Source organism: Citrus sinensis, chromosome 2 (assembly GCF_022201045.2).
Source record: "Citrus sinensis cultivar Valencia sweet orange chromosome 2, DVS_A1.0, whole genome shotgun sequence".
Taxonomy (NCBI): Eukaryota; Viridiplantae; Streptophyta; class Magnoliopsida; order Sapindales; family Rutaceae; genus Citrus; species Citrus sinensis.
This window is the reverse complement of record NC_068557.1, coordinates 6456343-6517498: the sequence shown is the minus strand read 5'-3', so window position 1 is coordinate 6517498 and position 61156 is coordinate 6456343. Positions and strand designations below refer to the sequence as shown.

General features: G+C 34.4%; 6 protein-coding genes and 1 non-coding gene across 9 annotated transcripts in view; 2 read left to right on the top strand and 5 right to left on the bottom strand.

Moving 5' to 3' along the window:
* Positions 1-7045: 7045 nt before the first annotated feature.
* Positions 7046-7609, bottom strand: LOC107175891 (arabinogalactan protein 1-like). The gene has a single exon (XM_015527694.2). The coding sequence runs from the start codon at positions 7607-7609 to the stop codon at positions 7046-7048; it is 564 nt and encodes a 187-aa protein (XP_015383180.2).
* A 5131-nt stretch (positions 7610-12740) lies between these two features.
* Positions 12741-13232, bottom strand: LOC107175892 (classical arabinogalactan protein 6-like). The gene has a single exon (XM_015527695.2). It carries the CDS (start codon positions 13230-13232, stop codon positions 12741-12743), a length of 492 nt encoding a protein of 163 aa, XP_015383181.2.
* A 1963-nt stretch (positions 13233-15195) lies between these two features.
* On the top strand, positions 15196-17707 carry LOC102628965 (mitochondrial inner membrane protease ATP23). The gene is made up of 5 exons (XM_006470129.3): positions 15196-15418; positions 15788-15909; positions 16385-16522; positions 16634-16717; positions 17283-17707. Exons 1-5 carry the CDS (start codon positions 15310-15312, stop codon positions 17415-17417), a joined length of 588 nt encoding a protein of 195 aa, XP_006470192.2. The 5' UTR covers positions 15196-15309; the 3' UTR covers positions 17418-17707.
* A 6507-nt stretch (positions 17708-24214) lies between these two features.
* On the top strand, positions 24215-27763 carry LOC102629248 (glycerol-3-phosphate dehydrogenase [NAD(+)]). Of its 3 annotated transcripts, none has more exons than XM_025094464.2 (12): positions 24215-24632; positions 24919-24995; positions 25084-25156; positions 25287-25504; positions 25592-25699; positions 25968-26031; positions 26122-26159; positions 26243-26363; positions 26440-26494; positions 26575-26623; positions 27084-27307; positions 27418-27763. In XM_025094464.2, the coding sequence occupies exons 1-11, from the start codon at positions 24359-24361 to the stop codon at positions 27264-27266; spliced, it is 1260 nt and encodes a 419-aa protein (XP_024950232.2). In that variant the 5' UTR covers positions 24215-24358; the 3' UTR covers positions 27267-27307; positions 27418-27763. The 3 variants fall into 3 exon arrangements, with proteins under 3 accessions (XP_024950232.2, XP_006470194.2, XP_024950230.2); XM_006470131.4 differs by having other exon boundaries at positions 27406-27763; XM_025094462.2 differs by having other exon boundaries at positions 24216-24632; positions 27084-27763.
* Positions 27764-29320: 1557 nt separating this feature from the next.
* On the bottom strand, positions 29321-33308 carry LOC102629915 (uncharacterized). Its single transcript, XM_006470133.4, has 5 exons — positions 32691-33308; positions 31820-31856; positions 31490-31726; positions 31350-31397; positions 29321-29971 (listed from the first exon to the last, which is right to left on the bottom strand). Exons 1-5 carry the CDS (start codon positions 32990-32992, stop codon positions 29489-29491), a joined length of 1107 nt encoding a protein of 368 aa, XP_006470196.1. The 5' UTR covers positions 32993-33308; the 3' UTR covers positions 29321-29488.
* A 6248-nt stretch (positions 33309-39556) lies between these two features.
* Positions 39557-39628, bottom strand: TRNAT-UGU (transfer RNA threonine (anticodon UGU)). Its single transcript has one exon. It is a non-coding gene; the product is annotated as a tRNA-Thr (tRNA).
* Positions 39629-57591: 17963 nt separating this feature from the next.
* LOC102630205 (protein SIEVE ELEMENT OCCLUSION B-like) overlaps positions 57592-61156 on the bottom strand; it is a 3572-nt gene continuing 7 nt past the window's right edge. Inside the window, exons 1-7 of the mRNA XM_006470134.4 lie at positions 60454-61156; positions 60205-60309; positions 59639-60087; positions 59416-59525; positions 59158-59300; positions 58573-59064; positions 57592-58477 (exon numbers count right to left, since the gene is read on the bottom strand). The exon at positions 60454-61156 is cut by the window's right edge and continues 7 nt beyond it. Of these exons, the coding sequence (XP_006470197.2) occupies positions 57857-58477; positions 58573-59064; positions 59158-59300; positions 59416-59525; positions 59639-60087; positions 60205-60309; positions 60454-61041 (2508 nt within the window). The 5' untranslated portion in view covers positions 61042-61156 and the 3' untranslated portion in view covers positions 57592-57856. The remainder of the gene's footprint in view (positions 58478-58572; positions 59065-59157; positions 59301-59415; positions 59526-59638; positions 60088-60204; positions 60310-60453) is intronic.

The following is a 61156-nucleotide window of genomic DNA, read 5'->3' as shown; positions in this document are numbered from 1 at the left end:
AGAAACATATTGAACTATCTGTTCTTTATCATTATCCCTTTGTTTCAAAATTCCTCCATAACCTATGTCAGATGCATCGGTTTCAACAATTTTAGGTAATGCAGGATTTGCAAGAAATAAACAAGGAATGTTTTTTACAGATTGCTTTATTAATCTAACCACTTTGGTATGCTCTTCTGTCCATGCAACAGGATTCTTTTTTAACCTATCATGCAAAGGTTTAGACATCCTATTGATATTAGGGCAGAAATCAAGAACATAATTTAAACTACCAAGAAATCTTTGTAATTGGGTTTTGTCAAGAATTTTGTCTGGGAATTTATCCGCAAACAAAAGTGATCTCTCAATAGGGGTAATAGTGCCTTTGGAAATATGGTGACCAAGGAACCTGACTTTTGTTTGAAATAATGAAATCTTTGTACTTGAAAGAGCCAGGCCAGCCTTTTTTGTAACAAGATGAAAAGTCTTTAAATGTTTGAAGTGTTGATCAATACTTTGAGAAAAAATCAACACATCATCAATATAAACAATACAAAACTCGGAGTAGGGGTTATAAATGTCATTCATGATTCTTTGAAATTCCGAGGGTGCATTCTTCAAACCAAAGGGCATAACAGTCCATTCGTACTGTCCAAATGGAACAGTAAAAGCAGTTTTATAACGGTCTTTTGGATGAATTTGAATTTGCCAAAAACCAGACTTCATGTCAAATTTTGAAAAAATAAGAGCAGAACACAATTTTTGGAGCAAATCCTTTTTATTAGGTATGGGGTACCTAATCCATTTTAAGGCTTTATTTAAGGGCTTATAATTTATCACAAGTCTAGGAACGCCTCTTTCAATTTCAGAATTTTTGTTGACATAAAAAGCGGCACAAGACCAAGGTGATCTTGATTTTACAATAAGTCCTTTATTTTCAAGATCATTAATCTCATCTTTACAATGTTGTTCCAATTCCATGTTCATTTGGATTGGACGTGCTTTGGTGGGTATTTGTTTTTCATCAAAAGAATTTTCATAAGGCAGATCTACCAAATGTTGTTTCCTTTTCCAAAAAGCAGATGGTAAATCAGCACATATTTCTTTTTCAATGAGGCTTTTGAAATCAAGAATTTTTCTTTGTATAGAATCATTTTGAAGTTGATTCTCAATTCTTTGGAAATTTAAATCTTTTTGTAAGCAAAATAAATCATCCTGTTTGGACTTAAGAATGGCATTAATCTTGTTTTGGTAAACAGAACAAGCTTTGACAATATTCAAATTCCTTGTTTTGGGTTTTTCAATAAACGAGAAAACAAGGTCTTTGGATTTTGCTTTGAAATATATACCATCATAATTGACAGCATACGGGGTTATAAGATTTATAAAAGGGGTTCCTAAAATGATAGCATGGTGTATATCATTTGTAAGAACAAAAGAAGTTTTAAATTCAATTTTATTATTATAAATCGAGGCTTCAACTTTGGAACTAACATTCAATTTTGAATTATTAGCGGCAGAAAGTCTTTCTTTTGTTTTTTCATGAAATCTTTTGGGGACGATATCTTCCCTGATGCAATTTAAATCAGCGCCAGTGTCAAAAAGGGCAATGGCGTCCATAGCAAAATCATCAGAAAAGATGAGAGTGACTTTAATCAAATACTTTCTTGTGGTGATTTGCTTTAAAACAAATAGAAAATCATTGGGCACAGACTCTATGTTTTCTACTTTAATATCCTCACCATCATCAGGATTGGATTCATTGTCTGAATTATCTTGCAATTGTTTTTGTAAAAGAAGTTGGATAGTCTCAGAATCACTTTTTTGTTTTTCTTTTAAATCTCTGATTTCACATTTGATTTCTTTTATCTCTTTCTGAAGATCTTGGATATTAGGAACTGCCTTTTTTGTTTTCTTTTTATCCAAAATTTGAGTAAGATCATAAGAATTCTTCTTAATAATTGGAACCTTAGAAATCTCAGTTGAGGTTCCGGCTTTGTCAGAATCCATGGTTTTCAAAAGTTTATCAAGATATTCTTTTTGAAGATTTGGATCTGAAATATGCTTTACAAGTTCAAGAAAAATTTCTTGGTCTTTAGTCAAAACATTGATTTTCTTTAAATAGGAATCCGAATCAGAATTGCTGCTGCTAGATGCAGAGGTGTCTGAATCAAATAACTCATCAACTTGGAGGGGGTCATTATCTCCCGACATGGAAGACTCAGAGTCTGAGGACTCTATAAGGAGGGGGGCTATTTTGGAAAGGATGTCCTCATTGAGGTCAAGCTCTTGGAGTCTCTTGTTCATTCTGCAAAACTTTGCAGTATGACCTTTCATACCACATTTGAAACAAGTGGCATCTTTGAAGTTGAATGGGGTTTTAGGTTTGGCTTTAAACTCTTTCTTTTTAGAGAAACTATGTTTCTTATAAGGCCTCGAGGGTTTCTTATAAGGAAGTTTTCTAAACTCGTGAAAGGGTTTCCTATGGCTTTTAGATTTGTAATATTTCTTGTAAGGTTTTGTAGAACACTTACCATTACAATCTTTGGAAGTAGAAGCTTTAAAGGGGTCATAATTGAATTGTTTACAAAAACCGCCTAATTCTTGCTTAGATCTCCTAAGCTCCTGCTTCAGACGTTTCTGTAATTTCAAATCTTGACAGATCTTTAAACCTTCTTTATTGACAAAACTGACTAGTTCACCATAAGTGAGCTCGTCATAAGGAATACGATTGTCATAGAGAGCTTTGATGGAATTTCTAACCTTTTCTCCCAATAGGGTAGGTAAACCTGCAAGGAATTTTTCCTTCCAAGTTACATGATTTGCATCATCCCTAAGGAAGAGTCTAGTAAAGAAAGTGGTTTTGTATTCTTGGAAATCACTGAGTTTCCTACATCTTAAGTTGTGTAGTAACTCGGCGTTTTTGTCTCTAAGGTGAGAAGGGTCACCTATGAAGTGAAGGGAAATGGTTAAAATCAGGGTAGCAACTGCATCCTGAATAGGGTTATTAAACTCATCAAGAATGGGAGCACCATTCTCATCAGTTTGGATGGCATTAAAGATGTCTAATTGCTGCAATTTAGTGAGAAGATGATCCCACCATCCTTTGAGTTGACCAGTAAAACCGGCAATTAGGATTTCTGCAATGGCTTTGTCAGAAGTTCCTGATTGGGTTTTATAGGCATTGGCTGCCATGGTCATTTGCTGCAATACACCTAGAATGTTGTATTCAGACATTCCATCTATATTCCACTCATAGACAGAGGATGCATTATAACGAGCTTGATTTAATGCACTAGGCCTGTTGTCTATAGTTAAATCAGGTGGAGATTTAGAAGTAGGGATAGCAAGTTCCCAATGGATTTTATTGGCTTTAGAAATTGGTTCATCAATAAAGGCTTCTAAGTCAGAAGAGGCAATAGAAGTTTGGTCATCTTTTTCTAATACTCCAATCTTGCTAGATTGAGGAGTATCAAGGGCAATCTGAACTTTGCTAGATGAGGAAGAAGCAGCCTCTATCCTATCTAGTTGTTCTCTGATGGCTTTTGCAAAATCCGATTTTGATTCATGGACAAGCTTTTGGCTAGTTTTCGAAACCTGGAAGGGTTTGAAAATAGGTTCCTTAAGCTTTTTATCAGAATCTGATTTTGAAGGGATAGGCTTTTGACTAGGAGAAACAGATATGGTTGACTGTTGAAATTGGTTTTCTATTCTAGTCAACTGTTTTCCTATAGTATTTAAGTTAGTACTGCAGAAATTATTCTGCTGGATAATACTACTTAAATTACTATCAGTATCATTTGGTTTGGGGATTTTGTAAGGTGAAGCTCTAATTTCTATAGGAGGTTCGCCGTGGTCAACGGTTACACTCCGGAGGGGTGGATGCTCAGAATCGACAGTTCTATTACTATCGGAGAGTTTCCATTCAGTGGTCTTTTTCCTAATAGTAATAGGGTTTGACTCTTTGAAGGGGTAAGCGATGTTGTTATCAGAAGAATATATTTCGAACCAATCAAAAAACAATATATGAACTTTATGAAGATTCACAAATTCATAATAAAATTGTTGGATTTCTTTTCTTTGGTTTAAAAAGTGTTTGAAAAACCAAAGTCTTTTTTCTTTGTTTAAATCAGAATAAAAATCATTATGTAAAAGAGTTTTATCCAATTCAAATTCTTTTTCGATGACATTAATGACATTTTCTGTGACTGCAGAAAATGTAGGGGATGTTGGAGGAGAAGGTTCCTTCTCTTCCTGACTTTGAATATGTTGACTACTAGTGTAGATTGGATGTGGAACACTAGTGGTGTAATCGACTGATCGTATAGAAGTGCTAGGTATATCAGAAGTTGAAAACCTAGGTTGACTTTGAAAAGGAAGATTTATAACAGAGGGTACTTTTGTAAATTTCCTTTCTAATGAAGGAATGCTTGAGCACGAAGCTTTGTCAGAAAATCTGGATGAGGTAGATCTTCTGAAAGACAGTTTGACTTTGCCATCGGAATATTGAGTCACATTTTGCAACTCTGTATTAGGCTCAAGTTGTTTTGGAATCGCTGGTGGAGCGGCTCCTTCAAGAATCCATTCTTCTGGAAGATGGACATCTTTCCATTGAATAGGTTTTGGAATTACAGTGTTGGCTCTAGACAAATCAGTCTGCAAGAGAAGAGTCTCATCTCTCTTTGACTGGAATTTATGTTGTGTACTGAATGCAGTGATCATTGCCTTATACGAGATTTTAAAAATTAAGGCAACTGGGATGGAACCCTCAATCATATTATAATTGTGGGTTTTGATTTGTAAAATCATGCTTTTCAAAATATTTTTGTCTTTAAGTGAAATTGTTATGTTTGGATAACAATCAAATGAAATTGGACCTTTACACAGACTGGATTCGATGCTACTTAGCAAGGAATCATCAAAAGAGATGAATCGCCCATCTCTTAGGACAGCAAGGATAGAAGTGTCCAAGCCTTCTTTGGTTAAGGGTTTTATTCCGACCTGAATAAGACCGATGTGAACATAATTGAAATTCTTTTCTTTTAATTTCTTTAAAGAATGCTCAGAAAACAATTGAATTGTTTCAAAAGGATTTGAAAGGGTTATGTCACGTTCTTCAGTCTTTATAATATAATCACTCTTTAAAAAATCAAGCTTTTTTGTTTTGTAAATCTTTTCTTTAGAAATTTTTGGAAGTTCCCAACAATCAATTGCTTTATCAAAGTTCTCAATAAAGAATTCTTCTGAACTCACAACATGCTTTGACTCACTAGTCTTCCCGGAAGAAGAGCTAGAAAAGGATGATGTTCTACAGTGTATAGGATCCATGAATAGAAACCTATGGTCTATCTATGGTCTTGTCAGAATGGCTACAGGTATGGTTTTACAGCCCTAAACGGATGTCTTTATCCTATGGCGGGACTTACTACCAGTAAGGATTCACCACACAACAAAACTTCAAAATAAAACACAAGTCTTTAAACACAGAACTATAAACTGCTTTACACTATCCTCAACCTGGGTCTGATACCAGAAGGAAATAGGATCGAAGGATGGATGTGCTTTCGTTGGATCTCAGTATTAAGACTTTAAATTAAACAATTATAAAAATTACTATTATTATATATATATATATATAAAAGTCAATGCTTAAAGGATCATAAATTATTTATATTATAATTACTATTATTTTTACTTTAATCTTTTATAAAAATTAATTTCTCTTTGATGCATGTCGTACAAGTCAACTCTTTCCTTGGTTAGGTAACTAAATATATTATTGGAAAATCTGTTGGAAAAATAGTGGACAAGTAGTTAATTTGAAGTAGGACTTTGACTAGGACTTACTTGGTGTAATAAGTGAACAATTTAGGGTGATCCGGATACTCTTCCATGAGTACTTGAAATGGTATATTTGTATGATTAAAATGATGTTTGGATGAATGAGAAACTGATTGTTTATATATGAACATTTATGCATATACCAGTAAGAATATGAGCATAGAGACTCTCTCTTACGCCCGCCCCGTTTAGTTTAACTCAGGTGCACCCGCGTCATGCGTACACAAATTTCAACCCAAACTATGAATTTTTTTTTGGCTCTTAAATTGCTTAGAATTGAAAGCAAAGAATCGTAATAGATAAAAGCTAGTTCTGATTGTAAATTACAATTAAATTTTTGAATTAATTACAAACTTTTGATTATAATATCCTTTTAATTATAATATTTAAGGCAGTCATTATCAAGTCCTTAATGTATGGTTTATTAAGACCAAAATGTTCCCTCTCAATACTGATAAATTGATGACTTTTCTTCATTTTAAAAACACAACCAAAAAAAAAAAAAAAACACAACCACATATAAACGCTATATGTTTTAATGCCCTTGTCATTTTCTCTGTTTGATTTCAAGCACGCTGAAATTTCACTAAGAAACGATTCAAAGGTGTGTTGAAAACACTCGACAGTACGTGGTAAATCTGTTTGAAGAAAATTATTTAATAAAGGCCGAGGGTTATTTCTATAATTTTATATTGTTTATAGTTTTTGTTTAGTTGAATGTTTATTGTAATTTAGCTTTACTGTTTAGCTGTATTTCGACTTTGTTCTACTTAAACTGTTGCATGTTTCGAATAAAAGTCAACATGCATTATACAGGGGAAAGAAAAAAGAAGAGATTAAAAAGAAGAAATAAAATGAATATTCAAGGTTAAAAATAAATTAAGAGGCATTAACTGTCATATATTTCTTCTCCAAAAAAAAAAAAAAAAAACTGTCATTTATTTCATAATTTAAATTGTTAGCGTGCACAATTCATGGAAATATTTTACGTATTGCTCTCTCAGATATATATTTGAATTAACAAGAAGTATGAATAAGACAAAAATAATTAAGGAAATATAAATAAATCAATGGCTTCCTCTCATGTTATTAAATTTTCAACTAACAAGACATGATTACAAGTATGATCGTTTAAATGAACAAAAAACACACATGGAGACAAAAGAATATGAGACTTCGTTCATCTATTTTTTCTGACGCTTGCTAAATTTATAATTTTGCAAGCTTAGAAGAAGAAGAAGAAGAAGCCAGCAACTGCGGCCACAACGGCGACGACAGAGACCTTAAGAGCAGCAGCATCGCCTTGGGCCGGGGCTTGGGCGGGTGTAGCTCCGGTGGGGGCTGCGGCGGCGGCGTCATCAGTGGTTTCAGGGGTTGGTGGGGAGCTGGCTGGGCTGTCATCTGCCTGTGGTGCAGGAGCAGGTGCAGAAGCAGAGTCGTCACTGCTTGATGATGATGATGGAGCCTTAGAAGGAGCCTTTGATGGAGCCTTTGGTGGAGAAGAAGTAGGTGTAGGTGGGGCGGAGACTGGAGGCTGGGTCTGGTCCTGAGGTGGGGAATCGGCAGCTGGAGCCTGAGCAGGTGGTTCCTGGTTCTGTTGGGGTGGTGGGTTATTAGCGGCGGGGGCCTGGGCGGGAGCAGCTTTTGGGGCTTCCTCCTCGGGCTTATTAGGTTGAGCTTGAGCTTCCTCGGGTGCGGCTGCCGGAGGATCCTGTTCTTGATCTTGAGCTGAGACTGATCCTGCCACGGCCAAGAAAATGAGGGCTAGAGCCACAAGTTGACGCGCCATTTTGTTTTAATTTATTTTTTTGGAGTGATTTTTGTTTTGATTTTGTAATAAAATGAAAGTGAAATAAAGATGATTCTAAAGAATGCAGTAGTTCTCTAATAGATAGAGAATTACTGCAAAGTCAAAGAATGATGTAACGGGAGGTGAGGGGAAGTAAATTTATAGTGTTTGAGTGGAAGGAAAATTGGGGAAAGCAAGAGAGAAAATGAAGGAACTAAAGACAGTTGTTTGTTAATCACGAGATATTTGCATTGGCTTGACCGATTCAAGAGGTGATTCAGATACCGAAATAGATGTTATTGTTAGAGAGAGTGTGGCATATTGTTAGAATAGAATGTTTACAAACAAGGGACTACTTCAATTGCATTTTTAGGCTTTTTTTTTTTTAATTCAAATCTTTTAGATTTTAGGGTTTGCCGAATCTTTTAGATTTTAGGGTTTGCCGAATAAGTAAATAGTTTATAACACAATTTCTTAAAAGGTGAGGTTATTTATTTATTTTTTGTTTTGGAAATTTACAAAAATAACTTAAGAATTTTAGGGTCTTCAGTCAATTAAACTTTTTCTACCCTATGGAGCCAATTTCAACATTTTTAGACATCAATACCCTTGTCATTCCATAACCTAAAAAACTCCTCTCTTCTCTCCCAAATCTAGCAGCACGGTCTTGGCTTTTCTGACAACAATTAATGGTAGTTGGATGGGTGTTTAACGGCAGCTTCATCTCTAGCATCATGCGGCTGTATTTTTGGCACTTAAACAACAGTTAGACGGGTGATTAACGACAGCTTCATCTCCCAAAGCAATTTTTTTTTTTGTTTCATTAAGATTGGACTGTCATTTGAATGTAATTAAGTGTATATTTTATTATAGGTGAGTGTTAGTTAATTTTCTATGAATTTTGAAAAGTATTTAATGAGATTATGATTTGAAAAAAAGGGCATGTGAGATGTTTGTTGAAATACCTATTGGATTTCATTATTTCATTTTTGATACATTGTGTTGTGGGTTGATTGTGGCTTAGTGCGAATCCATGTTTGGCAAAGCAGAGCAAGTGATTTTGGGCACAGTCTATCAAAAATGACATAACAAAGTTTAATAAGCATTTCAACAAACATCTCATACGCTATTTTTTTCAAATTATAATCTCATTAAATACTTTTCAAAATTCATAGGAAATTAACCCTAATACTCATCTATCATGAAATATACATTTAATTACATTCAAATGACCGTCCAATCTAAATGAAACAAAAAAAAAAAAAAACTACCTTTCGGAGATGAAGCCGTTGTCAATTGCTCGTCCAACTACCGTCTAAATGCCAGAAATACAGTGGCATGATTCTAGAGACGAAGCTTCTGTCTAACGCTCATCCAACTACCATCGATTGTTGCCAGAAAAGTCGAGACCATGTTGTTGGATTTGGGAGTGAAGAGAATGTTTAGTTTTTTGAGTTTTGGAGTGATAAGGGTATTGTTGTCCAAAAAATGTTGAAATTGGCTACATAGATAGAAAATGTTTAACTGGCTAATTTTGTAAATTTTCCATTTATTTTAATTGCCTAGTATTCACTAACATGATTACGTTTATAGACCCCCAAAGAAAAATGAAAATCTCTTGAGGAAAATGAACAAAAATCCTACATAAACTAATGACAGATTTCAGGGTCCTCTTAGATAATGAAAATTGCTTAAACAATTGAGAAGCAAAATCAAGTTAAAAAGGAATTTTATTCGTTAGATCATTTAGGACATATATATAGTATTATGTAAGAGTACTTTATTTCATTGCTCTTCTAGACAAAAATTAGTCTAAGTAGTACTATTAAATGGCCAATAAATTAATTTAATGTCCATGGGTGATCAATTTCTCATTTTGCCTTTCCAGTGATTCATTATATATCGACATGTTAATAAGGTACTAATAATGGCGCAACACCAATATCTAATGAATAACACGGTGGAGGATAGTGATGTAACCTAACCACAATATTTATTCATTGCAAAATTTAATAATTAAATTGCGTTATTTGCACCTAGGGATGGCAAAATCCGAGTCCGGGTGTGGGTTCAGCCTTTCCGGATCTGGACCCGGACGAATATTTTTCTATACCGGACCCGGATATAACCCGCATTTTTCCACTCCGGGTTTCCAGATTGCGGGTTTCCAACCCGAATTGATGAATCTAATTTACAAAAAAAAAACAAAATTCAATTGACAAATCAAATGGAAATTCAAATCTAGGATTTCAGTAAATTAAATACAAATCCATGGCCTAAACAAACCAAATACAAATCAGCTTGGTTTGAACCCTGCAGGAACTCACGATTCGACATTCACGAACTTGAAGGATTGGCACCTAGTGAGACAACGAACGGTGAAGGCAAGCTCTTTACTTCTAATTGTATCAGAGCTAGTTATTGTTCGTGACAGTGGCTGATACAAGTGACGACGGCGATGATTTGATGATGAACAGCCGCGACGCGAAGGTGGGCAAGACGCCAAGATGAACAGCTGCGATGCAAAGGTGGGCAAGACGCCAAGACAAGCTGATGATGATGATGAACAACCGCGAAGGTGGGCAAGTGAGTGTGACGACGACGACGATTTGATTTGATTTGATTTGATGAAGACGAGCTGAAGAGGGAAAGGAAATGTGTTTACTGCGGCTGTGATTGTAAATGAATGAAGCCCTAGGGCACCTTTGCCTTTGGGTTCTTTTTTTTTCTATTTATATTAAAAATATTTTTTAAAAAATTAGTATTAAAATTAATAAATATCTGGATCCAGGTTCCGGACATACGGGTTCGCCTAAAACCGGAACCGGACCAGGACATGTGCAGGTTTCTAAAATGAGTTCCGGATTCCGCATTTTTATACATCCGGGTTTATCCGGGTCCAGAAAAATTTGTCATCCTATTTGCACCCTTAAGTTTCCTCGTTCTACGTACAAACTTGATCTCATTGAACTCATAACTAAAAATTAAAAGTTATATTTTTTGCTTCATCTTAGGTTTTGAGAGGTGAAGTTATTTGCACCTTAAAGTATTAATTAAATGCTTGTTTACTCTAAAAATTCCCTTCGGCAAACATTAAAAAAAAATCAAATTATACTTTGAAAGGTTTTTTTTTTATATACTTTTCATGGGTTTTCTTGACCATTTTGATCAAATATATATAGATATATACGCTTAGTGTAAAAAGATGTAACGCAAAAAGTGACCTTATTATAACAAAATTTTCATTTACTCTTTTAACTCATCTTATAGAAAACTACATTTGCAAGGCATGCAAGTCTCCAATATGCAAATTCTAATTTATACAAGTTTTTGTCTTACCTTTTATCGTACCTACAAGCGTCTGTTGTACGCAGTGGCGGACCTTGACCAGGCTACTGTCCAGAAAAAAAAGTCATTTAAATCCCTTATATTTTGATTAATTTTATATATGGATAGAATTTTTATTTTATTTTCATTCAGTTACCCTTATGTTTTATCAATTCCATATAATAATAGAGCTTTTATTTTATTTTTAAATATGTCCCTAATTTAATTGTATTATTTTTCCTATTGAAATTGGTGACTATTTTATAAAATGATTAAATTATATATTTATTGAATAGATTGAAAACATTAGGGGTCTAAAATGCTATTACTGCTTTAATCTATTTCTAAAAAATTCTAATTAAAAAAAAGTATTTCAATGTAATATAATATCGTCACTCGTATTACTTGAAAAAACCATATAGTAACAATTATCAACATTTTCATAAACTTTTTATGTAAATTTTGGTATTTTATTTACTAGTTACTTTAACTAAGAGAACAAGTTAGAAAATAAAATTTGAGTCTTTTGAGTAGTTTTTTATAGAAGAATTATCAACATCTAGTTTTTCAAAGTGAGTCAGAGTGCCTGACAAATAAATAACAACACGCAAATACATTTTTGTTGGGTTGAATTTAGTTTATTATTTAAAACTTTGACCAATAATATTTTTATAATATAAAAAGATGAATAAATTTTAATTGTTTAATTTCTTTAAGCCTCGTAGTTAAGTATTTTTCAAACATAAAGGTTCTACTTGCAAATTTTAATTGATTATAATTACATGTGTTGATTTAATTTAACTAGAAATTCTTAAATGATTTATTAATTCTTATATAATTAGGTGTGAGTATATGTTGCAATGTCAGATTTGGTAATTGAAAAATAGTGTTTGTATATTTGAATTGTCTTTTATTTTCTACTCTTTTTCTATAATTATTTTTATCTAGAGTCTATTTATATGGTTTTTCTACTAATGAATGTTCATGCTTACTTTAAAATATAAAATTTTTAGTTTAACTTGGGTAATATAAAGTGTTGGGTTCACCCTTGATTGTACACCCTATTTGTATTGCAAAGGACTATTGGGTGGAAACATAATCACTAACTGTATAAATAGCATCAAAAAATTTAGAGGTCCAACCAAAAAAAAAAAAAATTAGATACGGGGACAAAACTTATGATAAGGCACCTCTAGATTGGGAATAATTGGTTTGTATTATTGCGCATTTGAATTGGAAGAATGCCCTTGTTTTGTTGATTATATTTTATCTTGTTCCGAGTGGTTCCTTCAGTGAAATTCTTGAAGACGCGTTTGGAGAAAATCAGCAGGTTATGGACATATCAATATCGATGTGTGCCTGTTAGCTCATAATAATATTTATGGACATATTATATTTGGGATTGAGGCCTTGATTGAATTGAGTTAAATTGGATTGGCTTTGATTCTCTTTGAAGATAAAAAGTTAAATATTGAGATAGGTAGTATATTATTACACTAAACGTCGTATATATTTGAGGATTTTTAATTTCCCCCCTCTTGTAGTTCAATTGAGGAGTGGAATAATATTCATAAATGAGTCCTTCAAATTAAAAATGGCAATCAAAAAGAAAACCAGGGGCTTGTGAATGGCTTAAGACCCTCTAATTAATTAATGCATGCAGCTTGGCAATAGCACAAAATTAAGTACTTCTGTTCTAAATCAGCTAAACCCGTGTTGTCAAGACACACAAAAGCATAAGAAGAACAAGAAGATCACTTTGTTCATATCTCTTTCTGATATGCTTAATTGCTTTTGGTCAAGCTCAGAAGAGGAAGAAGCCAGCAACTGCAGCCACACCAGCGACGGCAGAGACCTTGAGAGCAGCAGCGGATGATGCTGGAGCTGGGGCGGTAGCGGCAGCTCCTGGGCTGCTGGCAGCATCAGTGGTTTCAGGGGTTGGTGGGGAGCTGGAATCATCAGCCTTTGGTGCAGCAGCAGGAGTAGAAGAAGCGGTCTCAGCCGAAGGGCCTTGTGCTGGAGCCTTAGAAGAAGCGGCAGGTGCTTGGCCCTGAGGGGGAGGGTTGTTATTGGCCGGGGCCTGGGAGGGAGCAGCAGGTTGTTGTTGCTGTTGTGGTGGGTTGGCTCCTTCAGCTGGGGGTGCCTGGCCGGGAGCTGAAGCACCTTGCTGTGGAGCCGCCGCTGCGTTACCGTTAGGGCCACCGGGCGGTGTGCCTGGTGGAGGATTAGGTGCCTGAGCTGAGACTCCTGCCACAGCCATGAAAACTAGGGCGAGTGCAACAAGTTGACGTGCCATTATTTTTCTTAATTTCCTGTTTTTCTTTATCTCCTTATTTATAAAGAAACTGAGAGAGAGATAACCGGGGATTCCAAAGAAAGCAGTAATTCTCTACGATAGAGAAATACTGCAAAGCAAAAGAATGAGGGAAAATGGATAAAATGCTGAGGCAATATATAGTGTTTGAGTCGGGGGAAGTTAGGTTTTGGTTTGTTTTGGTTTTCCTAAGATGGCTTGCTAATGTCTTGGTTGTTAGCTTTGGCTTGACCTATTAATGCGGGTGATTCACAAACCGAACGAGTTGATTGGTTCTATACTTGTGTTGTTAGAAAGACTAAATCTCTATCTCCCTATATATGGCATTTGTAATTAGAAGGTGAGCACGTGGAGATTCACTCAAATTTTATCAGAATTTAGTCAGCATTTTATACATATACTAGTGCTCATTTTCTTATATATACTAAAGATTATAAACTATCTAACAGGTGGTACTCCCTTAATTAGCTTAATTAATTAATGTCGGAAAATATATTCTATACACTCTTATAGAATAGAACATAAAATGTCTAATGGGTAAGAAGTGACTAGTGAGAGTGTAAAGTTGCCGTAAAAATAAATGTCTCAAATTTGAATAGAACATAAGCCATTATGTTATCTTTCTAATTTTTATTTCGATGAATAACTGCATGCTGATAACATAGATTTATATTCGCCAATGGGCTCGTTGCCCATTAGCAACCCATGCGCCCAATACTGGGACTTGACTCCCCTCTTATATTATGCTGCGTTTACTTTTTGGATTGAAGTGAGAATCCTGAGAAGTGGGAATCCTTGGATTAGGAGTGTGGAGTGGGAGTGAGAGTATGGTGTTTACTTAGACTAAATGAAAGTATGGATTGTCAATCAGAATTCTAATTATTTGTTTACTTTGTCTTGGATTGGGAGTAAATTATTTTAAATTACAATTTTATCCTTATGTACAGAATTATAATTTGTAATTAAAAAATTAATAAAAAATATATTTGGAAAATAAAATAAATATTTTATTATATTTATAAATTAATAATAATTACTAATATTCTTAATTATGTAAATCATAATTTTTTATTAATTTTAATTTAAATTATGTGAATAAAAATTATTAATAATAGCAACACAAATGAAATATTATTATTGATAATATAGTACAAAATTAATATTTTTTTAGAATAAAATATTTATTATTATTAATTAAATAAATAATTAATAGTTATTAAAATTAATGTTTAATATTATTAATTTAAATATAATATTTATTTATTTTTATTTTATTAAATTTAATAAATAAATATGATATAATTATTATTTTTAATAAATATGATATTATTTATTTTATTAAATATTATTTATTTATTTATTTTTATAAGGATAAAATGGGAAGAGGGGGAGTGGATTCCCACTCCCACCTCCCCCCATGGGAGTGGGAATCCCACTCCCCACTCCAAAATTGGGTGGGACCCACGGATTCCCACTCACACTCCCCCCTTTTTAAAGATAAGTAAACAATGGAGTGGGAAGAATCCACACTCCATACTCCCACTCCAGAAAGTAAACACTACATAACAGTTTTCTTATCTCTCCGCATTTGAGGTAGAATAGTCTAAATAGATCTTTCTTCAATATTAAGTGAGGATCAACCTTCAGGCTATGCCATAATAAGAATATTAAATAGAGTTTCAAACGATTTCTGATTGTAAATATTAGTAGAGCTCTGACTATAATATATTAGTATATAAAAAAAAACGTAGATTTGTATTCAGATTAGAGTAATAATGAGTAAGAGTTGGTATTTAGTGGGTGATTTTTTATTTTTTCCTGCATCCAAACATTTTTAAAACTTGTATCTTTAATTTGAAAATCATGGAACATTAGGGACCCAGGTATTTTTTGCCAGTGCGAAATGAATTAAAATTCCTCGGCCCTCACAAACGAAGCCCGGCGAAAATATCCGATATAAAAACAAAAGCTAAAAAGCCACAACGAAAGCCAGCGTTTTAATAAAACCCAAACCGATTCCATTTACCCGCCTTTTCCGTGGGGCAGGCGAGTCAGAGAAATGTCAGAGGAACCCGCCCCGAAATCCATACCCGAGAGCTCCTCCTCCGCCGTCAACGGCGGGAGAACCATAGAGGAGTGCCAAGACATGATTCAAAGAAGCCTCAGAAGTAATTATTTACTCCCAAATATCTTTTTTCTCTCTATATTTCATTTAATTATCAATAAATCTTGTAAGGGTTTTAGAGTTTCTTAATCTCATTCTTTGCTTTTCCTCTTTTTATTGCAATGATTTGAATAGTAATCCAAGTTCCCGAAGATATATGAGGGTTTTTCGAACTTTTTTTTTTCTTTTAAACATTTGAGTACTTTTAAATTTTTACCAGGGTTTGTAGTTTTAAGATTTTGGATTTAGGGTTCGCAGCATTTCTCAGTGAGTTAATGGATATTTTTGGGTTCTGTATTCTTGCCTGGTTGAATTAGAAATGAAAATCATTTGTTGAATTTTTTTTTTTTTTGCCTTTTCTTCTTCCGACTAGATCCTACGGTGAAATTCTTGAGGCAGCATTTGGAGAAAGCTGGGTGCGGATTTGGTGACAAGTTCATTAAAGCTGTACATTGTAATAAGAAGATTGCTGGTGGCTATGTTCGCGGTGAAGGGGTATTTTATATATATATATATATATATATATATTTATGTTACCTTCTTAGTCTTCAGGATTGCTTTTGATTTATATTGCCGTGTAGCAACTTATTTTCGTGTATTGAAGTTTTAACGCATAAAAAAAGTTTATTCTTTTATGGAGTTGACTTTTAAATTTGTTTACCGGGTTGAGGCTTAGCTTGAGGTCAGGATTGGCTTTGATTCTCTTGGTTGGTTTGTAATTGTAGAGCATAAACATATTTAGTATTCCATGTAGATCAAAGCTTCTTTATAGTTGATAAATCAATTAGATTCTTTTGCTTTTTCTTTTTTCTTTTTTGTGGATTTCTTCGATCTATGCATGATATAAACTTTAATTTAACCTCTGTTGTGTAACAAACAAGTGACCTGCATTTATTATCCTTTCTTAACAGATGAGTTAATGATAGTCTAATGCTCTGTGTACATTTTAATTTGTGTGCTTGTGATTTAGATTTTGGTTTGTAGTAATCACATGAACATCCAAGATGATGTCAACCAAGTAATTATACATGAGCTAATTCACGCATATGATGAATGCCGGGCTGCAAACTTGGATTGGTCTAATTGCGCTCATCATGCCTGTAGTGAGGTGAGCACATGTTGCATCTTAGTGGAATTTTATTTTTGTTTTCAAATTTTTCTTTCATTTTTGATGTTTTGGTTTTTATTAATTTATTTATCTGTAAACCATGTTAAACAGATTCGTGCTGGTCATCTAAGTGGTGATTGTCACTACAAACGGGAATTACTGCGGGGTTACATGAAGATAAGAGGCCATGAACAGGTGAGTTTCCTTTCTGTAGAAAGACTTTAGTTAAAAGTGTTGAAATGCTGACAGAGATACACCTAGTGACTTATAACATGTGCTGGAGCCAACAAATATTCAAATCTTTTCTGATATAAGCCTGCACTTCACTAAAAAATTAATGAATATAAGCTATAGTCCCTTTATTAACAATAGTCTATTCATGTTTCTAATTTCCTTGCACATTTGGATGTAATTACAAGAGAAAGAAAGTTCAACATTTAGAGTTCTTAGTGCAACAGTGAAGGAATTTATCAATTTAATGATTAAAATTTCCAGTTTTACCATATGCCTACAATGCCATCATGGATTAGTCTTTAAAGAACTATAAGTGACCTATTTTTGTCACTGAATGCTTCAATTGGAAGTACTTATGTTTTGAATGTTAGTCTAATTCAAATTCCATTCCTCAAAAACCTTATATCTTGAGAGAAGGGGGGTGGGGGGGAGTGTTTGGCAGGAGTATGGGTTTTCTTCTACATTGTTTTAGAAGTTTATTCAAAATAAGTAAAATTATATATGGTTTCTGCTCTGATATTCACAGGATTGTGTGAGAAGAAGAGTCATGAAATCGGTGATTGCTAACCCTTACTGCTCTGCGGGAGCAGCAAAGGATGCCATGGAAGCTGTCTGGGATGTCTGTTACAATGATACACAACCCTTTGATAGAGCACCTTGAAGCATGTTTACAGCCAATGCCAAACTAGCTGGTGCTCAATCCAGTTGTATCCAAGAAAATGATTGCTTTTTGCAGCAAGGAGTATGCTCAGATTTTTGAGTTTCATTTGATAGAATTCAAGAAGAGGATTCATTTACTTCATAAATTCTCATTGTTTTTCCTTCATTGAGATAATTGATTAATCAGAGATTCAGGATATTGCCATTTTTGTATCTTATACCAATGTACAACAGTGATCAATGTTATTATTGAGGTAACATTAAAGAAATAATAGAAATCCATTGCTTTCACTTTCTTCAAAAGTTCCGTGTATGAGTAGTGCTAGGATATTGTAGATGGGTCTTTCAATCTTTTTCACTGTTTGTGGATTTAATGATGATTTTATCGTTCAAGTCATTTGATATTATTGGCTGCTTAGCAAATATATTGTATTCATTGCAGTTCCTTTTCTTTATTTTGGTAAATTTGTAAATTGATTTCTGCTTGAGATTCTTGAGTATGTCTTGAATTATTTAGTTTGCAAGAATATGTTTTGAATGTACAAGGAATAGGTATTATGGCAAGGGAATCATGTTTTTAAGAGTTAGCTGGCCAAAGAGTTGGATCTGATTTGTGGCATGTGAACAAATTCAAGTTTTCAGCTTCGAGCACCACCAACTTCACAGAATTTCTCTGGCATTTGACAGAGTGGTAGCCATCGGGCAAACCACCATCTGGAGGGCACAGAACAGTTTTAATCATCAGGCTTTGGATGGCTGCCTGCTTCTGCCTGGTCTGCACTTTCCTGATAGTCAAATAGGTGTAGGATGGATGGTTTTGAAGATTGTGGACCACGTGGCGGCGGCTAGACGACTACTTTGTTCCTTTTTTCATTTTTGAAAATTAGACACTAATAGTCCTAGAAAGAACAAAAGAAGCTCCAGGCATGTTCTGCACATGAATCGACAATATTCTTTATTTACAGCATCTGTGTTAGCTAGATTGACCTATAAATGTATATTGTATATTCACTATTTAGATAAACTTTCTTGCTAGAGTGGACCCATCTTTGATATTTATCCACTAGATAATTGGTTTCAAGTATTTTGCAGTGGTAAGTGTTTGTGTGTGTGTGTGTGTGTGTGTGTATGCACAGCAAACAGAAAGAGTTGGGGAAGAAAAGATTATGGAGAAGAATTAATAACATGAAGGCAGTGCCAGTGCTGGTGTGTAAAACGATCTTTTGCCTGTGTTTACTAAGTCAGCTTGAAATATGTGCTGCTAGACCACAATTGCCAGGTAGGAAGGAGCCTGATTTTGCATGGTAATTAACGATCATGCATGAATTTAGGCTGCCGACTGCTTACCTTTTTGTCTGCAGAGAAAATGGAAGGAAGAGATGGGCATGGGCAAGAGTCGGTGCTGCAGTGGTCGACTGAGGATTATTCTCTGCCACGCCGGAGACGACCTGTGCACAATAAGTTGGTTCCCTAACCCCAAGTGATGTCCTTAGCTCTTATGTTTTCAAGTAGTGTTTGTAATTGTAGTGAGATGTTGGCTTAGCTTTTGATAGGTTTGGACTATGGCTGATGGAGAAATCTTGCGTGTACAGTAAGGGAAATTCTGGATACTTAGGATCTCGGTTATGGCAATCAGCTTCCTAAATATTTACTTTCTGGACTAATGCTCGCTTCTTTATGCTAATCCAATCAAGGATTTACTACATACAATAAAAGATGAATGCAAGACAGGTGTGAACCTTAATGTTTCGGGTTCAGTTTTGTGAAGGACTAGAGGCAGTGGGTGGAAACTAAGTTCACTGATGTACGATTTAGAAATGATTGTGCATGTATAAAGTTAATTTGCATTAAATAGAACCCATCTTATGAACAATTTTTTGTTCTGATTAATTTTTGAGGCTACCCATCTGGTGGTTTGACTGGTTGACTAAGAGGTGCCTAAAGAGGAAAACACATGCTACTTGTGTATATGTTTAGAGAGCCACGCTAATTTGAAAAATAGGAGAAAATTATGGTGCAATGGTGGTATCGTGCCACCGTTGCACTCAGTCGTTGGATTTTAATGGATCATCCATTCAATTAGATCCAACGGCTAGATGCAACGGTAGCACGGTACCACTGTTGCACCGTAGTCAGACTCTGAAAAATAACATTAGCTGTTATTGCACGTAAATTGTAGTAGTATTATCCTGATAAATCAATTATCTCAATGAAGATAAATAATGAGAATTTATGAAGTAAAATGGTATATGAATATTGTCTTGATTTCTATCAAATGAAACTCAAAAGCCTGAGCATACTCCTTGCTTCGGAAGCCATCGTCTTCCTGTACATAACTTGATCAAGAAGCACCAGCTGGTTTGACACATGTTTCGAGGAGATCTGTCAAAGGGTTTTGATGATAATAACCTTATTTTATTTTTTACACAATAATTGATTTTCATTATTTTTATGTAAAATGTTAACAACATTATGGCAAGACTTTATCTTCCTAGTCACCGACTCAACATCAAATACGAGATACATTAAAACAAAATGCATATAATCATTCGTCAAAGACCATGGATATGGATTGAAAAATCCCACAATTTTTGGCACTCTTGATCTTGCTAATTGACAATGCAATTGTTAAAATCAAAGGCAAATAGTAACAAAAGGTCCAAAGGTTTACATTAACTTCACACACCTAATTAATGGAATTAAAGTTTACAGTCTAGAGAACATGTAAACATTGTTCTATTTTCTACCAGAGGTAAAAAAATACGATATATTAATTCTTCATTTGAATCTAATACAATTCTTATTCTTGAATGATTGAATCGACAGGAATATTCATCTAAAAAATAATCCTCTATTCGTGACAGGATTCAAACTCAAGTAATTATCTAAAGAAGGGTCCGCCTACGTTACAGGTAGTGTAACGTACACTCAACTTGTGAAATTTCATCTAGCCCCTTATATTTTTTGTTATTTATATTTTATTCGTGAATATTAAAATTTTTTTGAAATGTACAATTTCGTTTAACCCCTTATACACTCAATTTTATTTTATTAAAACCCTAGAGTATGAATTCGCCCCTATAATATTAAATTCTCAAAATAACCTCTATTTAATTAAAAATATAATTATTGTTAAATGAATTATAATTATAATTATTATTTTATTATAATCATAAATATTTTTTAATAGATTATTGTTATTATTAATAACAAGAATAAAAAGCATTATAATTAATCTATTAACAATAATTAATAATATTTTTTTATTAAATTGTTAATAATAATAATAATAATAATCAATGATAATTAATATATTTATGATTATAATAAAATATGAAAGGAGAGCGGAGACTTTTATTTTGAATAAACTAGTTCCGATTAACATATTTATGATTATAATAATATTTTTTGAGTTGTTTGGGCAAGGGGGTCTCATGCGTGTGTGGACTTTTAGGCTGCCAGGAGAGCGGAGGCTGGAAAAATACCTTGCGTTTAGATAGTGACTTGTGTGTGAGTAATAACAATTTTTATTATAAAAATAAGTTTTATACCAAATATTAAAAAAATCTAGATAATCATTAATTATTATTATTATTAACAATTTAATAAAAAATATTATTAATTATTTTTAATAGATTAAGTAATTATAATGCTTTTTATTCTTGTTATTAATAATAACAATAATCTATTAAAAAAATATTTATGATTATAATAAAATAATAATTATAATTATAATTCATTTAACAATAATTATATTTTTAATTAAATAGAGGTTATTTTGAGAATTTAATATTATAGGGGCGAATTCATACTCTAGGCCTAGGGTTTTAATAAAATAAAATTGAGTGTATAAGGGGTTAAACGAAATTGTACATTTCAAAAAAATTTTAATATTCATGAATAAAATATAAATAACAAAAAGTATAAGGGGCTAGATGAAATTTCACAGGTTGAGTGTACGTTACACTACATGTAACTTAGGCGGACCCTCTAAAGAAAGCTATTTGAACGCACTCAATCAAGCTTATAGAGAATTAGAAATAAATTGGTGTTGTTATATATTATTATTTGAATTGCTGATTATGCAGTCAACGGTTTATCTTGCATCGATCAAATGCAATTACAGCACGATTGAGATTATACACTCAGCGAATGGCTCCTGATTTATGTTAAAAGAATTTTTGCCCGTATAGAGGAACAATAAGGATAAGGGGCGCTATAATTGATCGATGGATCACAAGCCATTCGGTAAAGTGTATCATCAATGGCTCCTGATTTATGTTAAAATAAATTTTGCCCCAGCAGGGAGAACGGTATGGACAACGAGCGCTCCACCCGTCAAGCGGGTGGCAGAAGCATCCAACAAGTGCTTGGTAGGGCAACAGCCCAGTGAACCGGGCGGAGCAGTTGATGAAAGCGGAGACAATCAATTTCCCTAAATCACATCCACATTTATTTTTAGCTTATCGGGTTTAGTTGCGTTGGATCAGCTCTAAGGTAGAGTAACCCTTAAAGCTATTGGATGCACTCTGACATAGGGGTGGTCATGGGTTGGTTTGAGTTGGATTTTAAGTTAACCCAAACCAAACCATAAAAATTTGGATCCAACCCAAACTAACCCAAATATTTTTAACCTAAACCAAACCAAACCATTTGGGTTTGGTTTGGGTTTAGTTTGAATTTTATTATCAAAATAATTTTTATTTTAATAAAATTTAATTATATCAAAATTATAATAATTATTAATTATTATTAATTATTAAATTGATATTAAAATATAAAAAAAAATATAGTGGATAAAAATTATAAATTTTACAATAACTTAATCCTTAAATTAAAGAATACTAGAAAATCAAAATAAAGTTTAATCACAAAAATTATTATTTCTCAATAAATAAGAACGTACACTTTAATAATAAACTTTCACAAACATGACATTAACAATCTAATAATAAATTTTGCCACTTGTTATTTATTTAATTATGCAATATTTATTTTTATTTATCGTTTTGGTAATTTTGCGTTATGTTGTTTACTTATATGTTTAATTTTAGGGAGATTGTCAGTTTCCCCCCTACAGTAATCAACATATATTATTTTTCCCCCTTCTACTTTTATAATGGCCAAAAACTCCTCTAATAGTATAAGTTTACAATATTACCCTTATTTTCAACTAATCTTTTATTTATATTTATTCTAAATTAAATAAATCACATGAATAGAAACTAAATAAAAAATAAAGCATTAAAAATAAGAAATATATGTTTTGATATGAACAAAAAAATTAATAATAAATTTTTTTATACTTATTTATTTTGTGAAAATTTTCTTATAATAAATATATAAGAAAATTATTAGTCAAATGATAAAAAAATTATTATAAGAAAACTTGATTGACAAATAAAAATTTATTATAAGATAAATAATAACATATTTTACCTATACTTTTTACATTTAATTTTAAAATGTTACAAAATATTTATTATAAGAAAATGTTCACAAAATAAATAATTACAAGAAAAAATTTTATTATTAATTTTTCTACTCATATCAAAACATATATTCCTTGTTTTAATACTTAATATGGGCATTACATTCAATTATTGACCAAAAATTAGCCGCCATCTAGCATATCGGACCCAGTCCAAGCTGAGTTATTATTGATCATTAGTAGAGTCTCATGTTCTTTCTATGATGATCCTTCCATGTGGGAGGAATTATTTTTGTAAATAAGAAAAAAAATTTATGTTATTTATAACAATATTTATTTAATTTAAATTTATTTTTACTGTTATTTTCATTTTCTAACTGTTGACAATTGATTACACCGTAAAAAATTTAATGGCGGTCTTTCACTTATTTGTGTTCATTTATTTTGTTTTCATTTATTTCATTTGAAAATTTGAGTGTTGGGGTTTTGTCCATAACCATGGGTAAACCATACCCAAACCATAATAAAATGATTTTCTACATAAATCCCATATCTAACCCATTTTAATGATTTACCCAACCCAAACCATTTAATTTGGTTTGAGTTTGGATAAATCCATGGGTTGTGGGTTTATACCCACCCCTACTCTGTCACAATTGTTTCAGATTCAAGTACAGGCATCTAACGGTTTTGGTGGCTGCTCTTTATTTTATTTTATTAGATAAAAATTCCAAGATGATGATGTCTTCTCTCAACCATAAGAGATTTTAATGCTTTTTTTTTGGGAAACTAAAGACTTGACCCGCAACCATATTATTAAAGATTTAGAGTGAAGACCACTTGATCAAAATTATTATTTTTAATTCCAAGAAAAAGTTTTTACAAATGTCCAAAAAAAAAAATGGTTAAAAATCACTCACTTAAATCCAATAATGAGTGGGTTTTGGTATATATATTGAAAATAAGGTCAGTTGTTTCCTTGATAGAAAGTATAGCATGAGGAGATGAACTTGGCCCTTGGGGAGAATGGAGATATTATTAACGAGTAATGATACAGCCACAAACTCTTGTACAAACTTATTTTGTACAAACTGACGTGGCATTAATTCATTGGTTGAATGAAAATATAAATTAATAAAAATAAATCATGCGGGCCAAGTGATATTTAATTCAACTAATCTTATCATGCCACATCAGTTTGTACAAAATAAATTTGTACAAGAGTTTGTGGCTGTATCATTACTCATTATTAACATCATTACATCACTTTGCACAACCGTCTAATAAAAAAAACTTGGACGAAATTTCCCAAATTAGGGTGGTTGTTTGTGGAAAAAAAAAAGGCAAAGGGATCATACAAGCATTAATTCACGTGTTGTTTTTCACAGCATAGACAGGATCGCCAGATTTAAAAGGCGAAGTTAAAAGAAAACAAAACAAACACTCAGACAGTAGACACATAGTTTGTAACGCAACGTGTCTGGCAACTCCGCCCACCTCCTCACCTCTCCATGCGTCTTCTTTCTTCTTTATATTTGCCACTTAAACAACCCTTTATCAGGAAGCGTTTCCCCTGTTTCTTTCACTCCCTTTCTCTTAGTAGTCTCTTCATGGCTCCTGCATTCGAAGATAACAATTCTGAAACTTTGCCCTCAAGCTTTTCTTCTGGCAGTGATGATGGTGTCTTGCATAAATCTAAGGTCACTGTTGTGGGTAGTGGCAATTGGGGTAGTGTTGCTTCTAAGCTCATTGCTTCTAACACCCTCAGGCTCAGTTCTTTTCATGGTACATATTCTTTTCTTTCACTTTCTCTTTAATTCCACTTCGAATTGATAGATTCCCCCCCCCCCCCCCTTTTTTTTCCTCCCCTATGACACGCATTTTGTTTGAGGAAAAGAAGAAAGTATGAGTATTGCAATATTTTAGTTCATGTGTGCCATTGGAGACGTTTAGTTCTTGGGTATCTTGTATAATATAAACATTGGAACTCTAGTTCCTTGTAGCTATAAAATGAAACATTCACTGGAACTATTTGAGAATTTAGTTTTTTTTTTTTTGTAATGAAATTCAGATGAAGTGAGGATGTGGGTATTTGAGGAGACATTGCCAAGTGGTGAGAAGCTCACAGATGTCATCAATCGAACCAATGTAACAGAGTTCATTGATCGTTTTATCTGGATTATTGCATGTCATTTAACTGTTTCTTAATTTGCTGTGTGCTAAATTTCTTTGACAGGAAAATGTTAAGTATCTCCCTGGGATTAAGCTTGGCAAGAATGTTGTTGCAGATCCAGACCTTGAAAATGCTGGTATTTAATTTCTTGCTTTGCTGATCTTGTCTTTCACTTTAAGTATATCTAGCCACATTTGTTATATCTAAAGCTGGAAATATAATAATTTTGCTTAATTTTCTAATGGCAAAATTGCAACGGTATGCAGTTAAGGATGCCAACATGTTGGTGTTTGTGACTCCTCATCAGTTTATGGAGGGTATTTGCAAGAGGCTTGTTGGAAAGGTAAATGGAGATGTGGAAGTTATTTCACTTATTAAAGGAATGGAAGTTAAGAGGGAGGGTCCTTGCATGATCTCCACTCTAATCTCCGAGCAGCTTGGTGTTAGTTGCTGTGTTCTGATGGGAGCGAATATTGCAAACGAGGCAAGTGTCGATTTTAGTGTCAATTTTAATAGTTTTGACTTTTATGAAAACCATTAGTTCTCTAAAGAATATAGGCTGCTCGTGCAGATTGCTGTTGAGAAATTCAGTGAAGCAACAGTTGGGTACAGAGACAACAGAGAGATTGCAGAGAAATGGGTTCAGCTATTTAGTACTCCTTATTTTATGGTCACTGCTGTAAGTGCAGCAAACATACTTGTTTGTTGATTATTATGTTTCCTGTGAACTATTACTAACTGCAACTGATCGGAATAGAACTCTAACTTAATGTAGTCATGACAGTTTGGGCACGAATAAAGAAGTCTTAGAGTTGCGGTATATAATGATATTGCTGTAACTTTTCGATTTATGATCTACTGTAGAACATAGCAGGTTAAGAATAAAGTGTATTGAGTTGACAATATAAAAATTTGGTTTTAACTCTTTCTGTCGTATATTCAAATAGGTCCAAGACGTGGAAGGAGTTGAACTATGTGGGACCTTGAAAAATGTTGTAGCAATCGCTGCAGGTTAGTGGATTAATTTTCTTCTTTCTTGTTTTATCCTTTTTGGCGTTTATGAAGAATCAGATGACTGATGGTGGGATGTCAACGTGACAGGTTTCGTTGATGGCCTTGAAATGGGAAATAACACTAAGGTATAAGAAAATAATTCTTTTAAAGTTTATATCCCTCGGTTGTGTGTGTTTGTTTCTAACTTTGCTTTTATGTGAATTACTAGGCTGCAATAATGAGAATTGGTCTCAGAGAGATGAGAGCCTTTTCCAAGTTGTTGTTTTCATCTGTTAAGGACAGCACCTTCTTTGAGAGCTGTGGTGTAGCTGATCTCATCACAACATGCTGTAAGCAAGCACATTGCTGCCTTCTCCTTCTAGTGCAATTTTGCTTCGATAATGATTTCTTTTACTTTTGTGGCAGTGGGAGGAAGAAACAGAAAAGTTGCCGAGGCTTTTGCTAAGAACGAAGGGAAAAGGTTAAGCTTTGCCATTTGGTACCCTAGTTAAAATAGAAAATTTTAGAATTGATTGTGACCTTGCTGTTTGTCTTATGCAGGTCTTTCGATGATCTAGAAGCAGAGATGCTTCAGGGCCAGAAATTACAGGTATATACGAAATCTAATTATAACGAAGTACTGACTGAGGCAAAACTCAGAAATCGTTGGGGCTGAATATTATTGGAATTTGCAAAGATGTTTTATGAGTTGGATATATCAGCTTGATGAATTAATGAAAATATCAAATGCTTCTAAATTAGTACTCGTAAAATATGTTAATAAGCATAATGACAAAGTCTGCAATAAATCCCTTTCCGTTAAAGACTATTGTGTTCGCATCTTGTATCTTTGGAGGAAGGAACTTTCAAGCTGTTTTTAATATTGTGTATATGTAGATGAAGTCATGGGAATACTAACAGGTAGCTATTCTATCTGTAAAAAGATTCATATCCATCCCAAGAATCATACAAACCATGGACTTAAAGCTAGTTATAAAATAACTTATCGAGGGTGTTATTTTGTTGTTTCTGTTGTTGCCACTGATTCAGTCTCTCTCTCTTATTTGAAGGGAGTCTCAACTGCAAGAGAAGTTTATGAAGTGCTAAGCCACCGTGGATGGCTAGAGCTGTTTCCGCTTTTTGCAACAGTGCATGAGATCTGCGTTGGGCATCTCCCACCGTCAGCCATAGTTGAATACAGTGAGCGCAAACCCAGATTGTCTCTACTGGAAGGCTCTACTCAGTACTACTGACTCTTCCCACAGATAGAAGTAATATATTTCACGTATTTGAGGTACAGTTTTGAAAGTAAACTTTTTCTAAGTTGTGCAGCATGAACAGAAGCAAAGCCTAGACAAACTTCTGGCTGCTAATTAACTCATGCAAAATCAGTTGCCGTAACAGTGAGATCGATCAAAGGAACTGAAAATGCAGCGTGTCAGGAACCTTCAAGCTTCAGAGATGCCTTTAGCCTTCAAAAGCTTTTACTACTAGTATCTTCTGTTTTTGCATTGTTTTAGATATTCAAAGTGTTCTCTTTTGATGTTCAGAGTGCCAAATGTGACGCAGAATCTGATATTCAGAGTGCATAATACCTTCTTATCAAATGTTAGAAAACGTCTATGGAGTATGAAAAGATCACAGAATAATAACATAAAAAAATTTTACCCAGTGTCTCAAAAGGAATGTAGTAATCTGGGTTGCCTTTGTTTGATGAAATGAAATTCAATTTTGATAAGAGTTTTATGTAGATATGGCATCAGGTATAGAGATATGATTTTATTATTTCCATGAAGTATTGAAATATAGAATTATCTTTAGAATGGAATTAAATAAAAGCATTTTATTTTGAATTTTCATTAACACATGAACTCAACGAATTCGACGGTCGGCATGGCTATAATAAATAAAAATTTCTTAAGATTTATTATCCTAATAAACTTATTAGAACTACATAAAACGCGCACGTGGTGAAGTATCATCAGGACCACTCCAGTCCAGTGTGACCTTGTTCCTTTCAGGCAATACCAAATACTTTAATACTTACGACGCAAGTCATTGGCGCCAACTGTTTGACAAAATGTCTGAACGCGACATTTGCCAAACCTTATCTTTTGTTTGTTGATTATATTTGATTGCACTGGATGTCACCACCAACGGCGGCGCTGGACCCCTCGCCGTCGCCGAGAAGATGCTGAAGTCCTGCTGACTTAAAAAAATAAAATTGAAATTATAGTTTTAATAGTTAATTTATCATTAATTTCCTTAAAAGTCATTTCTAGGTGTGTATGGATTTTTTAAAATACAGAATTATCTTTTCTCAGTTCCTATCTTATTCCTTTTTTCTTCCAAGAAATTAACATTCATCATTTATGTGTTAAAATAGTTTCTCTTATTTTTCTCCTAAATGTTAATTTTCTTATCAAATTAGACAATTACTGATAATTTCTTTTTCTTATCTTTGTTTCAGTTGTTAAAGAATTTATCACCAGGCCAAATCTATCAATAATTTCATTCAGACATGTGGTTTACTAATTTATCTATTAATAAACCCATTAGTTTATCTATTACATCTGCAAGCTCATTAGTTTGAAATTATTAATAGAGTGATTAATATCCATTCTTGCTTTAGACATAGACTGATTTGGCCTCAATAAATATGATGGACCCAATATACCCAAATACCAGTTTCTTTGCAGCTGGGGTTCAGCTCGAGGACCATCTATAGGGTCGCTGTCTCAATCAAATCTACTTGCTTCGCAAGAAACATGATTGGAGAGCTGGATAAAATTATTGTGCCAGGAAATCAAATCATCACTAGTCAAACATTTCACCATGCCATTGAAGCATGCAAATTAGGGACCATGATTCCCTCCTATTCTAAGCTTTTCTTAGTATATAGTTCTGGTGAGTGATTAGTGATTAGAAAAGCATAATTATAATAGTTAAATTTCATCAATGCTTTAATAATTACAAACAATATAAGGTTTTTAAAAGTTTAAGAAAGTCAAGATCAAGAGAAAATCCTAATCTGGAAATTAAATGTTCTTCTACGGAGGTCTTATCTACAAATAATTATAAAAATTTGGACCCCCTTGTATGTGTTTGCTTGAACTTTAAAAGATTTTACGAAATCATTGAGATTTATTCATATGTTACATTGTTTTTTTTTGTCAATTACCAATTTAAATGTCATTACCGCTATGATAAAAGCTTATATCAGTAGAGAAACTAGCTTGCACTTATGAAAAAATGACATCATAATGACAAAATGGAGTCATAGTGCCAACAGCACCTAGAGAAGATATCCCATGATAACACCATACCCTTTTCTCATTTCATGCCTTAGTTTTTACAGTGATACCAACAAGACAACTACACGGCCAGAAAACAATAGTAATAAGTTATAAAAAAAGCTGCAAAACACATTCACCCCCACACCAAATCCATGCAGATGTATGTTTGCTCTGAAGAATTACCCATTTCGTATTCTATCCAACCGATCAACACTTTTCCGGGCTCTTTCCAACTGGTGGTCGATGCTTTTCCGGGATTTCTCGTGGCAATCCACACTCCTCCGAGACCTCTCCATTTGGTCAAAAGACATTCTTATTTTTTCTAGCTTATCGGCATTATTGGAATGATTTTTCAGTTTTTCGGGCCTGTCAGTGCTCTTCCTTGGTTTTTCTCTCCTATCAGTGCTCTTCCTTGAACCCTCAAAAAAATCGGTACTCTTTCGTGCCTGCTCAAAATGGTCTGTACTTCTCCTAGAACTGTATCTCTGGGAAGGAGATTTTTCGACGGTTGATACGAATTTCTTGAGATGCCTGATATACTCGGGATAGTGCTCTAAATCACAGTGGTTCCCTCCTTTCAGCCAAAGCGGTTCGTACTTCTCTTTACACAGTTCCCACAGTTGTTTACCGTGGGAGCAATCAACTACTTCATCTGAAGTTCCCTGTAGAATGAGAAAGAATTTTTAAATGGTAAGGTAATGAAACAGTATACTATATACAGTTTCCATAAGCACTTACTAAGGAATGTTGCTAAAAATCTCCTAGATAAAGCATTTACTGATAAATTAATCTAGAGATCATTTATAAATATACAATGTCCGAAGTTCAGATAGCTAGTGATGCAAATGGCTCATCCAAATGTTTATTGAGAGGACAAACTAGTCATTAACACTACTAATACCACTCAAAGAAATTTTGTTTTCAGTTAAGCAGATGGATCAAAAAGAAAAAAAAAATGACACAGACATCAGTGTTCCATTACCTACCTCAATAAAAATTGTTGACTACCTATTACGTACCAAATAGTTCAATAAGAAAATACAAATGGACAAGATGTGCTCAAATTCATATGCAAGTACCAACTGGCTTGACTTAATAATATTCAATGAAATCACCATACAGCATCATTTTTGTGAGTGCAAATAAAGAGCACAGGAATCAGATTACCTATTCATGAGTGTCACGTGCACAACCACTTTTCCCTGAAACCCAACTGCAATTGTTTTTTCTACTACTATTATTATTTCTTTTGTTTACTAACTCTACTATGTTTGTCAATACTACTTTAGTCTTTGTAAAAAGTACAAAAGCAATAGCGAAAGTAAATATTACATTATTTTCCTAAAAATTAGAGAAGAGAATCTAAGAAGCATTAAAGTTTGGAATGGCTGAATAGGCATTTTTTAACGCGTTACATCTATATGAAGGTCAACTAGGCAAATTTTAATGAGAGTATTCAACTTTTGTTCACATCCGTTGGAAAGATGAAGCTTGTATAAGATGCAATTACATTTGTCTTTGTCAAGACTATTATTTTACATTCTGGGTTTCACACTACCTCCAAAACTGACAAACTAAAAGTTACCAAACATGACAGGCATCTTCTTGTTTGGATTTGAGAGAGTTGAATGGCCCAAAAGTCTACTGCAAAATTGATCTGCATCAGACTTGATTGAAAGAAATTGACTTCTAACCAGAACCTCAATATGGAAGAACATGAATGGTGCAAAATTATGACAGGTATTGATGATATGAAAAATGAAAGTAACATTCCAAGAAAATCACAATGTAATGTCATTGACAGTCTACAGTTTACAGTTTACACCCACTAATTGAAAGCAACTCCTCACTTGGGTCCATATATTACTAAAAAGTCTTCAACCAAACTTGAGTCCCCATTAAGTTTCATTATGAATCAAGATATTCTACGAAACATATGGAGCTATAAAGATGACAACAAAATATGTCATTCATGCGTCGGTAATATCATGGGTCATAACTCCAAATAGGATTGAAAAAAATTTAGAATGGCATACTTACATGAATTATAAGAACAGGACAATTTACAAGTGGAATTTTGTCAATATTCTGCAGACAAAACAATAAATATTTCATTAAGTTACTAATAAGAAATGTAAGTACTTATCAACACAATAAAAACCAAAGAAGGGTCACGTTACCTTATAAATGTCAAACCAGTATGTACGCTTTACAGGATACATGACCCTTAAGCCTGAGAGAATGGGACTATGCAGAACAACAGCCCTTAACTGAGGCAATCGAGCGGCGAGGTCCAAAGTGGGGCCACTCCCAACAGATTGGCCATAAAGGATGATATCTTCCTGCTTCGTACCATAACTTTCTTCAAGGCACTTGTACACAGCTTCGATATCTGCATATGTGTTGTGCTCACTTGGCTGCAGTTCAGGAAAGATGATCCTTTCAGCTTCTAACATTATCACCTCATAGTTATAGGATACATTTGCAATTATTTCAAAATTTTAACAAACCTTTCCAGTTGATTGCCCATACCCAGAATAGTCATATCTGCACGTAATCAAAGAAGCAATAAGAAAACAGCCATTATTATGTTTAATTGGTCACTAGATGGATAAATTTTCTGTTCCAATTTCTGAATATGCATTAACATTTTTAAGACATAATATGCTGATGGCGGTTTACATCAACAACTAAAAATTGTAATATTTGGAGACTAGTAAACCTTGTGAAAATCCTTGAAAGTCCAATTATGCAACACAGCTACGCCAATTTTGTGGACTCACTTTAACATGCTATACAGGCAAAGATACTGCTAATCAAATCCTTTAATGAAGTCCAATCACGTGAATGCTCCAACAAACCTTGCACTTGCAACCTCCAATAAGGGAGAATTAGTGGACCACACTTCAACAACATAACTAGTTTCCATCTTCAGAATGGGAAGAAACCATTTATGACTCTTTCTATGATCAACAGCTCGAATATTTATCAACTCCCCAAAGTATTCAAAAAGCTTTCCATTTAGGTCATGAACCCAAGAAAGACCATAAGACAACCACAAAAGAAGTAACTAAATTTCCATTTTCAGCTAATTCACATGAATCCAGGCTAACCATCACTAAATCTCGATTAGTTTTAAACCTAAAACAAAGAAACAGCCAAAGTCACCAAGAAATTCCCAACTAAGGACACTTAATTCACTAAAAGAAACAAAAACCCAGATGCCAAAACGAATTAATCAACACACACAAACGAAATAACACAATTCCTGAACCAATGATGATAAAACAACCCAAAAGTTTAACTCCAAAAAAAAGTTAACACTTGCACATATAAACAAATAGAAAATAGATAACCAGAAGCAGAGGAAAAACAGAGTACCCCATGAGATTAACCCTCAAGTGGATGCTTAATTGGATGAAAAGCTCATACATCTGGCCCAGATCGGCAGCGTTTCCATGAGAATACAACAAAGTTGAGCTTGCCATGGGATGCCTTATATACATTGCCACAATCTCTGTGCCTCTTCTAGTGGGCAATTTGAGAATTTCAACGTTTTCACGGTGAGGATATGGACTAAGAAGCAAGAGACCAGTAAGCTCATCTGTGATCAGCTTATATGAAGGTGGGTTTGGTGGAAAAAAAGCAAATTTTGCCGCCATTGATGAAGTAACTCCTCCCATTCTTTATTATTCTTCCCCTGTCTTTGTTGCTCTGACTTTGCTCTATCTGCCTCTTAAAATTTTTGTGTGTATGTGTGTGTTTTTTAATTATAGAGAGGAAAATAGTACTTTGGTTTTTGGGTGATGAACTATTTAGATCAACATTCTTGCTTTTTCTTTTTCTTTTTTATAATTCTTTTTTCCAGAACCTTAAACTTTTAGAGGATGAAGAGATTTTGTTCTTCCAGTGGCTATTAGGTACTTGGGGGAGAGAGAGAGAGAGAGCGGAGGAAAAAAGGAAAAAAAGTGTCTGTTTACTTTAGTTTTTTCACTTGGGTTTTGGTTTTGGTCACGGCCAAAGGGAATGGACCAAACATTGTGACATTGTGTAGGGTCATGCAAAAATGGACAAGAAAATTGATATAAATGGTTACCGATCACTGTGGCTTAACAAACATGAACCCCACTTCAACTCCATGTCAGGTGAGGTTGATTATTTGATTTGTGGAATCGTGACCTTTTGCGTAACTAATTTGATTACCATTTTTCTTCACTACACGACCTATTTGTTTGATATAATAGATTATTACACATAGTAAACATTGCTGTCGCATGACTCACTCCGTTAATTCATGTACAATCGAATTTGACTTATATGTAAATATATATAATTAATAATAAAAAAGCCACTATCCAAGTATTTGACAGACTTCATGTAAAAACATTCCATCAATCTTTCCTATGATGTACATGGAATATTCTCTTCAGCTGTAACTTGGTGCTGTCAATTTTTTCCCCCCCTCTCTCAAACAGTCAAACAAGCCAAACCAAGAATTAGATTTGTGTGTGAAGAATTTTTTGAACTTTTTAAATACCCAGATGGGTAATTCATATGATTTTATCTGAACTCTGATAATTAGGAATTCTATTGGAAGCAGTTGGGCAAGATCAGACTGTTAGTATAGTGCTTAGGAATCTTCTGCAATATCTATGCACCAAACTTTGGTTTCATGTGGAATTTTGATTTAGTGGCTGCTTTATGTCACTTTAAACCCAAAAGAGTTTACACAGCTGTAAGTTTGGATTAAGTCCAAGTTCATGTCTTCGCATTCTTACAATTTAGTGATACAATCATTTTCACTCTACGAGGGTGTTTCTAAACAACTTGTTTGGCATTTGTTTGGCAAGATTGAATTTTGTTATATTTGATAGATTAAAGAAAATGACATTAAATCAAGATAAACGAGGGATAAGAATTATGTACATCTTAAATGATGTGATAATGATTTAAGAATGTTTTATTACTTATCATATAGTTTGATTATTCAATGACATTTTTAAACTCAACCTAAAAATATTTACAAACAATAGATAAATCTATTATCTTTTCAATATATTTGAGAATTTCCTAGAACATATATTCTTCAAAAAAATTTTCTTTCAAATATTCTAAAGTGAAAGCAAGGACTTCAATATTTTTTCAAATTATGCGAACTACAAATTCGAATTCAATTGTTTAAAATAGTAACCGGTGAAATTGTGCTAAAAAGTGAGTGTCTAACAACCGAATAAGTTAAAATGTTCAAGGCGGGCAAAACATTATACTTCCCATGCTTTTTACAATATATTTGATCCTTGCTTAGTGGCTAAAAAGGTCTCTAGCTTTTCCTTTTTTTTTTCTTTTTTTTTTTTGCCTCCGCCACGATTTTAACCCATTAATGAACTAATCTTGTTTGGATGTAAGCTTAAGTTAATGGAAAATTGGGAGGGAAACAAGAACAATCACATGGCCTCTGGGCCTTTTCAATTGAAGGGCATTATTGCTAGTAATAGAAAATTAACACATTAAACTCTTTCATAGCTCCCTAATTTCATTTCCATCCATCACTCTTCTCCAATCCCTATGTATCTCGTGACCATCACTCGTTTATGCTCAGCACGTGGATCCTTCAAGTCAAAGAAAGGCAGTGTCAGCCAACCTTCAAAAGAATAATAATAATCATGATTTAAGGAGCTAGAAAAGCACTTTCACCCCATGTTAAAACTACATTTTCGACTACTATTTAGAGCTATTAAGAAACCGTGTACAGTTGGAATCACTAAAACTCCACCCCTGTTGTGTAGGACAACACAAATGCATATGAGTTCTGATGATGTGATTTCAGTGTCATCATATCAAAGCAACAAAGTTTGGTGTCGTTCTAAACTAAGATCCCCAGATATTCAGAAAGCAAAGGCTCAGCAGAAATCTCCAAATGGTTTTTTGATCAAAGCTTTCAATCTGAAACATAAAACCTGCACTCCAATGTCGAAGGAACAATTTTGAGTTACATGCAGGTCCTGAATCAAGTAAAAACTAATCACTTTGATTCCTTGGTCTAGAAATGCTGCAGGTGGGACCAGGCCTGTCCTGGCCCGCCAGTACAGGCGCAGCAGCTTATCATCCACACCCTTATGGACCCAATTGTCAAGCATAAGCTGGAATCAAAGTCGCTAAAAACAGACTCAGTGGCTTAATAACAACAACTAATATAATAAAAATGATAATGAGATATGAAGCCAGTAACAGAATATAAGGGAAGTTTGTATCATCATGGGGTCCGTGACTTTAAGCAAATGAAAAAGAAAGAAGAGGTGGGACACATTTAATATTCACTCTATCTTCTTTGTATTCTAATGGGATGATGATACATGTCCCTTGTCCGCAGCAGGGATGTTAAATGAATCCCAGAATTCATGTTTATGCTAGTTCGAAAAGACAAGCTACACTCGTACAGTCGAAAGCATGCGAAACCTATGAAACATTCATCAGTCATTGCGGATATCAGTTTCATATGACCGAACTATAATTCAGCTCTAGGGGTCTAATTCTTGATGATCATACTCCCTTAGAAAAAGGTACAATGTGCATGCACTTAAACATTATGCCTATATTCCTATATATTAATAACAATTGGTAGCTCAAGATGCTATGCCCTAGACAAAGCAAAAGAGTACAGATTTGTGAAATCCTCTGCCATTACCCAACTGAAGTAGGAGCTACCAATAATTTGAAGGTGGCAGTGGGTAGTATGGTGCCGGTCAGGAGTAAGCATCAAACAATATTGACCTGATCAATAATACGAGAGGCTGTCCCCTTTTATCAGGAACAGTGATCCTCACAAAAGAAAACAAACAAAATAAAATAAGACATTCACCCACATAGAAACAGAAAACGTGGGTGAGATTAAACAAAGCAGTTGGATCTTTCAACCATGCTTAACTGGCATAATACTTATACAAGTTGAAAAGCATGTCTTACAACCTACAGGTCTACTGACGTGGCAAAAATTTAGGTAACACTTCTCCACTTCATTGTTAGGATTCTCGACAGATGTCCAATTAAACTCCCTTCCATCTATAATGATATTGATAATACCAACAATATATTATCAGTTTCTCTAAATAACATATTCATATTAAAGGTCCATTCTCCTTTTTTTTTTTTTGGGATAAGGGTTCTCTTTCTAAACTTATACTCTATATCCTATCATAGTTCCTAAATCATTCCACAAAAGCCAACCACAAATATTTTTAATTCGAAACCAAAAACTATTCCATATCTGTAAAATAAAGCTAGAATTTCCAGACCACTATAGGATAACACCACTACTGGTCAGTCTTTGGCCACAGCGTAGTGGAAGAAGAAGCCATCCTGAGCAACAGAGTTTTTTGTTCATCTGCAAGAATTGTGCAGTTTTGTTTGGATTAAAAAGGCGGGGAAAAGAAGCAATCTTAAATAACATCTGCATGATAATGACTGAAGATTGACCTTCAGATACTGGCAAAACAAAGTAGAGTCATTCTCTCAAACAATGGGCTTACAGTGCAGTTTCTAAAGCAAAGATTTGTATCTTGCGTGCTTTACGATCTTGTATGTAATATTTGAGTGCAAGATAACCAAATTATATATCTGGGCTGTTCTGACTAAATCTAAAGTAAAAACAAATTAATAAATTCTAATGCTTCCATGACAAAACTGTAAGAGAAAGGAGATTTTATTTTCTAAAGAAGCATCTATAAGTCAACTTTGCAAATCATTCCACAAATCTCCTTTAGAAAACAACTACTTGTCACTCTTAGACCAGTGCAGTAAAAGTAACCACCCTGAGCGACAGAGTTTTTTGTTCATCTGCAAGTACAGCACAGTTTTTTTTTTGGGGGGGTTAAAAAAAGGCAATTTTGATTAACATGAAAGCCAGTTACAGTTGTTGACTAATCAGATTGACCAAAAAATATTAGCAAAATAAGAGAAAATTTCCCCATAAATTTACAAAGCAGAGTCATACTCTCAAACAATGGACTTCGAATTCAAAAAATCCAAAGAAAATATCATCACTAGAACCCTCAAAAAACTGTCATCCCTTTGTAACCGAACTTTACTTTGCTTGTTTCATATGTCACTGTTACAGTTTGCTCACTGATAACCGATTCATTTTCTACACTAAACTGCCCCTGTCATGCTTGGTTTACAACCTGGTATGTAATATTTGAATACAAATTTTTATTTACCTCAGATAAAAATAATAAATCTCTGGGCATATATATGCAAGTGAAGTCAAGTTTGCAACTCAGACTTTTATTAAAAGAAAGGAGATCGCATACTTGAAGAGAAAATTTAGGTCAGGTAGACAGTTCCATATATATCAGCCCAGAGTGACAATGCAAATATTCTCATTTACTGATGGTATGTAATATTTGAATACAAATTTTTATTTACCTCAGATAAAAATAATAAATCTCTGGGCATATATATGCAAGTGAAGTCAAGTTTGCAACTCAGACTTCTATTAAAAGAAAGAAGGAGATCGCATACTTCAAGAGAAAATTTAGGTCAGGTAGACAGTTCCATATATATCAGCCCAGAGTGAAAATGCAAATATTCTCATTTACTGACGTTTTAGTGAAATGTACTACTAGTAAAGCATTTAATTTGAGTAGTAGCAACAACCAAACTGTAAAGAAAAGGTCTTCAATCTTCATCACAATTCACCAGCAACAAGTAACAACTTCGTTGACATGTCTCAATGCAACCTGACTTCTGACAAAGTCTACTTATGTCAGACAGGGAATAAGTACGCCAAACCGTTTGTCCTTAAACCACAGTAATTTAAATGCCAAAATCAAAGTAACAATAATCCTTTGACAAACAGTGATAATAGCTAACATGTGAGGACGGTGTTTGCATGCAGAACTACTTAAGAGAAAACACGATAACAGATGACAGGAAGAAAGACCAGAAAATGAATTAAGGGAATGCATTAGTTTCCAAAAAAAAAAAAATTCAGGCAAATGGTCATAAAACTGTCCCTAAAAAATCGAAACTGCATTGCCAGGAGATGCTTCAATTTAACCAGATATAATTCTCATTCTCACAGACCAAAACAAAAAAAAAAAGAGATTAATTTACAGGAGAAGGATGTCATTGGGTATCAATGAGCATACAGCCTGAGTATACTTGCTCGAAACACCAGATTACTAAGCCATACACATCAATAGATGCAAACAAGTAATCTCTAAAGAAACAGGCAACATGTTAACTCCCTCAGATATCAGCATAGACTTACAAATGGTTACACAATTAGTTTCAAATCACATAATAACCTCATGAATTCACTAAGATAACCATGATAACATCTAACCTATATAGGACCTAATTACAGGTAAAATTTCAAACATACGCAAGACTTCTAATCATCAACGTAATCCAACCATGCAGAAAATATCATTCCAAAACCAAAATATTATTACATAAATTATACGGAAAAATTAGTTATTACTATAACAAATACAAGTAAAAAACAATCTCTCCACTACAAAAGGAGAAATTTTTTTCATTCTAAACGCCAAATTCAAAAACTAAAAGACACTTCAAAAATCAAACCTAAGTCTGTCTCCTAAGACGCTTCCTCAACTTCTTGTACTTATGCTTGTTCATCTTCTTCTTCCTCTTCTTCTTCACACTGTCAGCCCAGACCACTGTTTCCAACACATCATCGGAAACAACGTCGTCCGGCTCAGAAAGGATCGACCCTGTTGATAAAATCGGGTCTAGAAAAAACCCAAATGGGAAGCTGGGGTAAAAGAATGAGGAGGTGAAATTGGTCAAGTTCTCTTTCGTTGGCGGAAAAGAATCCAAGCGATGGTGATGATGATCTGGTACGGTGTCGATGTGGGCTTGGTGGTTAAGAAGGAGAGGGGGCGCAGTGAGATTTGATGATTGTTGAGTGTGTAATGAGAAAATTAGCCTCGTAGGTGGCCGCTTTTTGAGAAGTTTTTGAAGACAGGAAGCCATTGAAATAGGAAAAGAATTGTGTATTTTTGCTCCTGCAAGTAGAAGGCGCCTTAGGAATTGGTTTCCTTTGCAGGGTTTTGACTTTCTGAATGAAATAGTCAAGGGCTCAAGTATGTGCCATTGCGGCCAACTAAGCCAATTGATTGGGGCCGAATCGCTGAAAGTCCTAAACCAATGAGTCTAACTGGGGCCCGATCGAGAAAAATGAAAAATGTATACGCCAATTTGTGAAAAAAAAATAATTTGAAAACTGCCCCCATGCAGGATCGAACTACAGACCTTCAGTTTACAAGACTGACGCTCTACCACTGAGCTATAGGGGCTGTTGATGTCATCCTGATTTAGCATTTAATATACTATTAAATGTATGTATCGTAAATAAATAAATAAATAACCTGTTTAAAATTATTTTTTTTCTTTTAAATTAGTCCAACATCATTTTGCGTTACACGTGGTGTATTGTAACATATGCATTATGTTTTTTTTTTTTTTATAAAAAAAACAAAGGTAAGTGGTGGGCTAAACTCAAATAATTTTTATTTTTCCCTTACCTCCTCAAGGCTCAAACCCGAGTGGTCAGCTACTACAAGATTCATGTTGTTACCAACCCGACCACGCCCTTGGGGGCAACATATGCATTATGGTTTCCTCAAGATAGGCTTTTACCTCTGTGATAGTCAATTTTTCCAGTTTACGAGGCTTTCAGTCTACGATAGCTAGTTTTAAAGATGATAAGGAAAGGATAGGGCTAGTTAGTTTCAGATTAAGCTAGTTTTGAATATAAGGAGAGGATGGGTTTCGTGCCGCGGAATGGATCAAAGAACTGAGCACATTTATAATACCACTCCTGCGAAAGCAATTGTAGCAGCTCCAACACTCATTAATTTTGCATATATTGATTCTTGTCCAATCCAGATTTATGGATCCACAGATCTATATGTGTGTTATGGATTAATGAAAATATGCAAAAGCTCTATGTTGGACGGGTGGGTGCCCTAGATGGGCTGACCCGACCCATGGGCGAAGGAAGTTGGTTTGTGTTCAATTTCCCAACTGCCATAAAAAATCGTTGCTGTAGAGGTGTGTTTTTTCTTCTTCATTCATTCAAAATTAACAAGATTTTTTAACAATCCGAAAAGGCATATATATACTGCGTCTTGAGGAAGATTTCCAGTTTTCCACTAGTGATTTCTTTCCGATCGGTGATGTGATCCAACACTTGTTTATTCCGCTACATAATTGGAAAAAGGTAAAGCCTATTGACTTCCTTTTAGAATTTGTTTCATTGGTATCAGAGCGTGAATTGTGTTGGATTCGTGCATTGGTTGTATTTAATTCATGAAAAGCATGATTTTTTTTAAAAAAAAATTTGTGATGGCTGTTGTTTTAAAAGTGTTCTGGAATGTTTAATATGAATGGATTAATTCTGGAATTGATATTATTAAAACCGGCCTAGGGTTTAGATTGCATGACCCTAAATATATATGAAACTCGAAACTTCAATGGATCATATCTTTTGATCTAGGACACCTAACATTATGTGTAATATATCATTGGAAAGATGTTTTCGAGAGCTTGCCAACAATATGTGATTTGTTAAAAATGGACTTAAGACGAGAAAATTATGGTGAAAATACGATTCTTGTTGGATTAGGGTTTGGAAATGGTTAAAAACCCTAATTTGGAGAAGATGATGGACAATGCTAGAGTTAGTATTTTGACGATTCCGGCCTATTCCGACCTCCATTTGAAAATCCGAATGTACTATTGAATTCATAATGAAAAATGGAGTCGGACGATGCCAGAACCAACGCTATTAGAGCGGCGCAAGGCTGCGCGTGGGTCCCACATGTCGGTTGTGTATTGAACTCACACGGTAAAGTTGTGCACTGTAGCATACTGTAGGCTATAGCACATTGTGCGTTACTGTAGTGAACTGTAGCGGCACTGTAGCGTGCGTGGGTATATATCTAGATTCGTAATTGTTTATATATTTTACTATTTGGGACTCCGATTTGGGCGCCGTTTGCGCCGTTTGATTCGAAATTTAATTGTCTATATTGTTTTAATATAAATGATTATTTTAATCATTTCTTGCTTTTGAAATAAAATTTTGGATAAAATATATATTGTCTCACGGATGAGCATTATATGTTAATAAATGTTTTGCTCTAGTGGGAGCTTGAAATATTTTTTTAAGGGAATTGGCTAAAATCTAATCTCGTATTTAGTGGTTTGTTAACAATCACTAATTTGATTTTTTATATTTTTTGTCGTAGATGCCTCCCGTTAGTAAGTTGTGGATCGAGGAAGAAGGTTTAATGACAATTAGAGCTTGAGTTTCACCTAATGATCTAATTGAGATTAATAATAGTCTATCTTATGAAGAACTTATGGAGAAAATGGAGAATTATAAGATGGACCCTAATCGTCCTATATGCATGAACATAGAAGATTTATATGGGGCTTTTAACCCCTTAATGTCCGCAAATAAACCTAATGTGTATACGAACTGAGGTTATCAATGGCTCCTCATTCAATCATTACCTGATGATGACAATACGCTTGCCTTTAAGGTTCGCATGTTAAATGAGATTGAGAAACCCTAACACAATTATTATATGCTGAGGTGTGAAATTGAGTTGATGGAGGAGCGGCGTCTTGTTTCAAAGATGAGGCGAGCCTCAGTGCTTAGCATTCACACGAACCTTCGAAATGGGAGACAAGCTAGTCGCCTTGATAGAGGGCATAAGTTATGGTATGAGAAAACCATAAACAAAATCATTAAGAGGGAACAATTATTTTTATTTAGAGACAGACTTAAATATAAGTTAGATGAAAGAGTCACGAGCAATAAAGAATATTTTAAGAACATGTAGAAGATTCTATATATTAGTTTGACCATATTATGTTATTTCATTTGTTTGTTGATTATTATTATTATTATTATTATTGGTTTTATTTTGTTGGTTGAACTATATGTTGTTATGACTTCATTAATGATATTCTACATTAATTGTTGTTCGACTTTACATACTTTTTTGTCATATCTCGTGAATTGTTCCGTTGAGTGAGAATTCTAATTAAATTGATTTGATAAATTCATAATTAGAACTGATAATTTTGCGCATTAAAATTGAATTAATGATGAATATAATAAAGGGAATTGGATGATGATTGGAAGCCTCGACGACCTTTTGATTCCATTCCCGAAGTTAGTTCGTCTTGTCTTTTGGTTTTCATTTACGGCAAAATTAATTATTTGTGTGTAATTATTAATTACACCTTTAGTGATTGTATGTTGAATTGTCTTTGTGTTGAATTATAGTTGAGATGGCCTTTGAATTTAAAAATATTGTAGCTGAGCTGAACAGGGGTCAGAAATTGAATGGTGACAATTAGGATATTTGGCACCGCAAAATTCAGTACATCATTGAAGAGCAAGAGACTCTAAAAGCTCTCAACAGCACCCTACTTGAGCCTGAGCAAGGCAATACTGGTCTACACAAGAGGGATCTTGAAGCCTATTAGGCCTGGGAAAAAAAAGAATAATAATGCTTGCATAACGTTATTGAGCAGTATGCAAGATGACCTCATGTGCGAATATGAGGCAGCATCTGAGGGAGATGTCAAAGATGGTTCGTGAGCTTAACCCTGCTAGACATGTTTTGACTGATGAACAACAAGTCCAGGCAGTGATAAGATCTCTATTCGATACATGGGAACACAAGAAGGTGAATATGACTCATAATGAAAATATTAGAACTTTTAAAGATATTAGAACTTTTAAAGATATTGAGCATCATCTAGAGTTGAAAGTAGAGCGCCTTGAAGCAGTTAAGCTTTCTGATAGTGTTTTTATAGCAAAGTCAGGCTCGCACAAAGCTTCGGGCTTCAAGCGCAAGAGGGGCCATAAATATAACCAGATGGGTAAGGGATCTGATCCGGATAAGAAGAAGCCAAATGCTAAAAAGCGCCCAAGAGACAAGCGTGCTGGCAAGAAAATGGACAACTTAAAAGTAATTTTTAATTCTCAAGTATAAGAGTGTCTTATTGTATTATAGCTCAGTGAGTCCGAGGTCAATCCTCAGAGAAAAGATTTAATTTGTTTATTTTATTTTATCTAAAAATTGAAATTAAAACTTGAATATAAATAACTTAATTTAAATGAAACTATGAAATTGAACTAGTTAGGGTTGTGGATCCACTCTTAATAGTAAATAAAACTTAATAAATTATTTTTGCCTTTTTTTAAGATTTATTACCCAAAAGATTAATTATATAAATTATTGTTATTTTCCCTTTAATTTTATGATGGATTAAGTATTTATTGTGCCAAAATTTAATTTGTCTACAATAAGTCAAAATACCATTTTACAATACCTTATATTAAGATATTAAAAATTTATTGTGCCAAATTTATTTGTTTGTCTATAATAAATCAAAATTTCAAAATATAAAATATGTATAAAATTAAATAGAAAATAATTTAATGTATAAAATAAAAAATAGAATTTTCTTAAATCATATTTATTTCCTAAGAGTTTTACCTTACCCTAACTAATATTATTAAGTTAACCATACTTGAAATAAAAAGAAATATTAAAATTAAATTACTTATAATTAAAAGTAATAAAACAACTAAAATTGAAAATAAAACTAAATTTATTCATAAAAATAATTATACAAAATATTAAAAACACAATTGAAAATCAAGATTGCAGGGAGATTGAGAAAATTTGAGAAGAAGACAAATGTAAAGAGATGATTAAAAACATAAAAATGAGGCTCTATTTATAGAAAAATAAATTCATAATCCATTATTTTGCGATCCATCATAAGCTTCATGCATGTGCTCCTCACAACCTTTAGATCAAGATTAAATGGCTGGTCAAACTTCAAAAGTCAACATCACACGTGGCATCGTTTGACTCGTCCGATTTGGCCAAAAAACGGTTGAGATTTGGCGGGTTAATGGGTGGATCGGGTCAACCCGAATACAAAGATTTGGATTCTACAACTTGCTTCACCAACCATTGCCACGTGGCACAATTATGGCTATTGAATCATGAACGGTGAGATTTAGTCAAAATTGCCAGTTATCCCATGCACTCATATCTATTGTAAGCTCATTTAATCATCCAATCAGTGTTCAATTAATAGGAAAAGTCAACTCTTTGTACACAAGCCCAATTTTAAGCCGATCTTCACTGATCTTAAGGTTTTCGGACCTCCGCAATCTAAATTTGACATTCGTTCATCTGTTTAGAGTCTCGAATTACGTGAAATTAATAATTTACATAATAAACACACAAAATTAGATATATTTAAAATATTTTTAATAATTTCTAATATATTGCATAAACACAAATATAAATTATAATATAAGCACAAAATAATATTATTATCGCTTGATAATTAAACAATTTTTAACACTAATCACACCCCCCAATCAGCTTATTGCTAACCCCTAGCAATTAAAGTGTTATATTAAATTAAGATTTACAAAATTCACATGCAAGTTAATAGTTATTCATATATCCTCTAAACTACAAAACAAACGAACTCTCCCAAATTTCTTTACCTCATTAATGTTCACTCATTATTCAGAATATCATCAAACATTCTTTTGTGCTTAAGTAATCTACACAATATTTATGGGGTTTCATTAAAAGAAAAATAATATTTTCGTTCCAAAATTTATTAGAAATTTTATCTTTAGACAATAGATTATTCAGACATATTTTGAAAATATTACATTTTTAACTCATGTAGCGAGTTTTATGTCAGTGACTCCCAAAAGTCGTGACTCTTTATACAACCATCTTAGAAAAAAAAAACAAAATAGTTTTTTTTTCAAACAAAGAAAAGAAAAGAGAAAAGAGAAAAACAAACACACATATTTAAAAACATACATCAATTATCCCTACCCCCAACCTAATCTAAAAATTATCTTAACATTTTATAATTTTACAAATATGTAAAAAATAATAATACTAATAAAAGAGAATAGTAAAAGAAGAGGAGAATGAGATCTTACCTGAACTTGATGCAGAAGCTTAAAAGCAGATAACAAAGAACAAGAAAAAGTCAATTTTTTTTTTTTAAATAACACTCTTAAGATTAAGAAGATGCGTTTTTAGAGGTGTTACATTCTCTATATCTTGTCATCTTCAAATCAAATTTGTCTTAAGTTAGTCGACTTTAATTTAAGAAGATGCGTTTCTAGAGGTATTGCACTCTCTATATCTAGCCATATTCGACTCAAATTTAGTCCAAAGTGAGTTTTTACAGAATTTTTTTTTGTAAAAACATCATTAGGACTAAGACGTTCCACAATTATCAATTATTCCCTCCCCATCAACCTGAAAGAGACATTGTCTCAATGTTTTAAAAGGAAAGAGAAAGAGTTTAGAAGACAACACATGAACATTGTAACATAAACTATTTATAAACAGAGAGTTAAATCTAATTCGTACTTCTTATTACTGCTACTGCTACCATCATCAGTCGACCAATCCAGGGCAAAAGTCTTGGGATCTGGATCTAGTGTATAAGTTTGTAAAAGATCAAGTAACTCATTAGTAGTCGAAGTAGAAATAAAGAGTTTTTTTTTTTTTTTACAGAATATGGAATAAAATGATTCTTTATTGCATGGTTAATAAAAGTTAGCAAGCCATCATAAAAATTATTAACATTTAATAAATCGATAGGTTTTTTATGAATGTTCAAGTGGGCCCAAGATGCAAATGTAATCAGTGACTCAAAAGTTGCAAGATCTCATGACAAGAAAATAAAAGCATTAGCATGATTCAATATTTTAGATATTCTCTCTTGCATACTTGATACCATTAATTCTTCTTCAATTGGTGGGCCAGACATGCATACTAGCAGTTTCATGGCTTTTGAGATAATGCCTAGTACTTGGCTTCCTCTAGTAAAAACAAGTTCTAAGATAAGTCTTGATAACCCTCGTTCACCTTCTCTAGATACAAGATGCAGTTTTATCTTGGTTATGACACGACCAAGATCTACAATTGTCTGAACGAACTCTTTGTACTTTCTATAGTAAAACCCAGAAAACACCATTTTACGCCTTAGGACTTCAAGGTTCACCTATTTTTTCAGGTAAAGAAACCAGAGCATTAACTTTAACATGGAATTATTGTTAATTTCTTTATGAAAAGTCAAAATGATCATGATCAAACCCTTGTCTTGGTGGCTCCATCAACAAGGGGCAGCAGGTCATCCTTGGGGTAAATTAATGTCTTTGGACTCCTCGTTTCAAACAGAGTTTAGCGGTTGTGCAATGGTTTAGGATATTTCCTTTCATCTGAAACAAAAGGTAATTTCAAAAATCTCCAGAGAAGCTTCATGTTAACACTGTAACCCTCTGGACTTCTGACCTCTAGACGTTTGAGGCTGTACATTGCTTCAAGATTTTTCATGTCCTCTGCAACAAAAGTTGATTTCATAAATACCCAAGTTTTTGTCCCCCTCCCCCCCCCCCCCCCCCATATTGCTAAATAATCTGCAAGTTTACTATGCCTTTAAACTCACGTATGTACTTATGGCAGTTCTCTAACAGACTTGATAGGTGGGTATGCATGTTTCTGAGCTTGTGAGCCAAGCTGGATAGCTCCCAAGCTTCTGTTGTTGATACCATGTGTCTGTCAGTCCAGAAAAAAGCCTTAGATTGATATTTATAGTTAAAGCATCCAATTTCTTAAAATTTGTGCAAAGAAATTTGTGGTATGCTCAGGAAAGATTGCTAGATACATACTCGCCCGAACAGTGTAAGGCCAGTAAGTTGGGATGCGCAAGCCAAAATGCTTCTGATTGTCCAGTACACAGCAACTGGAATATGAGCACTGGCCGAGGAAAGCGCCTCATTTTCGGCTGTAATGTATTGCGATGGTAGCTCACTGAACTGGATAATGCAGTTGCTGACATCCAAAATTGCTTTGACGAGGTTCCCAATAGCATCAAACTGTGGCTTTAACACATCTGTGTGCTCTAAGATTTCAGACAATTGCTTATGGATTTCCCCATGGGTCACCGCAAATGCAGATAATGCCAGCGCCAATTTTGCATCCCATGAATAACTGGTCACCATGTTCAATATGGATATCGCTGTCACGTGTGCATCTCCACCACCAGGGCATTTGCATGTAATCTGTCAATTGCATTAGTACAGCTTGTTAATTGATCACATACATTTATGAAAACATATAAAAATATAAGACAAAAAAATTCAGAATTTATAGTAACTAATGCATGATATAGATGCACGTGTTCCCTGCGAATTAAAGATCCAAAGTGCACTTTTTATTAATTACTCATCAGCAGGGCATTGTTTTAAATTGCTACAATATAACTGAGTAAAAGAGAAGAGCCAAAGCAGATATAACAGTTAAATTATATGAGACGACAACTAAAATTACCAGGTAGGAAATGGCACCGATGCTTGGGTCAGCAAGCTTGAAGATGCCCTCAACAATATGAATCAGTGGTTTGACTTCGATCACGCGTCCATCGGGAAGATGGGTGCTCTGAACTTGCTTCAACAGTGTATTATCATCAGATGTGAACCTGAATCTGTCGCCTTTCATCATTGGAGTCATCAGACCATGCTGTCTGATAGCTGCAGGCAGCAGCTGTAAACTGGGATTTGGGGTTGGCTTCGTGACGCCCAGCTGTGGCTGCATATGGCCCGGCGTTTGATGCTGCACTAAGTCCGTTGGGGGCTGCTGATGGACGGCGGCGGTGTGTGGCTGTGCAGTGATTGGATCTTGCAGCGGCTGACTCTGCATGTGTTGCGGGTGCTGCACGCTGGCGTCGGCAGCAGGGCCCTGCTGCATCCCCAACTGAGGCGGCTGCTGCTGCTGCTGCTGCACATTGAATGCAGATGGTCTCTGAGTACCCATCCTCAGCGGCATGTTGGCAGTTGGTTGAGTACTCGTCAGTGGTACATTGGGTTGGTTGCTCATGACTGGCATGTTGGCCCCCGGAATTTGGCCAGCCCTCAATGGCACATTGCCTGTTGGTTGATTGCTCGCCATGTTGAGCTAGCTCTCTCTCTGCAAATGAAAATGAAAGTAAGAATTGTTTGCTATATTATAAGAGGAACTCAATTGCCTTTGTTTTGTATTTCGCTTGCAACAAAACCATGGGCTATATATAACTACAAGAAGTGGAATAAAGGCCATTTGAATCAACTTCCTTGCTTTGAGAAGGGTTTTATCCATGGAACCTATAATTGTTACAATACAAATTTAATCACTTTAGCTTCTTTTATGAAGGCCCCACAAATTATCAGCTACAAAGGTTACATGATGATATATTGATATATATTCTATTTGTGTAAATAAATTCTTTAATCATGGTCGCAAAACACGTGATTTGCGTATTGTTTGTGAAGAAAAATGAAGGGAAAAAAATATATTAATGTGTCGGTCTTCCTTAGCAAGTGACATGGCTTTTGATGGTGATGATGAGAATAAAACAAAGTGAAAAGGAAGATATATATATGAGCTGTGACTTCGTTCTTTGCTTCTTTTCGTAACTACAGAAAAGTTCTTCCTCTATATATTGTCGATGATGACTAGAATAAGTGGATGAAGAATTCTGATTACTGTGCAACATTGCATGGTGAGTTATGATTGGTGGTTTCTGTGTTGTGGGCTTCATGATCCCTGAATCATGGTTTGTCACACGCGATGGTACACACTAAATGTAACACTTCTGGGAGAAATATATTGTTTAATCTTGTTGGAACAATCTCATCCCGTACTCCCTTTGAGCTGATTATTCGTTAAGTATTGAATTACTAATGGTTAAAAAAAAAAAAAAGAAGTGAAAAATAAATCCATATAAAATTTTTAGATTTTGTTTTTAGTCTTCTGCATCATTATTTTAATTAAATTATTGTATGAATAATGAGACAAAATGAATCGTGCTTATTTTTAGACTTTTCTGGTCACTTGAGGTGAACCGTTTTCCATTCCCAATCTTTTAATGCAGCGAAATGATAATAAGATATATCAACGTTTAATTTTTTAATCTAATTGACCAAATCACAAGCCAAATCTTATTAAATTATAAGTAGAATTAAGAATTAAAAAATCAATTTAGTCAAGTGACGTTCTTTCAAGTTTCAAAGACTCATTGGAAATCAAATCATCCATGTCTAATTATATATCTGTCAAACTTTTCAACAACGGACTATCCGGAAATTATGATATAATATAAATAATTTCTTAATTAGTATATTATAATTATAAAATTTTATTTTAAAAAAGTAGAGTTGTCGCTGCATCGTCGACCACGACTGTATCATGTCATTTCAACTTAAGAATCATATGAAAATTATCATAAATTAATGATTTATAGATTAAAGAAATTTATTTGGCGAAATACTTGATGTTTGTCCGAATATAGAAAAATTAGAAAGTTTTTAAACTTTTTAACCAGATTTGAAGAAAAACATTGTTCATCAACCAGTGAGTCCAACAGTACTAGCATTGACGTCCCACTCACTAGTGGCGACAACGACGACTTTTTAATGACTTAAATCTATATTTTCTATTTTTGTAAATTAATTAATTAATAAAAGTAATTTTTTAAATTGTTTAGATCATTTCTTTAACTTTTGTTAATATAAAATTCGTTATCTGTAAAATTAAATTGATAAAATCAAATTGTAAATAATAATAATTTGATAGCAAAGACTGAAGAGGTAATTTTGGATGTTTTGGCTTCCAATAGAAGAGGATTTTGAATTCATCACTCTTAAGTTGTATATTAAATTCTAATGGAAATTAAATTCTTATAAATTATGGTTAACCAAACATCAAAAACAAGAAAGGAATTCAAAATACTTTCCTATTCTCCTTCATCTCCTTCCACCAAACACCACCGAAACCATGTTTGGTTGCAAGAAAGAAGAAATGAGGAGAAAGAAGAGGGGAAAAGAGAATAAGAGAAAGGAAAGGAGGACACTTAATCTACACATCAATGATAAATGATGATAAATAAGTAATGCTGACTTACATTTTGTAAATGATATGACATTTAGTATATCCTTCACTGATAGATGATAAACAAGTAATGTTGTACTTATAAGGTTAGGAACTTAGTCTACACATTAAATGGTATGACATTTAACTTGTCATTCACTAATAGATGATGTAGAATTACCATATTATTAAATAGATAATAAAGTCAACCAACACATTATACATAGCAAGTAATAATTGTTGATGCAAAATTTGAGATAAAAACTACATAAGTTTCAAAAGTGGACCAAACTATAAAATATTGTTTAAGTATGAATGTATTTTGTCTCTATTAATGTATGTATATTATATCACAATATTGTTTAGATGTATACGTGAGTGCACTTTGTGTTAATGTGTAGATGATATATAATGTCAACTGTTTTAAATGTGTATTGAGAGGATTAGTGGTCTTATTGTGTTCTGTGACAAGATTATCATATTATTAACTTACCAACGCAAATTTAGGTTTTAACTTTTTGACACTGCTTTAAGTAGATTTTGGATTACAAGGAAATGAGACAAAACTTCACCAAAACAATGAATTTATTTTTTGGGGATCAGGGTACCTCACTTAACTGTGGTGTAAGGGTTGTTCTGGGCTTTAAAGGAGATGACAAAGAGTAGAAGATGGTGAGAAGTCAGATTTGGAATGTGGGAACTTTGAAAGGGTACTTTTAAACTTGCAAAACAAAGAAAGAAGGTTAGAAGTGGATCCGGCGGTGGCCCGCAACTACACTCCAATGCTCAAATCAGCTACTTGAACCTTTTTTTTGGGATGAGAGCTTATAAGCTCTCTGAAAAATAATGGCTGAAGATTGAAGAAAACCTCAGCCCTTCGGTTTTGTGTGTGCGTTTGTGATGAGTCTTAGAGTGTGTGTGAGATCAAACTTTTTTTGGCTTTTATATTGTACAGTCTAGGTACCTTGCCATGTGGCATATTTTTAATGATGATTCTTTTATCTTTTCTGAAACTCTCACGTCTTTTTACTAATATAACGGTTTTCTAACCGTTAGGAACATGCTTAGAGAGCAAAAAGGTGGTTTTTTGGTCGGCGCTGTCGTTTAGTGCACGTGGCGTATGCTGTAAGTGGTCCAAGATTTCTTTTGCAGAGGCTGTCTGTACAATAATGGGCGTGGTAGCTAAGGACCACTGTCCCTTGTAGGTTGTTTCTAATTTTTACTATTATTACAACCACTTGTCTCTCTTTTCCTGACATAATATATTTGATTTGATTAATCAAATCAAATATTCCTATCAGGTGATAAAGACAGCAGTGTCATGACCATTTTTTGGATATTTTCTTTAATTCCTCGATTTTGTCATGGTATACCCCACGTATTAGGTCATCTGGAGAGTATCCTCAATGCAGGTCGGGTACCCCACCAGGTTAACTCTCAGCCATTAAAATCCCTTTATCAAACGTAGCACTTTATTTTAATTCCTTTATTTATTCCCCAAATAAATACGATTATTAAATGATTTATGTTTGAATTCATCTAAATTTATCACAATACGACAACCCATTTTTACTGCCTACCAACACATAAGTTGGCTATTTGAGGGAAAAGCCTGACCCAAGCTTATATTATTGTTAATAAACCAAGGCCCTTTAAAAGCCCATCTAAATGTGAATTGGTCAGACCTATACATGCTTGGGCTAAGCTTGGATCTCCATTAATTTTTTAGTAAAGTTTAAAAAAACTTAAGAAAGTAAAATACTTAGTTCTTTGTTGCCATAAATTAAATAAAATTCTTACATGTAAAGAAACGCGAATGGGAGAAAAAAATTAGTGAAAATAATTAAGTCAAAACCTCATAAAATAAGTAAATAGGCTAGTACAGTAAATGAGTAGATGATTAATAAGTGCATTAAACTCTCTGGTGACGTTTGTTTTTTTGTCTGAAATCTGAATAGACCTGAATTAGTCTGAATTCTAAATATATCTGAATGTCTGAATCTGAATAATATGTTTGTTTTTTCGTTTAAATCTCGAAAAATAAGTATTAAGTTGTTTGTTTTTTTCAACTTAAAAAGGTGAAAATATGTACTTTTATATTTGTATCCTTATTAAATTTGAATGTCAAATAAATAATATATTAAATACCACAATACTTTAACATTTATAAGTAAAATTATATTTAAGTGAATACATAATTATTTTAGAATTTTAATATATAAAATACCATAAATTTCAAATTTTATCGTATATAATATAAGAAAAAAAACATGAATATTTTTATGTGGGGTAAATATCTATGGGTGAGTTTTGAGATAGACATGAAAAATAAATTATAAAGCAGGGATATTTTTGACATTAGTAAGTAATTGACTTAATTGAGATTTCTCCATTAAGTAAAAAGCCAAAAAAATTAGCTTATTTTATTAAGTCAAAATTATCTAAAAAGTCTCATTAAGTTCTAAAAACAAACACCTCTAATTAATTTAATTAATTAAGTTAAGTCACTTTAAGTTATTAAGTTAAAAAACAAACGCCACCTCTGTTTTAAGCAATTTCTCGGGCTCTATCTTTCTAGCAAATATGCAAATTTCTGATCCAGCAAAAATAAGACTCATCTTTTACTCAAGTGTTCTTCTATCCTATCAATTACAACACCAACAGCACTCGTTGCATCTCATCCTTGACCTGACTGGGCAACCATATTCCCCTCATTTGGTTTATCGTCCAGCTTCAAGTAGAGAGTCATCTTTTTCTTTTTTTCCTTTTTTTTGGCGGTTTCCCTTTTTTAATTTGTAGATTAGGGCATTTTATAAAAGCTATTACTAAGGCCCATTTATAACGAGCTTTAAATCATATTCATGACTTAACCATGCAGGCTGGGCTGATCCAGACATTTTCGCTAATCTTACCAACACAACCTTTTATTTAATCTTGAAATTTTTTTTTTCCAGAATTATTGTTGTTGTTTAGCTCTGAGTAGAAATTTTTAGGATTAAATACTTCTAAGGTCAAGTTTTAGACTTTTAAGAATAAAAATTGAGGCACATTTTTCGAAAGTTAAATTATCTAAAAAGACTATTATTTATTTTACGATCTTATTTCATTTATTTCTTTTATAAAATAATTTTAAAAACTTGTTATTAAAGTAATTTTATAATTCTTAATAAAGAAGGTTTTTAAAGTTAAGTTATAATTTTTAGTAAAAGCTCTAATGACAACTAAATAACTAATTTTTTTAATAAAAACTTTACTCGAATAAATTATATTTGAAAAGTTCAACCAAACATAACATTAATGCTAAACAATATTTCTATTTAATAAATTGCAAAATTTAGGGACCTACATGATAAAATCCCTGCTAAATTTTCGTTACGCCCGAGCCTATATAAATAAACAAATAACCTATCTAAAATAATAAACTTTCTTTTTTTTAAGTAGTCCAATATTATTTTTTGTTACGCGTTGTGTGTTGTAATGTCAATAGCAATATGCACACAACACTTAGCACACCATTTAGCACCGAACGGTGCATTTTGAAATAAATATAAATTGGTCACTGTAGCTTCAAGATGGTAAAACACACACACTGTTGACAAACACATAAACTCTCTCGCTCTCTCCCTCCGTAAGCTTTGTACTGATAGCTTTAATTCATGAAAAAACAATCCACTTATTATGAATAACTTCAATCGATTAATTTTAATCTATTCATTGATGGCGTTTATGATAGCCAGTGAGACTGGAGCGTGGTAAACAGCAGCTGGTCATACTGGTGAATGGAGCATGAGGGAGAGAGCGAAAGAGCATATTTGTGGCGTGAGGGAGAGAGCGAGAGAGCAAGGCTGTGCTTTGAGGGGGAGAGAGAGCGGGAAAGCGTGTGTGTGTTGACGATGAGTGTGCCATTTTGAAACTACAGTGACTAATTTATATTTAGTTTGAAACGCACCGTTCGGTGCTAAATGATATGCTAACTGTTGTGTGAATCTCATTTTCAGTTGTAACATATGCATTATGGTTTCTTCAAGATAGGCTTTTACCTCCGTGAAAGTCAAATTTTTACCTAGTTTACGAGGCTTTCAATATATAATAGCTTGTTCTAATGATGATAGGGAAATGATGGGGCTGGTTAGTTTCGGGTTAAGCTAGTTTTGAATATAAGGAGAGGATGGACTTCGTGCCACGGAATGGATCAAAGAACTGAACACATTTCAAATACCACTCCCGCGAAAGCAATTGTAGCAGCTCCGACACCCGTTAATTTTGCATATATTGATTCTCGTCCAATCGAGATGTATTAAGCCACAGATCTATGTTTGTGTTATGGATTAATGAAAATATGCAAAAGCTATATTTGCCTCTGCCATTCTATAGGTCTCTTCCTTTGAACTCTTAAGATATATCTACTCGATAATGAGGATTTTCGAAGTTTCCTTAGGCCGAGGAAGAGTTAGGGGCGTCAAACGGGGAAAAAAAAAATTCAAGCTGAGATTTTTCTTTTTCGTGTAACTAAGAGTTTGTATATACAATTTCTTCACATTAGCACAAGATTGATACACAATGTTTTCTTCGAAAGAAAAAAGTACAAAAGGATGAGGACCTAATCTGAAAATCAACGCTCTGGTGATTCTTAATGATCTCTCACTCAATTACTGCAAACTAGCAATATTCTCACCATGAATGTAGCAAGATTCGTGTATATACATACATACATACATATATGTGTGTGTGTGTGTGTGTGTGTGTGTGTGTGTGTGTGTGTGTGTGTGTGAGGAGGGGGCACTGATTGTTTTAATCATCACAGCGCCGAAACATGACGAACATCTCCATGACTCAATAACACGGCCACAAGCAGCGCAAACAATTGTTCTAGCTTCCTTACCAGTGCGTGGCAGCACAAGCTTGTGGCATCGATGTGGTAGGCGCAGCTGCAGAAGGGGATCCCTCCTTTCTTTGGCTCCACTTGGTCTTTCCGCGGACTGTTATACTCTTGCATGCAGGTTAAAAATGTAGCTCCCCTGGCACTTGCCATCTCAGCTGAACCTCTAGCAAACACAGCCCGTCCACCTTCACTGGACTCGTGCGTCAGCATTTTCATAATTTCCTGCATTACATGGTGACCAGCCTCAACTGTTCTTCCTAGCTGAACTTTTGAGTACCACATGCTCTGCAGAGTGACCTAAAAGAACCATATTGATGTTGAGTTGAGTCTTGCCAGACGTGGCTCAGATTTTCCACAGCCATGGTATCGTTGTTCCTGCGGATGCGTTCCCTTGGGTTGCTCTTTCCCACATAAACCATGCATGCCTAGAGGAATCCCAGCAGCTTTAGCAACAGCACTTGTAGCTGTTGTAGAAATTTTCGGATCCATTCTATGTCCTCTCCTCCATAGAAGCAATTGTATCTACCTTCAGCCATCTGTTAAATCAAAAAAATAATTACAAATTCTATGTCCTCTCCTTTCTTGTCCTGCATTGATTTTTCTCTCGAACTGTCTTGGACCGTCAGTCTATGGATCTGGGCTTGCTTATACTGGATGATCCATTGAGTGGGAGTTCGGGAGTCAGGCCAGTAGGCTTCCTTATCCGGGTCTATCCGCGAATCAAATAATTTAAACTTATATAATCAGCAAAATAAAAAAAAATTGGTTACAACAATAATTACAAAATCTTAATTGTACTAAATAACATATCCAATAGATTGACATATGGAGAATTTTTATTTTTATTATATTAATAATCAATTTAATTTATTTGTATTCTTGAGCAATGGATTAAATTTATTTAGTTTGAAGAGAAAATTTGACAAAAATTAAATGGAAAAATTGGATAATGAAGTTATATTCGTAATTTTATTAATAATATAGAAATAAATTGGACAATGAATAATTATTTTTTAATATGCTATAAGGGTATAATGGTAATTGCACTTGAAAATTATAACTTCTGTTAACAAATGGGGGTCTGAGTGTATTTTTTGAAACATTAGGAAGTTTTGTGTTCCTTATTCAAACGTTGGGGGTCTCTGTGTCCTTTTCCCTACATAAAAAGATAGAAATTTATAGAGAAAAAGATGAAGGAATATATTGGTACGTTTGTTTACTTGGTTTCTGGAGCTGAGTTTACTACATTCCCGCTCTTGAATAGAACTTCTTAAGAATTTGAAAATAAAATGTTGGCGACATTGAACTTTCTCCGAAATTTAAACTTAAATCAAATTAAAACTTTTCTCATTAAGTGTATAATATATACACATGCATAAATTAGGATTTAAACTCAGGTAAGTAGCTAAATTAAACTACTTAAAAATTATTCGACCAAATTTCTGGGAATTGAGGATAGAGAATTGTGTTAATTTTATAAGAAATATTATAAGTTAAAACACATGATCGACCAAAAGGAGAAAACCAAAGAAATTCAATTCACTTACAAGTTCATAAATTCTTCTCTCTCTTTTCATTTTTATTTATTTTTCCTTTCTTTCTATATTTATTCTAGCCTTTTCAACAATTCCTCTCAGACAAGGATCTCTCCTCTGTTTTTTTTTTTTTTTCTCTCCTAGTCTCTTATTCTCTTCTAGTTTAATGATTAGTCAAGATTGAGTTTCAAATTTTTATATCAACAATTAAGCCTTTCTTCACTTATTTATAATTAACCCAATTTTTACCTTTTACTAAATTTAGAAAACTGCTAGAAAAAAATTAGGAGAGGATCCTATTCTATTTCTCTCGCTTGTCCAACTGCATGACATTTTCTTTCGTTATTAATTGATAATTAGTATTGAACTGTGATTGACTCAACTACAATTTAATTAATCCTGTTTAATTTTAATGCATGCTGATCGTAATTAGCAAAAATGTAATTTGGTTTAATTTTCATCCCCATATGCTAAGGAATTACATACAGCTTACTGCCAGGTCAGCAGCTCAACTACGTTAGCAGAATCCCAGAGGGTTAGATTACTGCTGATGTGGATGGCCTAGTCAGCAAGGCAGTTACAGATTCTTGTTCCACATGAGCTTTTTGCTTAGACTTTTCTACATAATTTTATTCATTCGATAACAGATTGAAATTCATTCATTTTCTCTAAGGTTCCTGCACTTTTTTAGTTCCCAGACAACATCTTAATTCAATCACTTAGGCTTTTGGTACGACTAATTACTTCATTGACACGATGATTGCCCATTACAAGTGTTGTCTCTTTGCTTCCTTATTTTCATTATTATTATCTTTTCCTGTTAGCATGTATCAGGATAAACACAGCAGATATAAAGCTTGAAAGAAAAATTTTATTCAAATCAACACAAGATTGACACACAACAGATTCTTACATTAGAAAGTACAGTAATAGAGGAAACATGAAAATCATCACTAAGGCTTCTTAATACTCTCACACTCAAATCTTATTATTGCAAACTTACAACCCAAAGGAGGCAATCTTACCATAGTATTAGTAATACTGCATCACACACAGGCACACATATAAATGTATATTTAGGCGGCATAATTATATGTGTGTATCGGCATTTGATGTTTACTCGTCACAGCAACGATACATGAGGAACTTCTCCATGACCCGTCCACATTCAGAGCAAATAATCCTTTCAGGTATCTTGCCAGCAGTGCCCGGAAGCACAAGCCTGTTGCAGTGATGTGGTGTGTGAAGCTGCGCAAGGTGATCCCTCATTGCTGGCATAAACCCCTTTGGCTCCACTTGGTCTTTCCACACGGTATTATACTCTTGCATGCAAGTTAAAAATATAGCTCCCTTGGCACTTGCCATCTCAGCTGAACCTCTGGCAAACACAGCCCATCCTCCTTCACTGGAGTCGTACGTCAGCATTCTCATAATTTCCTGCATTACATGGTCAGTCTCAGCGTTTCTTCCCAGCTGAACTTTTGAGTACCACATGCTCTCCAGCCTGACCCAAAAGTACCAAATTGAAGTTAAGTCTTGCCAGATGTGGCTCAGATTTTCCGAAGCAATGGTATCATTGTTCCTGCGGACGCGGTCCTTTGGGTTGCTCTTGCCCACATAAACCATGCCTAGAGGAATCCCAGCAGTTTTAGCAACAGCGTTTGTAGCTGCAGTAAATTTTCGGATCCAGTCCATGTCCTCTCCTCCATACAAGCAAATGTATCTTCCTTCAGCCATCTGGTCAATTAAAAAAATAATAATAATAATTAGGATGCACAGAGCTCTAGTTAAAGCAATTTGAGTGAAGAGGGAAGTAGTAGTAGTAGTAGTACCCAGTTGAGAATCACTGGATCAAGACCATCAACCAACAATTCAAGTCTCCAAGTTTCCTCCCTCCATAAAGCTTCTTCCCTTGCAGTTGAAAAAGGGTAGGCCAAACTTCCCCAAATCCACATCATATGGAGGGCATTGGGACAAACAACCTTTCCATGCGGGTCTAGAACCACGAGGATAGGCTTCTTCCCAAATTGCCACTCCTCCTTGATGAATTGGATAACTGCTCTATCAATCAACGAAGGATGATACACTGTGTACCATGGCATGGCAGACTGCAGACTCTGAAATTGCTTTTGCTTGTTGTCTGTCCACGGCATGTTTGGGTCTACAATTGGGAGCCACACAACTTCATACTGACTTTCGTGCCTCGTTTGATGTTGCCTGGCCTCGCTGTACAGCTGCTCGAGAATGATAACCTCTTCTTGTGAGATGTCAAGGTCTGATATCAGAAGCAACACCATTTTACGCCTTAGGACTTCAAGGTTCACCTATTTTTTCACGTAAAGAAACCAGAGCATTAACTTCAAGATGGAATTATTGTTAATTTCTTTATGAAACAGTCAGAATGATCAAGATCAAACCCTTGTCTTGGTGGCCCCATCAACAAGGGGCAGCAGGTCATCCTTTGGGTAAATTAATGCCCTGAGAATCCTCATGTTATCAATGTGTGACATTTCAAACAGAGTTTTGAGGTTGTGCAATGCTTCAAGATATTTCTTGTCATCTGCAACAAAAGTTGATTTCATAAATACCCAAGTTTTTGTTGTTCCCCCCCACCTCCACCCCCCCCCCCCCCTTTCTCCTCTATATTGCTGTATAATCTGCAAGTTTACACTCACGTATATACTTATGGCAGTTCTCTAACAGACTTGATAGGTGGGTATGCATGTTTCTGAGCTTGTGAGCCAAGCTGGATAGCTCCCAAGCTTCTGTTGTTGATACCATGTGTCTGTCAGTCCAGAAAAAAGCCTTAGATTGATATTTATAGTTAAAGCATCCAATTTCTTAAAATTTGTGCAAAGAAATTTGTGGTATGCTCAGGAAAGATTGCTAGATACATACTCGCGCCCGAACAGTGTAAGGCCAGTAAGTTGGGATGCGCAAGCCAAAATGCTTCTGATTGTCCAGTACACAGCAACTGGAATATGAGCACTGGCCGAGTAAAGCGCATCATTTTCGGCTGTAATGTATTGCGATGGTAGCTCATTGAACTGGACAATGCACTTGCTGACTTCCACCATTGCTGTGACGAGGTTCTTAATAGCATCAAACTGTGGCTTTAACACATGCGTGTGCTCTAAGATTTCAGGCAATTGCTTAAGGATTGCCACAGCTTTGGCAAGTTGGTTGGTGGTGTAACTCTGAGCAACAAGCCAGAATTCCCCATAGGTCACTGCAAAAGCCGATAATGCCAGCGCCAATTTGGCATCCCATGAATAACTGCTCACCATGTTCAATATTGATAGCGCTGTCACGTGTGCATCTCCACCACCAGAGCATTTGCATGTAATCTGTCAATTGCATTAGTACGGCTTGTTAATTGATCACATACAGTTAAGGAAATATATAAAAATACAAGACCAAAAAAATTCAGAATTTATAGTAACTAATGCATGATATAATTTAACCTCGCAGGAAATTCGATCAATGATATATGCCAGGACTTCAAGCATGCCCAGGGAGTCAGTTTGGTATGTCTTGTCCTCCAAAGCTTCTATAGATGCACGTGTTTCCTGCGAATTAAAGATCCAAAGTGCACTTTTTATTAATTACTCATCAGCAGGGCATTGTTTTAAATTGCTGCAATATAATTGAGTAAAAGAGAAGAGCCAAAGCAGATATAGCAGTTAATTATATGAGACGACAACTAAAATTACCAGGCCGGAAATGGCACCGATGCTTGGGTCAGCAAGGTTGAAGATGCCCTCAACAATATGAATCAGTGGTTTGACTTCGATCACGCGTCCATCGGGAAGATGGGTGCCCTGAACTTGCTTCAACAGTGTATTATCATCAGATGTTGTGAACCTGAATTTGTCGCTTTTCATCATTGGAGTCATCAGACCATGCTGTCTGCTAGCTGCAGGCAGCAGCTGTAAACTGGGATTTGGTGTTGCCTTCGTGACTCCCAGCTGTGGCTGCATATGGCCCGGCGTTTGATGCTGCATTAAGTCCGTTGGGGGCTGCTGATGGCCGGCGGCGGTGTGTGGCTGTGCAGTGATTGGCTCTTGCAGCGGCTGAATCTGCATGTGTTGCGGGTGCTGCACGCTGGCGCCGGCAGCAGGGCCCTGCTGCATCCCCAACTGAGGCGGCTGCTGCTGCCTACCCATCCTCAGCGGCATGTTGGCAGTTGGTTGAGTACTCGTCAGTGGCACATTGGGTTGGGTGCTCATGACTGGCATGTTGGCCCCCGGAATTTGGCCAGCCCTCAATGGCACATTGCCTGTTGGTTGATTGCTCGCCATGTTGAGCTAGCTCTCTCTCTGCAAATGAAAATGAAAGTAAGAATTGTTTGCTATATTATAAGAGGAACTCAATTGCTTTTGTTTTGTATTTCGCTTGCAACAAAACCATGGGCTA

Excerpts from the sequence above, each read along its gene's own strand:
- LOC107175891 (XM_015527694.2), bottom strand. The coding sequence starts at position 7,609 with ATGGCGCGTCAACTTGTGGCTCTAGCCCTCATTTTCTTGGCCGTGGCA.
- LOC107175892 (XM_015527695.2), bottom strand. The coding sequence starts at position 13,232 with ATGGCACGTCAACTTGTTGCACTCGCCCTAGTTTTCATGGCTGTGGCA.
- LOC102628965 (XM_006470129.3), top strand. The coding sequence starts at position 15,310 with ATGTCAGAGGAACCCGCCCCGAAATCCATACCCGAGAGCTCCTCCTCC. Across the intron at positions 15,910-16,384 it reads GCTATGTTCGCGGTGAAGGG|ATTTTGGTTTGTAGTAATCA; the intron begins GTATTTTATATA and ends CTTGTGATTTAG. Across the intron at positions 16,523-16,633 it reads CTCATCATGCCTGTAGTGAG|ATTCGTGCTGGTCATCTAAG; the intron begins GTGAGCACATGT and ends CATGTTAAACAG.
- LOC102629915 (XM_006470133.4), bottom strand. The coding sequence starts at position 32,992 with ATGGGAGGAGTTACTTCATCAATGGCGGCAAAATTTGCTTTTTTTCCA. Across the intron at positions 31,857-32,690 it reads TTGAGGGTTAATCTCATGGG|ATATGACTATTCTGGGTATG; the intron begins GTACTCTGTTTT and ends GATTACGTGCAG. Across the intron at positions 31,398-31,489 it reads ACTGGTTTGACATTTATAAG|AATATTGACAAAATTCCACT; the intron begins GTAACGTGACCC and ends TTTTGTCTGCAG.
- LOC102629248 (XM_025094464.2), top strand. The coding sequence starts at position 24,359 with ATGCGTCTTCTTTCTTCTTTATATTTGCCACTTAAACAACCCTTTATC. Across the intron at positions 24,633-24,918 it reads CAGGCTCAGTTCTTTTCATG|ATGAAGTGAGGATGTGGGTA; the intron begins GTACATATTCTT and ends AATGAAATTCAG. Across the intron at positions 25,700-25,967 it reads CTTATTTTATGGTCACTGCT|GTCCAAGACGTGGAAGGAGT; the intron begins GTAAGTGCAGCA and ends ATATTCAAATAG.